The 72,089-nt window shown below is 40.0% G+C and overlaps 2 protein-coding genes and 1 pseudogene across 2 annotated transcripts; all 3 read right to left on the bottom strand.

The window, feature by feature from the left end:
• LOC104249179 (receptor protein-tyrosine kinase CEPR1-like) overlaps nucleotides 1–389 on the bottom strand; it is a 2,869-nt pseudogene extending 2,480 nt beyond the window's left edge.
• Nucleotides 390–15,066: 14,677 nt separating this feature from the next.
• LOC138875937 (uncharacterized) lies at nucleotides 15,067–42,839 on the bottom strand. Its single transcript, XM_070154817.1, has 3 exons — nucleotides 42,650–42,839; nucleotides 42,136–42,473; nucleotides 15,067–15,234 (listed from the first exon to the last, which is right to left on the bottom strand). Exons 1-3 carry the CDS (start codon nucleotides 42,837–42,839, stop codon nucleotides 15,067–15,069), a joined length of 696 nt encoding a protein of 231 aa, XP_070010918.1.
• A 25,103-nt stretch (nucleotides 42,840–67,942) lies between these two features.
• Nucleotides 67,943–68,755, bottom strand: LOC138875936 (uncharacterized mitochondrial protein AtMg00860-like). Its single transcript, XM_070154816.1, has 2 exons — nucleotides 68,571–68,755; nucleotides 67,943–68,423 (listed from the first exon to the last, which is right to left on the bottom strand). The coding sequence occupies exons 1-2, from the start codon at nucleotides 68,753–68,755 to the stop codon at nucleotides 67,943–67,945; spliced, it is 666 nt and encodes a 221-aa protein (XP_070010917.1).
• Nucleotides 68,756–72,089: the final 3,334 nt, after the last annotated feature.

Here is a 72,089-nt window from a genome sequence, read left to right as displayed (position 1 = left end):
TTCCAGTAAGTTGTTTCTCTCCGAGATGGATGCTTGTGACAGAACCATTTCTGCATTCTACACCAAACCAATTGCAGTATGAGGAATCGGAATTCAATGACTCGAATCCTAGTTGATCTCCCCATAATTGATTCAACTCTAACAGAATGCTCTTCTCATTTTCATATACGTTACTCTGTGAACCGGCCTGGAAATGTAGAAAGACAAGTATGGAAACAATGAAACTGTAAACTTGTTTCCTGGGAATAGAAAATGCAGATTTGACAACATGGTTAATTTTCATGGCTCCTTTTGTTTGATTCTCCATTTTCTGGAGTATATTACTATAATACTACCACAGGATAGAGTCAAGTTTAGGCAAGGGGTTCACTTGCGTTGTGCATATTGATACTTACTTTTTGTTTCTTTTTATTACAATGAAGTCAGTCAAGTGAACATTATGAATTAATTTAATAAAGAACTAGTACTGTATTAACAACAACAGAAAAGGTGATTCAAGTCAAAGTATTCCCTTGTCAAGTAAATCCGAATTTGCGTTTGTTTTTTTAGGGTGGAAACTGCAGTGTGCTTTCCTAATAAAAGCACTGGAAATAAATCAATGTGAAAAGACTATCAGGCCAGAATCATTGGCTAGTTTGTCTCCTTTTGAGCAAGTCCAGCTACCAACTGTTTTCATAAACTGAATTTATTACAACAAAATTGACATTTTATAAACGGAAAAGGGCTAAATTACCCCTATCTTATGGTAAATGGTTTATAAAAATCCCGTCCATCTTTTTATTATCAAATATACCCGTGACTACCGGAACTCCATGTGGGCATCTCATTAAATAATGTGGCGTTTTTTCATTCGTCCACGTGTCTCAGTGGGGATGAAATTATATTTGGGTAATTTTCGACCCATTTAACCGATCCGACCCTTTTTTTATGTGGGTCACTTATTTTACCTTATACCCAACGATTTGCTTGCATTAATTGTTGGTGGTGATAAAAACAGAACGCAGCCCTTTGAGGGTGATAATTCGGAACAATTACCATCAGAAATCTCCTATCAAAGTCTTGAGCCTACAAGTAAGTCTGTCTCGAATTTACCTTCTTCAGCGCTTGAGGGGCCTAAGCTTGTGTACAAGTCCAGTAAAAGGGTGGCAACACCGATGATCCTTACTTGTGAAGACCTTGAGCATACAATGTTGTCAGAGTTCAGCGAGAAGAAGTCTAATTCACAGCCACAAGGCTGGAGTACTAAGCGCACAAAGACTGAAAAACCTGTAAATGTGGATAGCCAGGCATATCAGACAGGGGCAGATCTAGGGTGTAATATCTAGATCCTTACTTTTGCGTAGATCCTGTATTTTTGTTAAAAAAGTTATTAAATATCTATAAATGTCTATTTGTGAACCCAGTTATTATTGTTTATTAATTTAAAATTGCGACAGGAACCCATAAACTTAAAATCCTGATCCGCCTCTGATATCAGCACCTCCTTTCATTATTATAGAAGGGGCCAAATCTTGGAAATGTGACACAGAGGTCCAAGGCTGGCATTGAATCATTGAAGGCACATGGTGAGACTACCGTGCAAGACAGATCTAGGAAGGAAGATAACAATACTCATGCTTCAGGGAATACACTCACTCTTGAATCACTTTTTGGAACTGCTTTTTTAGAGGAAAAAAACAAGATTTAATTAGTTAAAAAAGAGAAATTTTGGGGAAGAAGAATCGGTTAAGCAACTTGACGACCTAGGTTTTAAATTGGGGAAGAAGACAAGTAAAATATGTAGGTATAGGTTTAAAAGAGCGGTATAAGGTAAAAGGAGCGGGTCGGATTGGTTAAATGGGTCGAAAATTACCCAAATACAATGTCATCCCCACTAACATATGGACAAATGAAAAAACGCCACAACATTTAATGAGATGCCCACATGAAATTCCGTTAGTCGCGGGGTATATTTGATAATAAAATTAAAGTTCTATATATTTTCAGACGGATAGATGGACGGGGGCTTTTATAAACTATTTACCATACGATAGAGGTACTTTATGCCCTTTTCCGTTTTATAAATCATCTAATCTTTTTAAAATCTAATCTTACTCTAGCAATTATTTTCATAATTTGCAAATCCTACTACTCACTTTCTTCTTCCTAATTAGCTTGTCTCTCCAGGAAAACTTACAATTTTCAAGCACAGAACAGTCCATATTGCAAAGCTTGAAACAACATTGGCGCGATTCGGAGTTCCTCCACTCCTGGGATTTGAATTCTTCAGCATGCAATTGGTCAGGAGTTTCATGCGTCAATGGCAAGGTGACAGAGCTAAATCTTGGAGAAAAGAACATTACTGGAATAATTCCATCTACATTTTGTCAGCTCAAGAACCTTACCTTAATTGATCTCTCCAACAATAACATTTCAGGGACCATACCAGCTAGCCTGAAGGACTGCTCAAAGCTACAACATCTGGACTTATCCAATAATTATTTGAGAGATCAGTTTCCAGGTGAGTTGTTTGGGATGACTAAATTAGTCAATTTGTATCTTAACGGTAACATGTTGTCTGGTGTCACGACCCGGATTTCCCACCCTCGGGAGTCGTGATGGCGCCTACTCGTAGAAGCTAGGCAAGCCGCGAAATGCGGAAAAATTCAATCGCTTTCATTTTTGCCTTTTTAACCAATTAAATTAACGAGTGATCAGCATTTAAATAATGGCGAAAGATGAAATTTAAGCGGAAGACTTAGATAAATGTAATACCAAAATCGATACGAAATAAAAGCCAACATATATCTCTACCCAGAAACCGGTGTCACAACATTAATGGACTGTCTAGGAATGCTACATACAAGTGTCTGAAAAAGGGGATATAGTCTGTCTCGGATACAAAAGAAAACAGAACATCTAAATAGATAGAAGAGACGTCGGGCCTGCGGACGCCTGCAGGTCTATCTCGGGATCTCGGTGGACTGAAGGCTGGCTCCCTTACTGCTGCTGTCCCAGTGTTGCTCCGGTATCTGCACAGAGTGCAGAGTGTAGCATCAGCACAACCGACCCCATGTGCTGGTAAGTGTCTGGCCTAACCCCGGCGAGGTAGTGACGAGGACAGGACCAGACTCCAGATAAACCTGTGCAATTATATAATGTACGACGGAAAATAAACAGGAATAAACAGTTTAATGGGAGGGGGTACATGCTCCGGAGAAATATATCAAATCCAACAGAAACTTAATAAAAATATGAAAGGACGGTTCAATATCTACAACAATATACAAGTAATATTATTGCGGCGCGCAACCCGATCCCTTATCATTTAACATGTTTTGGCGTGCAACCCAATCCAAATATATATAATTGTTGCGGCGTGCAACCCGATCCAAATATATAACTGTTGCAGCGTGCAACCCGATCCAAATATATAACTGTTGCGGCGTGCAACCCGATCCAAATATATAACTGTTGCGGCGTGCAACCCGATCCAAATATATAATTGTTGCGGCGTGCAACCCTATCCAAATATATAGTCAACAATAATCATAATGACAGTCCCGGCAAGGGATCCATAATAAACTATACTATCCCGACAAAGGAATTCAACAATACAAGTATATACGTCCCGGCAAGGGAGAATTAGCTATAACCAATCTTAACTCAACTCCTACTCATCTCAGTTATCACCATTACTCAATCATAAGTAGATTCCACGAAAATAAACTAAGTCTTTGCTCAATGCCAAGAACTCACCCACTAAAGCATCCATAGTATCATTTAAGAATACCACAAATATCAATTTAAGCCTCACGGTCATGCTCGACACCAACGTATAGATACTCGTCACCATGCCTATTCGTCGTACTCAACAAGAAGCAAATAGAAAATAAGACTCAACTTCTAATCCCTTAAGCTAAGGTTAGACCGAACACTTACCTCGATGCCACGAACACAATTCACGATTCAACTATAGCTTTACCCTTGATTCCACCACCAGTTCGCTCGTATCTAGCCACAAGTTACTTGATTACGTCAATAAACGCTAAATGAATCAACCCCAATGCATGAAAATGAATTTTCTAAAGTTTTACCCAAAAAGTCAAAAATCGCCCCCGGGCCCACATGGTAAAAACTCGAGGTTCGAACCAAAACCCAATTACCCATTCCCCCATGAACCCAAATAAATAATTTGTTTTGAAATCGGACCTTAAATCGAGGTCCAAATCCCCAATTTTTGAAAAAACCTAGGTTCTACCCAAAACACTCAATTTCCTCCATGAAAATCATTGATTTTGAGTTGAAATCATGTTAAAAGATGTTAAGTAGTGAAGAAAATGAGTTAGAAATCCCTTATTAACGTTTTGGAGAAGAAAGGTTGTTTGAAAAATCGTCTCTTATGTTTTTGGGGTTTTGAAAAATGAAAAGTAACTGAAAATCCCGTCATTTTATACCCCTCTCAGACCCCCTGTGCGGAGCGCACAAAATGAACTGCGGCCGCACAGTCCTTCCTGAGGATACTGCAGTCCAGTGCCCTGTGCGGACCGCACAAAGTTGACTGCGACCGCACAGCCCTCCACCGCGCACTGCACAAAGTCAACCGCGGACCGCACTGGCCCCTTCCGCGGTCGCACATGTTTTCTTGCGGACCGCACTGGCGGGCTCAGAGACCTGCAACTTCTCTGAACCTGCAACATCTGGTTTTAAGCCTAAGACATCCCGGGACCTACCCGAAACTCACCCGAACCTTCGAAATTCCAAACCAAGTGTGCATACTAACTCAAAAACATCATATATCTACTCGAGCGATCAAATCGCCAAAATAACCTCAATAACAACGAATTAAACCTCAAAATCAAAGAATTTTTCTCAAACTTCATCAAACATCAACTTTTGCAATTTAGGTCCGAATCATGTCAAATGACATCCGTTTTTCACCAAGTTCCACAGCATCGTCTTAAATCATATATAAGACCTGTACAGGGCGCCGGAACCAAAATACGGGCCCGATATCATCATGTTTTAATCAAATTTCATTTCAAATTTCCATAAACAATTTTAGAAAACAATTTCCTTTAAAAATTCATTTCTCGGGCTTGGGACCTCAGAATTAGATTCCAGGCATACGCCCAAGTCCCATATTTTCCCACGGACCCTCCGGGACCGTCGAATCATGGGTCTTGATCCGTTTACCCAAAAGGTTGACCAAAGTCAAATTAGCTCATTTTATAATTAGAATTTATCATTTTTCACAAATTTTCATATTTAAGCTTTCCGACTACGCACTCGGACTGTACACGCAAATCGAGGTGATGATAAATGATATTTTTCAAGGCCTCGGAAACACAAAATTTAATTTAAAAGCAAGTGATGTGAGATGCCAAAACAAATATCATCAGCCTCCCAACTTAAAAATCTTAATCTCTCTGATAACTACATGAACGGTTCGATACCAAAAGATATTGAGAACTTGAAAAGTCTTGTGAAATTGGACCTGTCACATAATTCTCTACGTGGTTCAATAACAAATCATTTGTTCTAGTTGCATCAATTGCGTCACCTCTCACTAAGTTCCAACAAATCAGTGCTTGTGAGTTGTGACAAAACCATTTCTGCATTCTACACCAAACCAATTGCAGTATGAGGAATCAGAATTCAGTGATTCGAATCCTAATTGATTTCTCCATAACTGATTCAGCTCTAACAGAATGCTCTTCCTGTTTTCGTATACGTTACTCTATAAACCGGCCTGGAAATGTAGAAAGACAAGTATGGAAACAATGAAAATGTAAACTTGTTTCTTGGGAATTGAAAATGTAGATTTGACAACATGGTTAATTTTCATGGCTCCTTTTGTTTGATTGTCCATTTTCTGAAAGGACAGTTCAATATCTACAACAATATACAAGTAATATTGTTGCGGCGCGCAACCCGATCCCTTATCATTTAATATGTTTTGGCGTGCAATCCGATCCAAATATATATAATTGTTGCGGCGTGCAACCCAATCAAAATATATAACTGTTGTGGCGTGCAACCCGATCCAAAAATATAACTGTTGCGGCGTGCAACCCGATCCAAATATATAACTGTTGCGGGGTGCAACCCGATCCAAATATATATAATTGTTACGGAGTACAACCCGATCCAAATATATATAACTATTGCGGCGTGCAACTCGATCCAAATACATAACTATTGCGGCGTGCAACCCGATCCAAATATATAACTGTTGCGGTTTGCAACCCGATCCAAATATATAGTCAACAATAATCATAATGACAATCCCGGCAAGGGATTCACAATAAACTACACTATCCCGGCAAGGGAATTCAACAATACAAGTATATACGTCCCGGCAAGAGAGAATCAGCTATAACCAATCTTAACTCAACTACTACTCATCTCAGTTATCACCATTACTCAATCATAAGTAGATTCCACGAAAATAAACCAAGTCTTTGCTCAATGCCAAGAACTTACCCACTAAAGCATCCATAATATCATTTAAGAATACCACAAATATCAATTTAAGACTCACAGTCATGCTTGACACCAACGTATAGATACTCGTCACCATGCATATACCTCGTACTCAACAAGAAACAAATAGCAAATAAGACTCAACTCCTAATCCCTCAAGCTAAGGTTAGACCGAACACTTACCTCGATGCCACGAACACAATTCACGATTCAACTATAGCTTTACCCTTGATTCCACCACCAATTCGCTCGTATCTAGCCAGAAGTTACTTGATTACGTCAATAAACGCTAAATAAATCAACCCCAATGCATGAAAATAAATTTTCTAATGTTTTACCCAAAAAGTCAAAAATCGCCCTCGGGCCCACATGGTCAAAATCCGAAGTTCGAACCAAAACCCAATTATCCATTCTCCCACGAACCCAAATATATAATTTGTTTTGAAATCGGACCTCAAATCGAGGTCCAAATCCCCAATTTTTGAAAAAACCTAGGTTCTACCCAAAACACCCAATTTCCCCCATAAAAATCATTGATTTTGATTTGAAATCATGTTAAAAGATGTTAAGGAGTGAAGAAAATGAGTTAGAAATCCCTTACCGAAGTTTTGGAGAAGAAAGGTTGAATGAAAAATCGCCTCTTATGTTTTTGGGGTTTTGAAAAATGAAAAGTAACTGAAAATCCTATCATTTTATACCACTCTCAGACCCCTTGTGCGGACCGCACAAAATGGACTGCGGCCACACAGTCCTTCCTGAGGATACTGCAGTCTAGTGCCCCTGTGCGGACCGCACAAAGTCGACTGTGGCCGCACAGCCCTCCACCGCGCACCGCACAAAGTCGATCGTGGACCGCACTGGCCCCTTCCGCGGCCGCACACATTTTCTTGCGGACCGCACTGGCGGGTTCAGAGACCTGCAACTTCTTTGAACCTGCAACATCTGGTTTTAAGCCTAAGACATCCCGGGACCTACCCGAAACTCACCCGAGCCCTCGGAATTCCAAACCAAGTGTGCATACTAACTCAAAAACATCATATGGATTTACTCGTGCGATCAAATCGCCAAAATAACCTCAATAACAACGAATTAAATCTCAAAATCAAAGAATTTTTTCAAACTTCATAAAACATCAACTTTTGCAATTTAGGTCCGAATCACGTCAAATGACATCCGTTTTTCACCAAGTTCCATAGGATCGTCTTAAATCATATAAGACTTATACCGGGCGCCGGAACCAAAATACGGGCCCGATACCATCATGTTCTAATCAAATTTCATTTCAAATTTCCTTAAACAATTTCATTTAAAAATTCATTTCCCGGGCTTGGGACCTCGGAATTCGATTCCGGGCATACGCCCAAGTCCCATATTTTCCTATGGACCCTCCGGGACCATCGAATCACGGGTCCTGGTCCGTATACCCAAAATGTTGACCGAAGTCAAATTAACTCATTTTATAATCAGAATTTATCATTTTTCACAGATTTTCATATTTAAGCTTTTCGGCTATGCGCCCGGACTGCACACGTAAATCGAAGTGATGATAAATGAGGTTTTTCAAGGCCTCAGAAACACAGAATTTAGTTTAAAAGCAATCCACCTCTAAAACAACCGTTCGTCCTCGAACGGACATAAGAAGGAAGTACCTGAGTCGGGGAAAAGATGGGGATAACAGCTCCACATATCGGACTCGGACTCCCACATCGATGCCTCAGGAGGCTGACCTCTCCACTGAACACGAACAGAAGGAAAACTCTTCGACCTCAACTGACGAATCTGCCGGTCTAAAATAGCCATCGGCTCCTCCTCATAAGACAAGTCCTTGTCCAACTGGACAGTGCTAAAATCTAACACGTGGGATGGATCGCCGTGATATTTTCAAAGTATGGACACATGAAACACTGGATGCATGGCTGATAAGCTCGACGGCAATGCAAGTCTATAAGCCACCTCTCTCACTCGATCAAGAATCTCAAACGGGCCAATGAACCTAGGGCTAAGCTTGCCCTTCTTCCCGAATCTAATCACGCCCTTCATAGGCGACACTCGAAGCAATACTCGCTCACCGACCATAAATGCCAAATCACGAACCTTGCGGTCGACATAGCTCTTTTGCCTAGACTGAGCGGTACGAAGTCTATCCTGAATAATCCTGACCTTGTCCAAGGCCTCCTGAACCAAATCTGTACCCAACAACCGAGCCTCTCCCGGATCAAACCATCCAACCGAAAACCGACACCGCCTACCATATAAAGCCTCATAAGGAGCCATCTAGATACTCGACTGGTAGCTGTTGTTGTAGGCAAACTCTACTAAAGGAAAAAACTGCCGCAAAGCATAGGCAATGACCTTGCCATCCTGCATCAACACTGCACCAAGCCCAATACGAGATGCATCACAATAAACTATATAAGGCCCTGAACCTATGGGCAAAACCAACACCGGTGTCGTAGTCATAGCTATCTTGAGCTTTTGAAAACTCGCCTCACACTCATTCGACCATCTGAACGGGGCACCCTTCTGGGTCAACCTAGTCATCGGGGCTGCGATAGATGAAAAACCCTCCACGAAACGACGATAGTAGCCTGTCAATCCCAAGAAACTCCGAATTTCTATAGCTGATGCTGGTCTAGGCCAGTTCTTGACTGCCTCAATCTTCTTCGGATCAACCTGAATACCCTCCGCTGATACAACATGACCCAGGAATGCAACTGAACTCAACCAGAACTCACACTTCGAGAACTTAGCATATAACTGACTATCCCTCAAGGTCTGAAGAACCACTCTAAGATGTTGCTCGTGCTCCTCCCGGCTGCGGGAGTATATCAAAATATCATCAATGAAGACTATCACGAACGAATCCAAATAAGGCCTGAACACTCGGTTCATCAAATCCATAAAAGCTGATGGGGCATTTGTCAACCCGAATGACATAACTAAGAACTCATAATGCCCATACCGAGTGTGAAAAGCTCTCTTAGGGACATCGGATGCCCTAATCCTCAACTGATGGTAGCCATATCTCAAGTCAATCTTCGAAAATACCTTGTCACCCTGAAGCTGATCAAACAAATCATCAATCCTTGGCAATGGATACTTATTCTTGATTGTAACCTTGTTCAACTGCCGGTAATCAATACACATTCTCATCGAATCCGTCCTTCTTCTTAACAAACAACACCGGCGCACCCCAAGGCGAAACACTCGGCCTAATGAAACCCTTCTCAAGCAAGTCTTGCAACTGCTCCTTCAACTCTTTCAACTCAGGCGGGGCCATACGATACGGCAGGATAGAAATGGGCTGAGTGCCCGGAGCCAAATCAATGCAGAAATCAATATCCTTGTCGGGTGGCATACCCGGCAGGTCTGAAGGGAAAACCTCAGGAAACTCACGAACAACGGGCACAGAATCAATAGAAGGAACCTCAGCACTAGAATCACGTACATATGCCAAATAGGCCAAACACCCCTTCTCGACCATACGCCGAGCCTTCACATAAGATATAACACTATGGGTAGAATAACCAGGAGTCCCTCTCCACTCTAAACGAGGCAAACCTAGTAAAGCTAAGGTCACAGTCTTGGCATGACAATTCAAGATAGCGTGGTAAGGTGATAACCAGTCCATCCCCAATATGATATCAAAATCAACCATGTCTAGAAGCAACAAATCTACGCGAGTCTCAAGAGCCCCAATCACAACTATACAAGAGCGATGGACTCGATCTACCACAATAGAATCACCCACCGGTGTAGACACATAAGCAGGAACACTCAATGAATCGCTAGGCATGACCAGATATGGTGCAAAATAAGATGACACATACGAGTACGTAGACCCTGGATCAAATAATACTGAAGCATCTCTATCACAAACCAGAACCGTACCTGTAATAACTACATCTGAAGCCTCAACCTCGGGCCTGGCCGGGAGAGCATAACATTGGGGCTGGGCCCCATCACCCTGGACTACATCTCTGGGATGGCCTGCTGCTGGTTGCCCCCACCTCTAGCGGCCTGAGCTCCGCCTCTAAATCCTCTACCTCCACCTCTAGCACCTCTACCCCCACCTCTAACTGGCTGGGCTGTGGAACACCTGGTGCCTGAACCATAACACGGGGACCCTGCTGCTGCGACTGAGTATCCACAAATCTCGGACAAGCCCTCCTAATATAACTATACTCACCACACTCATAGCATCCACTTGAGTGCTGCGGCTGAGGAAACTGAGACTGACCCTGGCAACCTGAATGACCACCCCAAAAACTCTGAAGCGGCGGTGCACTGATAGGAGCTAGTGGTGGACTGTAGGACTGCTGATCAGAATACTGCATCTGCGAACCACAGCTACCTGAGGCACCGTGAGAAACCTGAAGGGCTGACTGAAAGGGCCTAGGAGGATGGCCTCTACTATATGAATCTCTGCCTCCAAACGAGGCACCACTGAATCTACCTGAATGATGAGGCCTCTTGTTCGACCCATGACCACCTCCCTATGACAGGACCATCTAAACTCTACGGGCCATATTGGCCAACTCCTGAAAAGTAATCTCACTCCCAGCCTCCCTAGCCATCTGAAGATGAATCGGCTGAATAAGACCGTCAATAAACCTCCTCACCCTCTCTCTTTCTCTCTCGGTAGGAAGGATGACAAGAGCATGGCGAGCCAAGTCGATGAATCTGGTCTCATACTGGGTAACAGTCATGCAACCCTGTTGGAGACGCTCAAACTGCCTCCGATAAGCCTCTCGCTGAGTAATGGGGAGAAACTTCTCCAGATATAGCTGTGCAAACTGCTCCCAAGTCAAGGCTGGCGATCCGGCTGGTCTAGCCAAGCAATAATCTCTCCACCAAGTCTTGGCGGATCTAGACAAGCAAAATGTAGCAAAATAGACCCCATTGGTCTCAACAACCCCCATGTTCCTGAGAACCTCATAACAACTGTCTAGATAATCCTGGGGATCCTCAGTAGATGCACCGCTGAAAGTAGTAGTGAAGAGCTTGGTGAACCTGTCCAGCCTTCACAAAGCATCGGCAAAAGTCTGGGCTCTTCCTCCATCCTGAGAGACGGCTGGTGCTACGGGAAGTAAACCTGCCCAGGTGACACTCTCCATGAGGCCCACTAGTCGGACCAGAGCATCCTGAAGAACTGGGGTAGCAATAAACCCCTCTAGGACCTGAGCTGGGCCTATAGGAATTGTTGGGCCCGGAACCTCCTCATCAACCTGAGGCTCCGCCACTGGTGCTGCAGCTCGGGGCTAAGCTCTAACCCTACCTCGGCCTCGCCCTCTGCCCCTCGTGGGAGCTGCTGTTGGGGGCTCGGGTTGCTGAGCGATGGATGAGGAAGCACGTGTTCTCGCCATCTGCGAAAGAACAAAGTAGAAATTTAAATAGCATTGAGAAACGGCACCGCACGACAAGAAAGAACAAATGTGAAGTATTCCTAACTCTGTAGCCTCTGGGGATAAATATAGACATTTCCGTACCGATCCCTCAGACTCTACTAAGCATGTCTGTGAATTGTGAGACCTATGTAACCTAGGGCTCTGATACCAACTTGTCACGACCCGGATTTTCTACCCTTGGGAGTCGTGATGGCGCCTACTCGTAAAAGCTAGGCAAGCCACGAAATGCGGAAAAATTCAATCGCTTTCATTTTTGCCTTTTTAACCAATTAAATTAACGAGTGATCAGCATTTAAATAATGGCGAAAGATGAAATTTAAGCGGAAGACTTAGATAAATGTAATACCAAAATCGATACGAAATAAAAGCCAACATATATCTCTACCCAGAAACCGGTGTCACAACATTAATGGACTGTCTAGGAATGCTACATACAAGTGTCTGAAAAAGGGGATATAGTCTGTCTCGGATACAAAAGAAAACAGAACATCTAAATAGATAGAAGAGACGTCGGGCCTGCGGACGCCTGCAGGTCTATCTCGGGATCTCGGTGGACTGAAGGCTGGCTCCCTTACTGCTGTTGTCCCAGTGTTGCTCCGGTATCTGCACAGAGTGCAGAGTGTAGCATCAGCACAACCGACCCCATGTGCTGGTAAGTGTCTGGCCTAACCCCGGTGAGGTAGTGACGAGGCCAGGACCAGACTCCAGATAAACCTGTGCAATTGTATAATGTACAGTGGAAAATAAACACGAATAGGCAGTTTAAATGGGAGGGGGTACATGCTTCGGGGAAACATATCAAATCCAACAGAAACTTAATAAAAATATGAAAGGACAGTTCAATATCTACAACAATATACAAGTAATATTGTTGCGGCGCGCAACCCGATCCCTTATCATTTAACATGTTTTGGCGTGCAACCCGATCCAAATATATATAATTATTGCGGCGTGCAACCCGATCCAAATATAAAACTGTTGCGGCGTGCAACCCGATCCAAATATATAACTGTTGCAGGGTGCAACCCGATCCAAATATATATAATTGTTGCGGCGTGCAACCCGATCCAAATATATAACTGTTGCGGCGTGCAACCCGATCCAAATATATAATTGTTGCAGCGTGCAACCTTATCCAAATATATAGTCAACAATAATCATAATGATAGTCCCGGCAAGGGATCCATAATAAACTATACTATCCCGACAAGGGAATTCAACAATACAAGTATATACGTCCCGGCAAGGGAGAATTAGATATAACCAATCTTAACTCAACTCCTACTCATCTCAGTTATCACTATTACTCAATCATAAGTAGATTCCACGAAAATAAACTAAGTCTTTGCTCAATGCCAAGAACTTACCCACTAAAGCATCCATAGTATCATTTAAGAATACCACAAATATCAATTTAAGACTCACGGTCATGCTCGACACCAATGTATAGATACTCGTCACCATGCCTATACGTCGTACTCAACAAGAAGCAAATAGCAAATAAGACTCAACTCCTAATCCCTTAAGCTAAGGTTAGACCGAACACTTACCTCGATGCCACGAACACAATTCACGATTCAAATATAGCTTTACCCTTGATTCCACCACCAATTCGCTCGTATCTAGCCACAAGTTACTTGATTACGTCAATAAACGCTAAATGAATCAACCCCAATGCATGAAAATGAATTTTCTAAAGTTTTACCCAAAAAGTCAAAAATCGCCCCCGGGCCCACATGGTAAAAACTCGAGGTTCGAACCAAAACCCAATTACCCATTCCCCCATGAACCCAAATAAATAATTTGTTTTGAAATCGGACCTTAAATCGAGGTCCAAATCCCCAATTTTTGAAAAAACCTAGGTTCTACCCAAAACACTCAATTTCCTCCATGAAAATCATTGATTTTGAGTTGAAATCATGTTAAAAGATGTTAAGTAGTGAAGAAAATGAGTTAGAAATCCCTTATTAACGTTTTGGAGAAGAAAGGTTGTTTGAAAAATCGTCTCTTATGTTTTTGGGGTTTTGAAAAATGAAAAGTAACTGAAAATCCCGTCATTTTATACCCCTCTCAGACCCCCTGTGCGGAGCGCACAAAATGGACTGCGGCCGCACAGTCCTTCCTGAGGATACTGCAGTCCAGTGCCCTGTGCGGACCATACAAAGTCGACTGCGACCGCACAGCCCTCCACCGCGCACTGCACAAAGTCAACCGCGGACCGCACTGGCCCCTTCCGCGGTCGCACATGTTTTCTTGCGGACCGCACTGGCGGGTTCAGAGACCTGCAACTTCTCTGAACCTGCAACATCTGGTTTTAAGCCTAAGACATCCCGGGACCTACCTGAAACTCACCCGAACCTTCGGAATTCCAAACCAAGTGTGCATACTAACTCAAAAACATCATATGGATCTACTCGTGCGATCAAATCGCCAAAATAACCTCAATAACAACGAATTAAACCTCAAAATCAAAGAACTTTTCTCAAACTTTATAAAAATCAACTTTTGCAATTTAGGTCTGAATCATGTCAAATGACATCCGTTTTTCACCAAGTTCCACAACATCGTCTTAAATCATATATAAGACCTGTACCGGGCGCCGGAACCAAAATACTGGCCCGATATCATCATGTTTTAATCAAATTTCATTTCAAATTTCCTTAAATAATTTTAGAAAACAATTTTCTTTAAAAATTCATTTCTCGGGCTTGGGACCTCGGAATTCGATTCCGGGCATACGCCCAAGTCCCATATTTTCCCACGGACCCTCCGGGACCGTCGAATCATGGGTCTGGATCCGTTTACCCAAAAGGTTGACCAAAGTCAAATTAGCTCATTTTATAATTAGAATTTATCATTTTTCACAGATTTTCATATTTAAGCTTTCCGGCTACGCGCTCGGACTGCACACGCAAATCGAGGTAATGATAAATGAGGTTTTTAAAGGTCTCGGAAACACAAAATTTAGTTTAAAAGCAAGTGATGTGAGATGCCAAAACAAATATCATCAGCCTCCCAACTTAAAAATCTTAATCTCTCTGATAACTACCTGAACGGTTCGATACCAAAAGATATTGAGAACTTGAAAAGTCTTGTGAAATTGGACCTGTCACATAATTCTCTACGTGGTTCAGTAACAAATCATTTGTTCTAGTTGCATCAATTGCGTCACCTCTCACTAAGTTCCAACAAATCAGTGCTTGTGAGTTGTGACAGAACCATTTCTGCATTCTACACCAAACCAATTGCAGTATGAGGAATCAGAATTCAGTGATTCGAATCCTAATTGATTTCTCCATAATTGATTCAGCTCTAACAGAATGCTCTTCCTGTTTTCGTATACGTTACTCTGTAAACCGGCCTGGAAATGTAGAAAGACAAGTATGGAAACAATGAAAATGTAAACTTGTTTCTTGGGAATTGAAAATGTAGATTTGACAACATGGTTAATTTTCATGGCTCCTTTTGTTTGATTGTCCATTTTCTGGAGTATATTACTATAATACTACCCCAGGGTAGTGTCAAGTTCAGGCCGGGGGTTCAATTGAATCCCTCAAATTGGGCAAAAATGAATTTTTTGTTTATATGAACTTTTGAAGACTCAACAATGCTTTAAGTCGTAGGTTCAAATCTTAAACTTGATGTAGATTCTTCTTGTTTATTGTCCCCCATATTTGACACAAATATTATTTAATAGCTGACGACACAAATCAAGATTATTTCCTTTCTGATGTAGAAGATCAGACTAAGCTGCAACTACAGAGCATACTCAGACAGAACCTTGACTCAGTTACCAAGATAAATCTTTTCTGATGTGGAAGATCAGACTATGCTGCAACCACAGAGCATACTTAGACAGTACCTTGGCTCTGATACCAATTGTTGCGGAAGCCAAATGTATATAGTGTGAATAAGTCACAACTACTATACCAAAAATTATGACAGCCACCAAATAATAAATAAGACAATAAAGCAACAATAAAGGGAACACCAGAATTTACGAGGTTCGGCTAATTTTGCCTACTCCTCGGACACAACCAATATTTTATTTCACTCCAAAAATACAAGTGAAATAATACTAAAGAGAGAAGATACAAATGCCTTAAACAGATGAGAAGGCAAATGAGAGGTGTGTTTCAATCCTAAACATTAGGCCTTCTTTTATAGGGGAAAAATCCCCCCCAAACTTAACTCCCAACCAATGTGGGACTTTGGCATTTTGCCAAACTTCAACAAATCTCCACCTTGGCAAAATTCCACATTTTCAATTCTCTCTCAATAACAAATTTTGGTTGTGTCTTCATCTTCAATCTTCAGTGTTCAACAATGTTGATCAAATCCAAACAATGTTGAAACTTGATCGCAGTCACCACCTTAGTTAGCATATCAGCAGGATTCTCCGTAGTATGAATTTTCTTCACTGTGACTCCTCCTTCTTCTATGATTTCTCGTACGAAATGATACCGAACATCAATATGCTTCGTCCTTGCATGATAAACTTGGTTCTTCGCTAATTGAATAGCACTTTGACTATCACAAAAAATTGTGATACCTTTTTGTTCAACACCAAGCTCCTTTAGCAATCCTTGAAGCCAAATTGCCTCCTTCACAGCCTCTGTAATAGCCATGTACTCTGCCTCTGTTGTAGACAAAGCAACTGTTGACTGCAAAGTAGACTTCCAACTAACTGGTGCCTTTGCAAAAGTAAACACATAACCAGTAGTTGATCTTCGTTTGTCCAGATCACCCGCAAAATCTGAGTCACAATATCCAACTACAGACTGATTGTCTTCCTGCTCAAAAACTAACCCGACATCTACAGTATTATGAATATACCGTAGAATCCACTTCACAGCTTGTCAATGCTCCTTCCCTGGATTGTGCATATATCTGCTAATAACTCCAACAGCTTGTGAAATGTCAGGCCTTGTGCAAACCATTGCATACATCAAGCTACCAACAACATTTGCGTATGGTACCTTTGACATATACTCTCGTTCAGCTTCATCCATTGGCGACATAGTAGTACTTAGCTTAAAATGGGAAGCAAGTGGAGTACTAACTGGCTTAGTCTTGTCATCTATGCCAAAACGTTGAAGTACTCTCTTCAAATATTCCTTTTGAGATAAACAGAGTTTCTTTGAACGTCTATCTCTAATTATCTCCATGCCAAGAATTTTCTTTGCCTCACCCAAATCCTTCATCTCGAACTCCTTCTTCAGTTGAATCTTCAACTTATCAATTTCTTCCGAATTCTTGGAAGCTATCAACATATCATCAACATATAGGAGAAGATATACAAAGGAACCATCTTTAAGCTTGTGCAAATACACACAATGATCGTATTTGCTTCTCTTGTACCCTTGCCGCAACATAAACTCGTCAAATCGCTTGTACCATTGTCTAGAAGATTGTTTCAATCCGTACAACGATTTTTCAAGTTTGCACACCATATTTTCTTTTCCAGCAACTTTGAATCCTTCTGGCTGAGTCATGTAGATTTCCTCCTCCAAGTTTCCATGTAAAAACGCAGTTTTTACATCCATCTGAACTAGTTCCAAATCCAATTGTGCTACCAAAGCCAACATAATTCTAATGGAGGAATGTTTTACAACTGGAGAAAATACTTCATTGTAATCAATTCCCTCCTTTTGAGCATATCCTTTGGCCACCAATCTTGCTTTGTAGCGAACATCTACTTGGTTAGGAAATCCTTCCTTCTTTGCAAATACCCATTTGCACCCAATTGCTTTCTTTCCCTTCGGGAGATTGGCCAATCTCCATGTATGATTCTGATGAAGGGACTGTATTTCATCATTCATGGCAATCCTCCACTTATCTTCTTCTGAACTTTGGACAACGTCTTTATAAGTGGTAGGAACATCATCAGCTACAATTGAGGTTGCACAAGCAACCGTCTCTATGAGACGAACAAGTTTCGTTATTGTTCTTTTTGGCCTGCTGGTTGCTATTGATTCAAGTTGTTGTTGAGGTTCCTGAGTTGGAATCTCCTCTACTGGCTCTTCTTCCAGAGGGTAATCTTCATTTGTTTCCTCCTCTGCTTCTTGTGTAGGAAAAATAAATTTTCCCTCAAACTCCACCTGCTTAGAAGCACCTTTATTTTGTTTGGTGTCTTCTGTTACCTTATTTACCATAGCAGATTCATCAAAGGTAACATCCCTGCTGAATATTACTTTCTTTGTCATAGGACACCATAAGCGATATCCTTTGACTCCAGAAGTAATTCCCATAAAAATAGCCTTCTTTGCCCTTGGATCCAATTTTGACTCTGTCACATGATAATATGCAGTTGAGCCAAACACGTGCAAAGAGTTATAATCTACAGCAGGTTTTCCGTACCATTTTTCAAATGGTGTCTTGCCATCAATAGCAGCAGATGGTAGACGATTAATGAGGTGGCATGCATATGTAACTGCCTCAGCCCAAAATTCTTTGCCCAAGCCAGCATTGGACAACATACACCGTACCTTCTCCAGCAAGGTCCGGTTCATACGTTCTGCCACTCCATTCTGTTGTGGTGTATGTCTAACAGTGAAGTGTCGGACGATGCCATCATTTTCACAGACCTTATTGAAATGATCATTTTTGTATTCACCTCCATTGTCTGTGCGAATACACTTGATCCTCCTGCCTGTTTGATTCTCCACCATCGTCTTCCATTTGAGAAAAATTCCCAGCACTTCATCTTTGTTTTTCATTGTATACACCCACACTCTTCGAGAAAAATCATCAACAAAGGTTACAAAATAGTGCTTCCCACCCAATGAAGGTGTTTTGGAAGGACCCCAAACATCAGAGTGTACATAATCCAAAATGCCTTTAGTATTATGGATCGCTGTACCAAATTTAACCCTTGTCTGTTTCCCTTTAACACAATGCTCACAAAACTCCAAGTTGCAAGCCTTTACTCCTTTTAACAATCCTTGATCTGATAGAGTTTTCAAGGATTTTCCTCCAGCATGTCCCAAGCGCATGTGCCATAGCTTGGTTGCTTCTGCCTCTTTGTCGTCACTGGATGTCACTGTCGCTGTCCCAATAACTGTACTGCCACGATAGCGGTACATATTATTATTCTTCCGATTAGCCTTCATTACCACTAGTGCACCGGAGCATACTCTCATCACTCCATTTTCTGCAATGATTTTGAACCCTTTTGATTCTAGGGCTCCCACAGAGATGAGATTCTTCTTCAAATCCGGTACATATCGAACATCTGTTAATGTTCTGATCATTCCATCATGGTTCCTTAATCGTATTGAACCAATGCCATATGAGGTAAGAGGGCTGTTATCCGCTGTGTGGATGACTCCATATTCTCCTTCTTGAAATTCCACAAACCAGTCCCTGTTGGGACACATATGATGGCTACAAGCCGAGTCCATCAACCATATGTCTGATGATGTTAATGACTCTGTTGTAACTAATGAGAAGTCTGAATCATCACAATCAGCTACATTTGAATCCATAATGGCCTTTCCATTGTTATGTTTGGCCTTATTCTTCAGCTTCAGACAGTCTTTTCTTCCAGTGCCCTTTTTCTCGACAAAAGGCACATTCATCTTTGCTGGGTCTGGATCTTGACTTGGATCTTCCCTTCTTTGTCCTCATTTGATTTTGAGGACGACCCCTCACAAATAGTGCTTCTCCTTCTCCGCCCTTCTGTTTTTCTCGCTTTCTTTGTTCATAGCTGTACAAAGCCGAACAAACTTCTCTGAGAGAAACTTCGTCATTTCCATGGAGTAGAGTAGTTTCAAGGTGCTCGTACTCATCAGGAAGTGACGCCAACAACATCAAGGCCAAGTCACCATCATCATAAGTTGTATCCATATTTTGCAAATCTGTGACCAACTTATTGAAACTGGTGATATGTTCATTCATCGTGGTACCAGGAACATAGGTGAAGTGAAACAGTCTCTTCTTCATGTACAATTTATTTTGACTGTTTTTCTTCAAAAATTTATCCTCCAGTGCTTTCCATAATTTACTTGCAGAAGTTTCCTTTGTGTATGGATATTTCTGCTCTCTAGCAAGATAGGATCGAATGGTACCGCAAGCAACACGGTTGATAATTCTCCAATCTTCTTCTCCAATAACATCTGGTTTCTTTTCTTCAATGGCCAGATCTAGCCCTTGTTGAAAAAGGACATCTAGAACCTCGCCTTGCCACATCCCAAAATGCCCGGACCCGTCAAAAATTTCTACCGCAAATTTCGCATTTGACACAATTCTTGTCATAAGCGAAGATGCCAATGATGACGTATTGTTGACACTTGATGTAGATTCTTCTTGTTTATTGTCTCCCATATTTGACACAAATATTATTTAATAGCTGACGACACAAATCAAGATTATTCCTTTCTGATGTAGAAGATCAGACTAAGCTGCAACCACAGAGCATACTCAGACAGAACCTTGACTCAGTTACCAAGATAAATCTTTTCTGATGTGGAAGATCAGACTATGCTGCAACCACAGAGCATACTTAGACAGTACCTTGGCTCTGATACCAATTGTTGCGGAAGCCAAATGTATATAGTGTGAATAAGTCACAACTACTATACCAAAAATTATGACAGCCACCAAATAATAAATAAGACAATAAAGCAACAATAAAGGGAACACCAGAATTTACGAGGTTCGGCTAATTTTGCTTACTCCTCGGACACAACCAATATTTTATTTCACTCCAAAAATACAAGTGAAATAATACTAAAGAGAGAAGATACAAATGCCTTAAACAGATGAGAAGGCAAATGAGAGGTGTGTTTAAATCCTAAACATTAGACCTTCTTTTATAGGGAAAATTTCCCCCAAAACTCAAGAGCCCACCGATGTGGGACAAAATTTGCCAAATTCAACAAGAAGAAGCAGTGTTTCAATTGTCGGGTAAAAAGGGCGAACAACATTTCGTTAAGGAATTTCGTTAGCATAGATAGATTACCTTTTATGTCCTATATTATGTCTCAACGAACAAGAATAGGAAGATTCCAACATTAAGACCCATAAAAGATGATTGTTAATGTGGGGTACGAACAAAGACAAATCAAACAAAAACTTGATAAGCGACTGACTAAGGTAGCTAGTAGCATTCCCATATTCAATTAAAGATATGTTTTATGAGGTGAAATGAATGAATGAGTATAAGGTTAATAAATAATGAGTTGGCCTTTAAAATAGACAATGATATAAAGAAAATACTAGAAAAAAATTGATCATTATCATTACATAATGAATTCACAGAGCTAAAGAGGTCTCAATTGTATAAATGTTCTGATCATCTTCTCCCTTGCCGGTAAAGGGGTGTGTGTGTGTGTTTTTTTTTTTTTTTTTTTTTTTTTACTTTTGTTTAATATACCACGCATATGTTACCGCAACTTTATTTTATTTCTTTGTTAGGTGCAATGAATGTTTGTTCCAACTGCGTATTTTTTTTTCTTTTTTTTTTCAACTATTAAAAAAAGACTTGATTGAAACTTCATTATTGTTAGTTAGACAAAAAAATTAAATAAAATAATGGAGTTCTAGGGGTGTAGTTTTTTCAATTTCTTCTTTAGAAGCAATGGTACATAATTTACTCTAACTATATATTTTTCTTTCTCCGGCCAAATCTATAAAAATACTTAACTGGAGTTCCATTTTTTTTACCACATAAATAAGGAGTTTTAGCCAAAATAAGCTAGTTCGAGCGACAGATTATTTTTGTTGCTTATTTATATGCAACAATTATTTATTTTAATTATGTACTTTTTCCTTACCGGGCGAAATCTATAAAAAACAAATATTGGCTAGAAGTCCATTATTTTTAACGAAATAAAATATTTAGAAAAAATAAGAACACTGTGTATTTTTTTATGTTTCATCATAAAATGCAATGATGATTTAATTCAATTGTTAATTTTTTTTGGGTCAAATCTGTAAAAACAAAAAATTAAATGAAACTCCGTTATACTTAGCAAAAAAAAAAAAAAAATTAGCTTCACAATGGAGTTCAAGACATGCTTTGAAAAGATTGATCCATGAAAATTAAGAAATTTAAAAGATAAATTTTAGTTTTGAAATGTTATGTGGACAAAATTTATCCACAAGGCAGCAAGTGCATTACACCTCTTTCAGTTGAGGTCGTCCAAGGTGTGAAGGTTGTCGAATAACTAGGGGTGGCAAGATAGGTTAAGTAAATAAATGGGCTAATGTCCAACCCTACCCAAAGTTCACTTGAGTCAAGATTGGCTGGTTCAAGATGAGTTAAATAATGGATCATAACTCAACTCGTTCAATTTGACCTAAATATTTCCAATATTCTCAACTTGGAAGTTTCCGGGTTTCATTTATTCATAGTTAATATTTTCATATTAAAGTCTTTTTAACAAATTGACTTATATGTTATGTAAATAAAAAAATATATTAACAGAATAATTGAAATATTGTGTGTCAATCATTGAGTGAAAGTTGGATATCATTGATATGTTTCAAATAGAGAATATAATAATAATAATTTAAAATGAGAACATATATAACACTTATAAAGGTTTGTTCATCTAGTTATGTGTCCCGGATTACTGTAATAGTGTGTATATATATATATATATATATATATATATATATATATATAAGTTAATGGCAAGTTTCATACTTTTGGTGAATAAATAAAAAAGTATTTCATAAAATAAAAATATATATAAACTTGGATAAACAAAATAAAAAATTACTAATTACCAATTACCTAAGAATGAGAAACAAACAACTGAGGCCATCTCCAACCCTAACACCAAATTTCACACCAAAATGGTATAACACCAAATTTACTCCATCTATTACACTATTTTTTGCATCAAAAAATAATATTTTTTTCTCTCTTCTATATAATATTATTATCTTCTATTCAAATTTTATTTTTTATTTCCTTCAAACAAATACTATCTTTTTTCTTTTTTCCATATTCATTATACATAATTCATATTCACCGGTTATATAATTATTTATTACAAAATTATTTTAAAAGATAAATCAACTAAAAGTGAAATCATTAATATAAATATAATATATACAAAAATTAATATATCAAAAAACTAGGATATAAAATTAAAATTATAAAGATCTTAATATAAAAATTAATTATATACACAATATATGATAAATTAAAAGTCCAAAAAATAAAAAGATGAACAAAATAATAATAAATCAAATTTGGAGTGATGAATAGTGTTGCACCAAATTTGGTGCAACACTATTCATGCACTATAATAGTGCAAGATTCGGTATTCTATTGGAGCAAAAAAATACCAAATTTTTCACCAAATTTGGATTTGGTGCAAAATTTGGTGCAGCCTTGGAGATGGCCTGAGCAAGTGATTGAAATTATAACATGGGTCAAGGTAGAATTTTAAGCTTGAGCATTTTCATGGGTTAAAGTTGGACATCATCATAGATCCATTTAGGCTAATGATTTGTGATGGATTAACTTAGATTAGCCCAAAACATCCCATCTTCAAAATTATTCCAGCCCAAACCCATTAAAATTTGGGCGGGTCAAATGGATTTGGATTAGTTTTGCCACCCCGACGAATAAGGGAAACTTACACAAATATCCCAAATAAGTTTCAACTTACCAACCTCTAGCCATTAGTCATAGACTTACCAAAACTAGTCACACAAATTTCAAAATTGAAAAAACAAATAAATAAGGTTCTTTCTCTTAAAGAATCACATGCAAAACTCTCCTTCCATATTTTTAAACATGATTAGCAACATTAGATGCAAGACGGAAAAGAAATTTCATGGATGAGGTAGCAAATAAGGTGATGAAATACAAAAAAAATATATACAATATTCCAAAATCTAAGCAAAAGAGGAAATTTTTCAATAAGTATAATTGAAATTCATTGAAAACATATAGATAAGTCAATATATAAAATTTGAGGAAGATTGGAGGTGATTTGGACTGGTTTTGTATCAAAATTCGTAATTAAATCAAGTTCAAAAAATTCTTCTGCAACACATGTATCAAACATGTATCACGCATGTATCTCACACACAGGTATACATGGATATACATGTGATACACAATTCATACAAATATGATACATATGTGATACATAAATGATACACATTATTTTTTTCATGTTCATTTTTTACTTCGAATTTTCAATTCACACTACCTCAAAACTCCACCAAATCATCCCAAAACTGAGATTCAAGCTTCTTAAGATGTACCCAGTTTATTCTAATAACACCCACTCAAAGAAAGCAAAAATTTGACCTTTTTTGCTACAAATAGCTAATTGGCTAATATTAGTAATATTTTATGAATTAACCAATTTTTATAATAAGCTACTTATAAATGGACATAACTGTCCCGACGAATAACCAACTATAGAGAGTAATTACGACCAAAAATAGGTTACCGAAAAACCGGTGCTAAGCTTAGAGGACCCGAAATATTATACCCAACTTTTTCTTCCATTCAAGCTGCATCACTAAAGGTGCAAACATTGCTACTTGGGCTAAAAAGGTGATATTTATACCACATCGAAAATATATTCTAACCACAAAAATTAAAGGACAACCTATAGAATACATTAGTACCCTATTTATATTAAATAAATACCATTTTAAAATATTACATTCTATAAATATCTTTTATTCTTTATAGCAAAAAATCTAAATATAGTTCCATCTTACAATTAAGGCACCATATATGCTAAAAAATATTTTTCTCTCTCCTTTTTTGTATTTTCTCTTACCTAATTACTGTATAACTCCTAAACACGTTCTCTCTCTCTCTTTTACATTGTGAAATATGCAATGTATTCAACTGTATTTTTGTTTGCAACTGTTCAAACCAGTAAGTTTTCAAATGTATTCATATGTATTCAACTTACTTATTTTTTATGTCATGTGTGTGGTATCTAGTTTTTAATATGTATTTAGCCTTGTTACTGTATTTAGTCTTCTGTAAGTGTTTGTAGTTGTATTGATATGTATTCAAAACTGATTTGCTATGAAATATGCAATTCTGTAAGTGTTTGCTCTGTTTTTGCTTCTTTTCACGAAAAAAGGGAGAAGAATATTCTGCTTTCTTTGAGCAGATTAATGTGTACTCGTATTATTTCTTTGAGTTAAATTAGGAGACTATCATGTGAATTTATTTCCTTCCGTTTTTAACAAGTTTAACTTCCCAGAATTTGCGCAAAAATGTTACTGTATTTTATTTGTATTCAGCTTGAATACAGATAAATACAGATACCCATTAGCTGGAGTTCCCGTTTTTACGCCTATTTTTTTGGTTGTATTAATGAATACAACTGCTTAAATACATGAAATACATTGTATAAAAACATAAAATGTATCTATAACAAGTAATAGAGCAAAGGGTATCTATAAATAACTAATTAGGGCTAAAAGATGGTACTTTATGAAAAATTCTCAAAATTAAATGTGCAACTGAAAAAATGGGACAAATGGTATTTATTTATTACCCCGATTTTAAACTTAATGTCACAAAAAGGTAGCTGGTTTAGTACAGTACATTGCACTAAATGACATAAAATTCTTAAAATCGTCTTTGTCCCTACTGATAAATAGTCCAATAATACAGAAAGCGACATCAAAATATCAATGTTGTTAAACTGAGACCACACATACCAGCGATGCAAAAATGGTGACCAGGTTTTGATTCTCTTTGCGTTATTTAGAAGGGTCGGATCTTTTGGACTGAGTTAGAAAAATTCATGTGGACCACTGAATACATGCCACATGTTAAACTAAAAGATTCGTCAATGCCATATCATATTTTCGTTAAAAGAGGGGCATATTTTAGCCTAAAAATAATATTAAGGGCAATTTTGAAAGGAACGCATTTTTGAGCCATTTTCTTCGTTAAGGGTATTTTTGGCCCTTTCTTATTTTTTCATTACAAGCTATCAACTAAACTATATACTGGCTTGTGGTGATGGATGGTCTAGCAAGAATTCCTTACCGGTTTATAGTATTATCCAACAAACTACACGGAGGAAGTTACACATCTTAGCCTCTAGAATAATATGAAGAATGGGTGTTCTCATTCTATTACAATTTGGGGCAGAAGCAAAAGTTAAGATGAAGGAAGACTCCTCCTTTGTGTTACAATTTGATCTAACGATAAGAAAAATGGAAAAAGAACCAATACAGTTGAATGAAATCTTGTTTTCAAAAAGAAAGTGGTCATTCCCAGTTTGATTATAAAATGAAAAAATTCTCTTTGATCATTCTTCAATAGCGCTTTAACATTCCAAAATAATGTAATAGCTTGTGTGAAGAATATCTTATGTTTTGTCACGAACTCGCATTTCTAATATTAGCTAGAGTGTCAATTACAGAATTGGCCTTCCTATAACAGTACCCTACTTGGATATTTTACAAGTAGTAAGGCCTGATTTTCAGATTGGTGTAGTAAGTTTATTGTTTTAAACACCATTACGACTCAAGGGGGTGCATTGGATCGTACCAAATTCTCGTAACTAGCTAAGATTTATCTGAATTTTATATCCTTGACGAACTAAAAGGAACAGTTTCATCTATGTGGTTCTTATGCTACTATTTTCAGAATTAAAAATAACGAAATAAGTAAGAACACAAGATTTTTTACGTGAAACATATCCAACTCAAAAGGTGAAAAAATCCCCTAACATATACGCATGTAAGATTTAACTTCAATATCGAGCGAAATTCAGATTACAAATTTATGTAACCTAAGAAACTACCCCTAGCCCATTCACTGCCTAGAACCACTCGATTGTAATAACTCCTTCAAGCTAACTCTAGCATGATGCTAAAAATCTCTCAAAAGAAAATACCTGAATAAAGCTTCTAGAGTAAGTAAAAATTGGTAAAACTCAAAAAAACTCTGAAAATAATAGTCATGATACACTGAGATGGAACAGGTTCACAGCTTGGTTCTTCTGTCACGTTCCAGCTTCAGAAAACTACACATTTTTGCTTGTAAATTCACTCTTTTAATACTCATTTTTTTTTTGGAGTATTTGCTATTACTTGTTCTGAAGAGTTGAACGTGATTGCCAACAAAAGAAAGACTTAGATAATATATAGAGTTACTTTAACAAGGTCTTTTCCTTTCGAAGGCAACTACCAACTCCAACTATTTCAACAACTATCGCATGGCTTTAGGTAGTTGTCCATGCTTCAAAAGACAAAGGACAATCAATTCTTCCTTCAAATCTCAACTCATTCCTCTCATTGTCATTTCTTACAACTAAGTCAAATCTTCTCATAACACACAGTCTGTAGTAAAATGATACAGAAAAATTTCAACAATACTTCGATAATGTTATTATAAATAAATGTACGAATTGACTTAAGTCGTGCTAGGTATTGTCCGAAGAAACTATTTCAGCAATATGAAATATTTCTCCAGGATTGATTAAGCGTACCTCTATTTAAGAGAATACAGTAATCAGCAAATTATTAAATTACAAACCTAGCTAGTTGGAAGAGAAAGAGCACCTAATATCTTATGCCAATTAAAATATTATAGAAGAAGAAATTAGAAGGAGAATAATGTGGGAAAGGAGATAGAAGAATTTCTTTTCCTGCTAATGACGAGGAAAAGAGAGGTTGATAGTGGCTATTTATAGTCTCATTTGCACAAAACTTTGTTTTGCATGCAAAAATGTGGCAGAGGATTAGCCACTTTTACATTTCTTCACTTATTATAGGCTTCTAGAATGACTAAGACATTTATCATTTAGGCTTTGAAATATAGCCACAGTCCCCCACTGTTTCAAAGAATTTTTTGAAATAAGCTTGTTAAATTTATATGATCTAAATGTAATAGGTTTGGTGTCTTTTGGACTTTGAACCAAACTTAGATCGATAAAACTTGACTTACATAATTACTAGTGAAATATTATATTTCTATGAACCAATAATTCTTAGTGTAAGATATAGATCTAATCAATCACATTTTGAACCCCGTAATTTTGTTGTTCAACTCCGTTTTGCGCCACTAGGCCATGCGCGTGCCTGGTTATTCATGAGAGCTTTAGAGACTAGGCCAAAATCTCTATAACGACCCGACCGATCGTATTGAGCATTTGCACTTTACTCGCCAGTTCTCGGGCATGACTAGCCCCGTACGATGTATTATGACTTATGTAAATCGTCGCTTTTGATTTTCAGGTTAATCAGAACAGATATGGAAGAATGATTCTTAGCTTGAAGCTTTAAATTTGAAAGGTTTGACTAAGTTTTGGCGTTTTAGTATTCGATCTCGAATTTGAATTTTTATGAGTTGGTTTGCTCTGTTAGGTGATTTTGGACTTGGGAGCGCGTCCGGAATGTGATTTGGAGGTTCGTGCTGGAAATTAGGCTTGAATTGAAAAAATTGAAAATTTGGTGATTTTCGATCGGCAGTGAAAATTTTGATATCGAGGCCGGAATGGAATTTCGAAAGTTGGGGTAGGTTCGTGGTATCATTTGTGACGTGAGTGCAAAATTTCAGGTCATTCGGACGAGGTTTGGTAGGTTTTGGTATCATTTGCGGAATTCAGATGTTTAGGAGTTCTTAGACTTGACTCCAAGGGTGATTCGGTGTTTTGATGTTGTTTTGAGTATTCCGAAGGTTTGACTAAGTATATATGAATGTTGATATGTGACTTGTTGGTATTTTTAGTTGAGGTCCCGAGAGCCTCGGGATGATTTCAGACGGTTATCGGAGAGTTTGAAAATTTGGTAATGCAGCTGAAGCTGTTGATTCTGTCTTAACTGCATCTGCGGAGTGGGAACCGCATGTGTGAGGTCCATAGAAGCGGGTATGAGGCGCAGGTGCGCAGATGGAATCACAAGTGCGACTTGGTCCCAGCATCTGTGATGTCTACAGATGCGGTCAAGATATCGCAGAAGCGGAAGTGGGCTTTTTATGAAATTCAGCATAAGCGGAAAGGTTTTCGTAGGAGCGGTCCCGCAGATGCGGGGATGGGACCACAGATGTGGTTTTGCTGGGCAGAACCCATAAATTGGAGACTTCGCAAAATTTGGGTTATTTTCCACCATTCTTGTTCAGACTCAGAGCTTTTTGAAGGGTTTTGAAGAGTGAATCAAGGGGGTTTTCGTGGAGGTAAGCTACTTGAACTCAATACTTGTGATTATGGCAATTTTCAATTATTTAAGCATGAAATTAGCGGAAATTAGGGATGAAATTGAGGGGATTAGGGCTTGAAATTGGAGAGTTTGATTTGAGGATTTGAGGGACCATTTGGTGTAGGATTTTGATGAATTTGGTATGTATAGATTCGTGAGTGAAAAGAGTTTCTAGTTTTGTGATTTTTTCGGATTTCGAGACGTGGGCCCGGGGCCCGGGTTTGGGTGAATTTCGGGATTTTGGTATAAATTGATAGTTTTGCATAAATAATTGGTTCTTTGGCCTTTATTGAATGCATTGCATTTCTTTTGGTCAAATTCGGGGCGTTTGGAGGCCGATTCTAGAGGCAAGTGCATCGCGGAGTAGGGATTTGACTGATTTGAGGTAAGTAATGATTGTAAGTCTAGTCTTGAGGGTATGAAACCTCGGATTTCACATTTACTGCTTGGAGGTGACTCATATGCTCGGTGATGGGCGTGCACCATTGGGGATTGTGACTTGGTCCGTCCCATAACAACTATAAAGTTGCGTATTTGATTGAAATTATATGATACTTATGTGATTTAGAAAGAATTTCTATAAATTGGTCTGAATGTGATATTTAGGCCGTGTGCCAAAGCTGTTTGAACCCTTAGGGGCCTTCTTCTTATTATCCTCTCACTGTTTTGATTTAAAAATCTATACTCAGTCACACTATATTTACTGATTTTATAACTCACTCTTTATTACTCCGTTTTGATGCATAAAATGTTATGTTTGGCTGAGCACCCTATTTTACTGATAGTCCGAGTAGCTTGAGAAGTTTATAACTGAGTGAGGCAGAGGGCCTGTTTTTGTGAGGATATTTATGGGATCGGGCTGCACGCCGCAACATATTTTTACTGATTCATGATTTTGTGAGGTCGAGGGTCTAATAGATTATGCCACGAGGTGTCTTGTTATGAGACTGAGGGCCTGATTGATTTATGCCACGAGGTGGCTTGTTATAGCACCCCTTCGGAGTCTGTACAATCCCAGTGAGCGCGGGTACCCTGAGTGAGTGATATGATGTTTTTTCCGATGGGCTATTCTTGATTCATGTTGTGCCTGAGGGGCTGTTTACGAGTAATTGTGAGGTATGCCCGAGGGGTTGTATATGAGTGACAATGCTCTTTGCCCGATGAGTTGTTTATGATTCATGTTTGCCCGGGGGGTTGTATACGAGTGATGTTTGCCCAATGGGCTATTTATGATTTATGTTGCCCCGAGGGGCTGATTATGTTTTCATCATTTTTACTCACTGTTTTATCACTTCGTTTGAAAACTGTTGAAAGATGTTCTAAATGGTTTTACTGAAACTGGATTTAAATGAGGTGAGTTGATTCAAAACCCTAATTTTAAGAGCATGCTGTCTTCTACTGAGATTTCATGATATGAACTGTATATATTTTATTGCTCGTCACTACTGCTCAGTCTTTATTTACCTTTATTAATTACTGATTTGGCGTACTCATATTACTCCCTGCACCTTATGTGCAGATCCAGGGGTTGCTGGACGTGCTAGTGAGTGTTGTTTTCATCCGTCGCGGATCTGTTAGAGTTAGAAACGTAGTTGCATGGCGATCGCAGCCTTACTCTTCTCCCTCTTATCTTCCTATATATGTTATTAGTTGGTTTCCAGATTGTAATAGTCTTAGTATTATCGGACAGTTCTTAGTAGATACTCATGACTAGTGACACCCCAATATCGGGCTTTTCTTTCCGCACTTTGTTATTCAGATTTATCTTATAAAGTTTTATTCTTTAAATAGCTTGAAGTAATCTTTAAATATAAATATCGGGCTATTTTGGTAAAAGAGTCAGCTTTCCTAGTTCTGCAATAAACGCCATCACAATATGGTAGATTTGGGTCGTAACAAGTTGGTATCAGAGACTAGGTTACATAGGTCTCACGAGTCATGAGCAGGTTTAGTAGAGTCTTGCAGATCGGTACATAGACGTCTGTACTTATCTTCGAGAGGCTGCAGAACCCTTAGGAAAACTTCACATTTTTGAATTCTTATCGTGCGACATTAATTCAGCTTGAAATGTAACTCTTTGAATTCCTTCCACGTGTTCGTATGTGCGCATGAGCGCTCGGTATTAGCTGTGCATCGATGACTTGTGATTCCCTGAACGAGGGGCGAGATGTGATTTTTGTGTGTTGATGTTGGGCCAGTCTGGAAGATTTAAGGCCGGGCTTTGCTTGTAGCTGAGCACTAAGGTGTTAATTGTGTGAGCGCGTGCTTTTGGATTTATATGTTCAGTAGTGTCCCTATTGGTGGTAGTGATGGCCGGATGGCTATGTGATAAGTATGATGTGACTGCGAAATATCATATGATTTGAATGTAATGAGAAGGGTCTACTTGAGGGTAGAAAGAACTATTTAGTGCTTGATTTCTATCTTGATTTGATGTATAGCCCCGAGTTATGGATGTGTTAAAGGATCTTTTCATGTTGTTTAGATGGGAAGTGAAGTAGATTTCATGTCGTGATATGAGTTCAGATTTAGGAAGATTAAGTGATTGCATGGTGTTTATGACGGTGGAAGGGTATGAAGAGATGTTAGTTTGAGGCGAAGCAGGTGGGTTATCTCCTGCAGGGTGTCTTGAGGGCGTGTGATCCCTATGTTGTTTGTTAGAAGTCCTCTTTTATCAGTGAAATATGTGTGCTGCAATTTGTGTTTGGATTGCTTATGAGAGTGGGCTTGACTCTTACGAGGGTGAATGCGAGATTTGCAGATGATTTGAAGAACTAGATGGTTTGTGTTGCACGAGCTTATGAAGGATTTAGTTTAATCTCACTATGGTATTATGGCAGTAATAGAGTATGGGCATTGTGAGTTTTTGTGTGTTTTGACCTATGACTTTGAGCCAAGTGGGGGAGTCTACTAGTGATAAGTTGATTGCGCGGCGAAGTGTCGTATTAGTTTCAGTTTGAGGTATACCGACGAATCAGTTATGGCTTACAAAGGTTGAGATCGAGGATGACTCGAGTAAAGAAAATTTTGGATAAGGGTTGTGTTTTGCTTTATGGGTATATGAGAAATCGTTGGATGAATTAGCTGTTGTTGTAAGGGATGTAACGGGTATGGAGTAGGATATCACTCGGTTACTTAGAAGGATGGGTACTTCCTTAGGTGTTGTTGTATTAATAGGGCACATGTCGTTCAGTTCGTTTGATCAGTTTAATTGACACCTAAGTAGAGTGGATGACTCCCGAGAATGGTTTTAAAGGATTCAAAATTTACATGTAGTAATTGGAGATCTTCAAGATGTGTATTTGGCTAGAAACTGAGGTTTACATTGGATGATGTCAAGACTTGTGGCATTTCTATATCATTATGGATTTTACATATCAGTATCAGGAAGGTGAAGGTAATGGCTTTAGATTCACAGGAAGTCTCTTCAGGGTAAGTATTTTGAAAGTGGTGCTTTTGGGGATATTTAAGAGAGTATTCAGTGGTTTATGAGCCTTAGACGGTGCAGTTTTATGCTTGGGTCTGGTGTGGTGAGTCTGGGTTGAGGATTGTGGTATTATGGCGAGGGGGAGTATCAATTTGAAGGTAATTTAGAAGGAATTTGGATAAATAAGACAGCTTGGTAGTAGGTCGGATTGGCATAGTATGGGATATGATTAGTTCTTTGGGTGCTTATGAGGTAATGAGTTTCTACAAGTGTTTCGTGGCAATTTTCTTGGGTTTTTGGTGACCTGTGTATCTGGGTTGAGTTATAAGGATTCAGTACTGACGATTTGGTTTTTTGTAAAGAGGATTCAGAGAGTTCTTGATGATTCCTACCACGGTTAGAGATGTATATTTTCTACGGGCGTGAGGAGCATGTGATGTATAGTGATTTTCTCCTAGATGGGATCAAATGGAAAGTTCTTGGCTAGTTGAGTACATAGTTGCTTATGGCTCATAGTGGATTATGAAGTTCTCATATTTATCATAGGATGGCATGGTATATGCGATATGTTGTGTAGGGTTGAGATTTGCATGTGTAAGGTCACGGTTCAGTTCTGAAAGGAAGGTCATAAATTCTTAGGCAGCATGGACAGTTTCAGATGACTAGGTAAATGATATTACTAATTGGTGTGGCTTGATGAGGGTATACATTTCAGAAAGGGCAATGTGGTTGGGTTAAGGATACTTCATTGGTATTGCGGCACTCTCTTGTTTGATCGACCACTGATATTCAAGTTTGCTTGGTGGCACAGAAGAATTATAGGAGTATCCCTCGTGGAGTGATCAAGTATTAGAGGTGTGTTAGATATTCGAGCGGTGGAGTTGGGATCAGATATGATGATTCGTGTGCTTTATGGATTTGGAGATTGAGATTTCTCATAAACAGGTTATTTTGTGGTTGTGTACTGTAAAGATGTAGGCAAAGCTAGTCATATGTTGTACGTGCCATGATTCATTGTGAACTTTTGGAAAGTTATTCATCTATTGTGGGTGGCCAGGGTTGATTTGGGGTTCATTGGTAGGCCCAATAAGGATGTGTATTCTGCATCGAGTCGGGTCTCCGAACTGATATTGTTGAGGGAGGTGCCATTCGATTGTTGATAAGCTTATTATGTCCCGAGATTTGTTTGTGAGTTACTCTTGTGAGCTACGGAGGATTGTGATTCGTTGATTTTATGCACAAATGATACGGTTCTATTTGGGCTTTATTGCGGAATTTGAGTGAGACGGGTATTTGGGTGTTACATGACTGATTGCACATTGGATATGTTCTCTCGGGCTAGTATGACATTGCGTCATTTACTTCTCTGTGGTTATGGTGATTTACTTTTGGTACTAGACATCAAATTGCGCGTGGTTGATGATTTTTGAGCATGGTGACTTGAGGTATCTCATGTGGACCAATGTTTGGATAGGGTCACGCATTGCAGCGAAGTTATGTGGAGGCAAGATCCTTCGGGTTAGATTCGTGTGTTCTGGTTCTACAATGTGTGATGGGTTCTTAGCATTTTGTTGTGGTGGTACTGGTGAGCTTGCGGTACAGCTCTCTCATTTGAGTCATTTGCCATGATTTGAGTACATTTGGACTATTGTTTATTGGTGCGCGAGTTGCACGGGTTGTGGCTTTAGATTGTATCGATGTGTCATGTCACTAGAGTAGTCGTGTTGGATGAGATGAGGTCATTGGGATCTATAATGAATACTAATGGATTCGATTTCAGCATATTGGAAGGATAATATCAGAAATCAGCTTAGAAATTTACTATGGTCCTTGCCGAATGAGAGGGAGCTCCATGACTGGTTGATTTGAGGAATGGTTATGACTTTCTGCGTGTTTCTCTCATCATCGGCAGTATACGAAAGTGTTGGAATGAGGCTTGTTTGATAAAATGTTTATTATCGGTATTGGGTTGTTTGAGCAACTGTTGTGATTAGAAGTTATCGCTACGAGTGTTTGAGCTATGTGGTATATCATGCGATTTCATCTTGGGTTACGGATATGGTTTGATTTAGCTTGTTCGGACTTATACAGTGTATAGATGTGAGATTATGATCTTATAGATAATTTCGGAAGTGAAAATTTGGTTCTAAGGTTTATGGGCTAGGTTGGATTGCGAAACTTCAGTTATGTTGTGCTATCGGACCTATATGGAATAGGGTGGCATAGGATCACCCCTGGGTATGTGCATAGTGGGGATACATGGCTATTTGATGGCTTTTGGAACAACTCTGGACGCATTCGAGGACGAACGTATGTTTAAGTAGGGGAGGATGTAACGACCCGATCGGTCGTTTTGAGCATTTGCACTTTGCTCGCCAGTTCTCGGGCATGACTAGCCCCGTATGATGTATTATGACTTATGTAAATCATCGGTTTTGGTTTTCCGGTTAATAAGAACAGATATGGAAGAATGATTCTCAGCTTGAAGCTTTAAATTTGAAAGGTTTGACCAAGTTTTGGCTTTTTAGTATTCGATCTCGGATTTGGATTTTTATGAGTCGGTTAGCTACGTTAGGTGATTTTGGACTTGGGAGCGCATCCAAAATGTGATTTGGAGGTCTGTGGTAGAAATTAGGCTTGCATTGGTGAAATTGGAAATTTGGCAATTTTCGGTCGATAGTGGAAATTTTGATATCGGGGTCGGAATGAATTTCAGAAGCAGGGGTAGGTTCGTGGTATCATTTGTGACGTGAGTGCAAAGGTTCAGGTCATTCAGATGAGATTTGGTAGGTTTCAACATCGTTTGCGGAATTCGGAAGTTTAGGAGTTCTTAGACTTGAATCCGATAGTGATTCGGTGTTTTGATTTTGTTTTGAGTATTCCGAAGGTTTAGCTAAGTTTGAATGTTGATATGTGACTTGTTAGTATTTTTTGTTTAGGTCCAGAGTGCCTCGGGATGATTTCGGATGGTTATCGGAGAGTTTGAAAATTTGGTAATGCAAGTGAAGCTACTGATTCTGTCCTAACCGCACCTGCAGAGTGGGAATAGCAGGTGCGAGGTCCGCAGAAGCGGGTGTGAGGCGTAGGTGCAGAGATGGGATCGTAGGTGCGGCTTGGTCCGCGCATCTGCGATGACTGCAAATGCCGTCAAGATATCGCAGAAGCGGAAGTGGGCTTTTAATGAAATTCTATAGAAGCGGAAAGGTTTTCGCATGAGCGGTCCCGTAGATGCGGGGATGGGACCGCAGATGCGGTTTTGCTGGGTAGAACCTATAAATTGGAGACTTTGCGAAATTTGGGTTATTTTCCACCATTCTTGTTCGGACTTGGAGCTTTTTGATGGGTTTTGAAGAGTTAATCAAGGGGGTTTTCATGGAGGTAAGTTACTTGAACTCAATACTTGTGATTATGGTAATTTTTAGTTGTTTAAGCATGAAATTAGGGGAAATTAGGGATGAAATTGAGGGGATTAGGGCTTGAAATTGGAGAGTTTGATTTGGGAATTCGAGGGACCATTTGGTGTTGGATTTTAATGAATTTGGTATGTATAGACTCGTGAGTGAAAGGAGTTTCTAGTTTTGTGGTTTTTGTCGGATTCCGAGACGTGGCCTGGGGGCCGAGTTTGGGTGAATTTCGGAATTTTGGTATAAATTGATAGTTTTTCATAAGGAATTGGTTCCTTGGTCTTTATTGATTGCATTGTATTGCTTTTGGTTAGATTCAGGACGTTTGGAGGCCAATTCCAGAGGCAAGTGCATCGCGAAGTAGGGATTTGACTAGTTTAAGGTAAGCAATTATTGTAAATCTAGTCCTGAGGGTATGAAACCCCGGATTTCACATTGTTTTACTGCTTGGAAGTGACACACATTCTAGGTGACGGGGGTGTGGGCATGCACCGTTGGGGATTGTGACTTGGTCCTTCCCGTAGCAACTATAAAGTTGCGTATTTGACTGAAACTATATGATACTTATGTGATATAGAAAGAATTTCAATAAATTGGGCTGAATGCCATATTTGGGCCTTGTGCCAAAGCTGCTTGGACCCTTAGGGGCCTTCTTCTTATTATCCTCTCATTGTTTTGATTTAAGAATCTATACTCAACCATGCTATATTTACTGATTTCATAACTTAGTCTTTATTACTCCGTTTTGATGCATAAAAATGTTATTTTGGGTTGAGCACCCTATTTTACTGATAGCCCGAGTGGCTTGAGAGGTTTATGACTGAGTGAGGCCGAGGACCTATTTTTGTGAGGATATTTATGGGATCGGACTGCACGCCGTAGCATGTTGTTTCTGATTCATATTTTTGTGAGGCTGAGGGTCTGATTGATTTATGCCACGAGGTGGCTTGTTATAGCGCTTGAGCTGTAGGAGCCCCTCCGGAGTCTGTACACCCCTAGTGAGCGCGGGTACCCTGAGTGAGTGATATGATGTTTTGCCCGATGGGCTGTTTTTGATTCATGCTGTGCTCGAGGCGCTGTTTATGAGTGATTGTGAGGTATGCCCGAGGGGCTGTATATGAGTGACAGTGCTTTTTGCCTGAGAGGCTGTTTATGATTCATGTTTGCCCGAGGAGCTGTACACGAGTGATGTTTGCCCAATGGGCTGTTTATGATTTATGTTGCCCGAGCGGCTGTATACGAGTGAGTTTTGTCCGAGAGGCTAATTATGTTTTCATCACTTTTACTCAATGGTTTATCACTTTGTTTGAAAACTATTGAAAGATGTTCTAAATGGTTTTACTGAAACTTTATTTAAATAAGCTGAGTTGATACAATATCCTGATTTTAAAAGCCTGTTGTATTCTACTGAGATTTCATGATATGAACTGTATATGCTTTATCGCTCGTCACTACTGCTCTGTCTTAATTTACCTTTATTACTTACTGAGTTGGCATACTCACATTACTCCCTGCACCTTGTGGGCAGATCCAGGGGTTGCTGGACGTGCTAGTGAGTGTTGTTTTCATCTATTGCGAATCTATTGGAATTAGCAAGGTAGCTGCATGGCGATCGCAGCCCTGCTCTTCTCCCTCATATCTTCCTATAAATGTTATTAGTTGGTTTCCAGATTGTAGTAGTCTTAGTTTTATCGGACAGTTCTTAGTAGATGCTCATGACTAGTGACACCCTCATGTCGGGCTTTTCTTTCTGCACTTTGTTATTCAGATTTATCTTAAATTTTTTTATTGTTTAAATAGTTTGAAGTAATATTTAAATTGAAATATCAGGTCGTTTGGTAAAAGAGTCGGCTTACCTAGTTCCGCAATAGGAACCATCACGACATAGTAGATTTGGGTCGTGACAATCTCAGAGGAGCGGCTCCACTCCACTCTCATATATGTGAATTCATCAAGTGTATACTGCTTTTAAATACATCATTCATAAGAAATATGAATTCATTAAGAGTTATAACTCATCCTCTCAATTGGTATCAGTCAAACACACTTCTTTTCGTGATTCCGTGCCAGTATCGACTTGTTATTACCCATATGAACCTACTTTATGAGATCTTCAATCACATATGTTGGGTTACCATCTTTATCGATAACATGTCGGCCTTAACCCCATCTCTCTTAAGGTTTGAACAATTAATTTTTTCTTACAATTTTAGTTAGAGGATCGGTCAAATTAACTTCTGACTTTACATAATCAATAAAAATTATTCCATCTCTCAGAAGCTGCTTTATGACATCATGTCTCAATTTCATGTCTCTACTTTTACAATTATAAGATTTATTCTTTACAATAGCTATTGCTGCTTGACAATCATAATGCATAGACACGGGAGGTGATACGTTCTTTATTAAAGGAATATTAGCTAAAAACTTTTAGCCACTCAGCCTCAGGACGAGCTAACTTCAGAGCTACAAACTCTGATTCCACAGTCAATATAGCAATAATTGTCCGTTTAGCTGATTTTCACGATATTGTGTAGCGACTCAACTGGTCGTTTTGCTTTCTAGATTCCCGTTCTCCTATTTAAGAATTTTCATATGTGTTTTTTCTATTTTATAACTTGCGGAGATGATTGGTTTGATTTGGAAGAGTTCGGGTTGAATTCAGAATACTTAGTTCCTTAATAGTGGCCTAAGATGACCAAGTTTGACTTGAGTCAACATTTTGAGTAAACAATCTTGGAACCTAGATTTGATGGTTCCAATAGGTTCGTATGATGATTTTGAACTTGGGCGTGTGCCCGAATCAAGTTTCGGATGATCTAGGAGCGTTTCGGCGCATAATGTTGAAAGTTGGCACCTTGAAGGTTTTAAAGTTTCTTAACTTTGGTTTAAAGTAGACTTTAGTATTATCGATGTCTGTTTGGGATTCCGAGTCTCGTAATAGTTTCGTATGGTGATTTATGACTTGTGCACAAAATTTGACATCATTCCAAGTTGTCTAAGTGTGATTTATCGTGTTCGGAGCTAGTTTATCACGACCCCAATCTCCTACCGTAGGATGTCGTTATGGCGCCTAGTCGCTAAGACTAGGTAAGCCTAATATACATAAAAATAATTAACGGAAATAACAATAGAACTTCAAATTAAACCACCTAGCTACTATAATAGAACTCAACAATACCACTGACAATAACTCCCAAAATCTGGTGATACAGAGTCATAAGCTCTAGATGAGTATACCGAAACATACATAATATGTCACTGTCTAAATACAGAGTATACAATAGAAAAACAAGGATAGAGGATCACTCCGAGGCCTGCGAACGCCGGCAGGTATACCTTGAAGTCTCCGATCTGAATGCCCTACTCATTGGTGCCTAGCTTGGTATGAGGTACCTGGGTCTGCAAAAAAAATGTGCAGAAGCGTAGTATGAGTATACCACAACGATACATAGTAAGTATCAAGCCTAACCTCGTTAGAGTAGTGACGAGGTCAGGTCAAGACACCTACTAGGATAATAAAAGAAGTTGAACAAGTATAGTACACTGTAATATTAGAAACGAGGAAATGAGGCAATGGAGGCATACAACAAGATAAGATACAACTAAATTTAAGGCAACACAGAGAGGAACACATAATAAGAATACCAAGAAAACGATGTAGACAAACATAAGTGATGTAAGTGGAAGGTAACAACAATAATCACAACCGAGGTACGCATCGTATCTCATTTCACAATCATAATCACAATCTTTTCTTATACCTTCGCATCAACCTTACATTTAGATAGTTTTGAAAACAGTTTTCCCGAAATAGCTACATGCACTTTAACCCACTTTATGTCACCGTGTGGCTCAAGTAATTCCTTTACTAGCAACATGCATATAAATCCCTCTTATGCCGCAGCATGCACATTAATCCCTATTCTTATACCGCCGCATGCGCTTCAATATCACAACATAATCACAACTCGCACCACAAGTGCCCATACGCCACAACTTGCCAAAAGAATCAACAATACTAATGTTTTCACTACAAATAGCCCATGGCTCAACCACAATATGTACAAGAGTCTCAACAATAGCAACTGAAAGTGAATAGCTCTACAAGAATGGTACTTCAATAATTAACAACTTTGCCTCAATGTGATCACAACTTTTACAACATCAACACCAATAACTCAACAAGAATCTATTACATAAAAATAACAACTTTAAGTAAACAATTCAATAATTAAAGGATAACAGATAATAAGGAAGACAATAACTTCAACTAAGCATATAAGAGCAAATAACAGGTAAAAGGTGGAACAAGTATTAATAATAGGAAATAAGGCATGTGAGGGTAGATTAACACATGTAAGGGTAGAGTAACAATGAAAAAATATATATAACATGCTATGATAATTCAATTAAAAGCATGAAAAGAGTCCAAATAGCCTAAGTGGGTCAAATACCACGTATAGCTCGTGTACCTACTTGTCACCTTGCGTACACGACTTTCACATATCACAAATAGCACAATCAACACAAAGCTTAAGGGGTAGTTCCACTACACAAAGTTAGGCAGGATACTTACCTCAAACAAATTAACTCAATCCACTAGTAAGCCTTTTATGCAAATATCCAACTCAGAATGGCTCGAATCTAGCCAAAATAACTTAATACAATAAATACAAACCGTAGGAAACTATTTTGGATAATAAAGTTACAATCTTCAAAAAATTAAAAAGTCAACCCTGGGCCCACGTCTCGAAACCCTACCAAACATATAAAATTTGAATACTCATTCAATAATGAGTTCAATCATACTAAAACTATTCAATTCCAACCTTAAATCGACCTTCAAACTCTCAAATTATAGCTTAAAGTTTTCAAAATATTCCTCAATTTTTTCCAACTCAATACACTAATTAAATGATAAAAACAATGACTGATTCATGTATAATAATAAAATCCGAGTTAAAATCACTTACCCCGATCAACTCCTTGAAAATCTCTTCAAACGTCATCCAAAACCGAGGTCTCTAACTCAAAAGATGAAAAATGGAAGAAAACCCTCGATCTTCCCCTTTTCAGCCCAATGATTCCACTTCTACGGACCAACAACCGCTTCTGCGGCTCCGCACCTGCCAAAAAAAAGATTTTTTTTCCTATTAGCAGGTGACACTTTCACTTAAGCCAGGGACTTTTGCTTCTGTGGACAAGAAAAACACTCATGCGGTCCCACTTCTGCGGAATAGCATCCACTTCTGCGAGCCCGCTTCTGCGGTGCTCGACCACACCAACAGTCAATACCAAAGGTCCAATTTTTGCATATACGGTGCCATTTCCGCTTCTGCGGATGCGCATCTATCTGAATTTCCTCCATACTTGCAGAACACTATACCAAGCCAAGTCTCACTTCTGCAGCTTTGAGGCTGTTTCTACGATGCCACACTTGTGGCCCAATATACACAGGTGCGATTGCACCAGACTCAGCAGTGCTTCAATAATCAACTAAGTCCAAAATGAACCTAATTTCAATCCGATTCACACCCGGGGCCCCTGGGACCCTGTCCGAACATAGCATCAAGTTCCAAAACACATAACGAACCTAATCTAGGCCTAAAATCACATCAAACAACATCTATTCTACGAATCGCAACCTAATTCAAACCTATTGAAACCATGAATATCCAACTTCCAAAACTAATGCCAAAATGTAAAAACCAACTCTGATTGACCTCGAATTTTGCACACAAGTCATAAATGCCACAACAGACCTATTCCAACTTCCGAAAGAATCTGACCCCGATATCAATAAAGTCAACTCTCGATCAAACTTCTCAACCTTCCAAACCTTCAACTTTCTAACTTTCACCAATTCAAGCTAAGACGAATAACGGACCTCCAAATCAATATCTGAACACGCTCCTAAGTCCAAAATCACCATACAAAACAATCGGAAACATCAAAACTCCATTTCAGAGTCGTCTACACAAAAGTCATACTCTAGTCAACTCTTTTAACTTAAGCTTCCAACTTTGGGGCTAAATATTCCAGTTCACTCTGAACCTCACTCGAAAACAAAAAACCACCCCGGAAACCACAAAATAACATAGAGGAGGAATAAATAGGGGAACAGAGCTAAAATACTCAAAATGTCTGGCTAGGTCGTTACATCCTCCCGCTATTAATACAAATGTTTGTCCTTGAACGAGTATAAAGACATACCCCAAGTGGTGAAAAGATGAGGATAACAACTACGTATATCATGCTCGATTTCTCAACTCACCTCCTCGATTAGTTGACCCCTCCACTGAACCTTCACCGAAGCAATATTCTTTGACCTCAACTTTCGGACCTGTTTGTCTAAGACGACCATTGGCTCCTCAACATAAGACGAATCCTTGTCCAATTGGACTGATCTGAAATATAAAACATAGGACAAATCACTGTGATACTTCCAGAGCATGAAAACATGGAATACCGGATGAACTGCAGATAAACTAGGTGGCAATGCAAGCTTGTAGGCCACCTCTCCCACTCTCTCATGGATCTCAAAATGACCAATATACCTAGGAATCAACTTTCCCTTCTTCCCGAACCTCATCACATCTTCATGGGCGAAACCTAGAGCAAATATTGCTCCCCAACCATAAATGCTACATCACAAATTTTCCGATCAGCATAACTCTTTTTCCTAGATTGTGTTGTATGTCATCGTTCCTGGATCAACTTGGCCTTCTACAAGGCATTTCAAGCCAAATATGTGCCCAACAATCTAGCCTCACACGGCTCAAACCAACCAACTGGAGAACGACATTGCCTCCCATATGGGGCCTCATAAGGAGCCATCTGAATACTCGATTGGTAGCTGTTGTAATAGGCAAACTCTACAAGTGGTAAGAACTGATCCCAAGAAACCCCAAAATCCATAACATAGGCACGAACCACATCCTCTAATATCTGAATGGTGCGCTCAAATTGTCTATCCATCTAGGGTGAAATGTTGTGCTCAACTCAACTTGTGTGCCTAGCTCACGCTGTACGGCCCTCCAAAAGTGTAACGTAAACTGTGTACCCCGGTCAGAGATAATGGATACCGGCACGCCATGAAATCGAACAATCTCGTGGATATAGACCCGAGCTAGTTGCTCTAAAGAATAGGTAGTCACCACCGGAATGAAATGAGCCGACTTGGTCAACATATCCGCAATCACCCATACAACGCCAAATTTCTTCTGAGTCTGTGAGAGACAGCAACGAAGTCCATGGTAACATGCTCCCATTTCCACTCAGGAATCTCAAGTCTCTGAAGCAAACCTCTAGCCTCTAGTGCTCATACTTCACTAGCTAATAATTCAGGCACCGAGCTACATACTCCACTATGTCTTTCTTCATTCTCCTCCACTAATAGTGCTACCTCAAATTTTGATACATCATAGCGGCACCCGAATGAATGGAGTACCACGAACTGTGGGCCTCCTGAAGTATCAAATGACGTAACACATCCATATTGGGTACACATAACTGGCCCTATATCTGCAACACATAGTCATCTCCGATAGAAAGCTCATTGGCATCGCCGTGTTGCACTGTGTCCTAAAGGACAAGTAAATGGGGGTCGTCATATTGACGCTCTCTGATGCGCTCATATAAAAAAGACCGGGAAACCATGCAAGAAAGGGCTCAAATGGGATTCGAAACATCAAATATAACAAATTGATTGGCCAAGGCCTGAACATCAATGGCTAGTGGCCTCTCTATTGCTGGTAGATATACCAAACTACCCATACTCTCCGCATTTCGACTCAAGCCATAGGCCACCACATTGGCCTTTCTGGGATGATATACAATATTGATTTCATAGTCTTTAAGAAACTCTAACCATCTCTGCTACTGCAAATTAAGATCTTTCTATTTGAACAGATGCTGGAGACTCTAATGGTCGGTATAGACCTCATATGGGACACCGTACAAATAGTGCTGCTAGATCTTCAATGCATGAACAATTACTGTTAATTCCAAGTAGTGGACTAGATAATTCTTCTTATGAACCTTCAACTGCCGAGACAAGTGAGCAATCACCCTACCATCCTGCATTAACATTGCGCCAAGGCCAATACGTGACGCATCATAGAACACAGTGTAAGACCCCAAACATATAGGCAACACCAATACTAGGGCTTTAGTCAAAGCAGCTTTGAGCTTTGAAAGCTCTCGTCGCACTTCTCGGGCCATCTGAAAGGATCACCCTTCTATGTCAATCTACTCATAGGTGCATCAATGGATGAGAAACCCTCTATGAAACGGCGATAATATCCGGCCAAACTAAGAAAACTCTAGATCTCAGTAGCTAATGACAGTCTGGGCCATCTCTACAGTGCTTCAATCTTCTTCGAATCTACCTTGATCCCCTCACTCGACACTACATGACCCAAAAATGCCACCGAATCAAGCCAGATTCACACTTTGAAATTTTTGCATACAACTTCTTTTCCCTCAAGGTCTAGAGCACAATCCTCAAATTTTGCTCATGATCCTCCCCATTGCAGGAATACACCAAGATGTCATCAATAAACACAATGATTAATGAATCAAGATATGGCTGGAATACACCGTTCATCAGGTGCATAAATGTTGCTGGGGCGTTGGTCAGCCCAAATGACATCACTAGAAACTCGTAGTGACCATACCGAGTCCTAAAGGTAGTTTTCGGGATATCCGGATCTCGGATCTTCAGCTAATGATACCCCAACCACAAATCAATCTTTGAGAACACTGGAACCAAGTAGCTGATCAAATAAGTCATCAATGCACGACATTGCGTACCTGTTCTTCACTGCAACCTTGTTCAACCGCCGATAGTCAATACACATGTGCGTAGAACCATCCTTCTTCTTCACAAACAGAACTGGAGTGCACCCCAAGGTGACATACTAGGCCGAATGAAACCCTTATCAAGCAACTCATGAAACTGCTCATTTAACTCCTTCAATTCTGCTGGGGCCATACGATATGGTGGAATAGAAATGGGTTGAATGCTCGTCAATAAGTAAATACCGAAATCAATATCTCTATTGGGCGGTATGCCTGGAAGATCTGCCGGAAATACATCTGGTTAGTCTCTCACTACTAGAACTGACTTAGCGGTATAAAATCAACACTGAAATCTCTCACAAAGGCTAGGTATGCATCACACCCATTCTCAACCATCTGATGTGCCTTAAGGAAGGACACAACCCTGTTAGAAACATAATCCAAAGTACCACTCCACTCCAATCGCAGTAAACTTGGCATAACCAATGTCACCGTCTTGGCATAACAATCCAGAATAGCATGATAGGGTGACAATCAGTCCATGCCCAAGATAAAATTAAAGTCTACCATATTGAGAAATAGTATATCAACTCTGGTCTCAAAACCACCAATATGAACTAAACACGACCGATACACATGACCCATAACAATAAAATCTCCCACATGCATGAACATGTATACATGAGAACTCAAAGAATCATGAGATATACCCAATTACAGAGAAAAGTAAGATGATACATATGAGTAAGTGGAGCCTGGATCAAATAATACTTATGCATCTCTTCGACAAACCGGGACAATACCTGTGATAACTGCATCTGATGCAACCCCCTATGTCCTACCTGGAAAAGCACAACATCTAGTGTGGCCTCCCCCTCTAGGGCGACCCCTACCCGCCTGACCTCCACCCCTAGCTGGTTGTGCAGGTAGAGCGGAAACTGGAACAATAACCACAGCCTGAGAAATTTGTGGCCCCTGTGGAATACGTGGAGCCTGAGTAGTCTGTAAAGGTTCATCCCTCCTAAGTCTAGGGTTGTTCCTCACCATATAATGGGTATCTCCATACTCAAAACAAGATCTCGATGGGTATGGCTGCTAAAATTGGCTCGGGCCTGGTCGGCAAGACTAACCGCTAAAAGCACCTGGTGCAGGAGGTGCACCAGATAGTGGCGGTGCATAATGGGAAACTTGAGAACTGGAAATAGCCGGAGCACCACTAGAAGATGGAAGTGCTGAATGAACTGGACGGCTCACATAGACCCTGCCATGATGGGCTGTAGCTACAGCTGGCCAAAACTAAATCCCCCAGTACCTCGAGGCCTTTTGGCCTCCCTGTCCTCTCTCTTACTGCCCCGCATACCCTCCAATCTCCGCACGATCTCTACCACCTATAGATATGGGGTATCTTTCTCCAACTCTCAAGCCATGCTGAATCTAATACTATAGTTGAGCCCTTCGATAAATTGATGGACTCGCTCTCTGAGTGTGGAAATCAAGGGAGGTGCATGTTAGGACAACTCACTAAATCTGACAGCATACTCTGACACTGTCATAGTACCCTGGTACAGCTACTCAAACTTTGCACGCCATGCATCTCAAAGGCTTTGGGGAACAAACTCTCTCAAGAACATCTCTGAAAACTGAGCTCATTTGAGTGAAGCTGCATCAGCTGAGCTACCCACCTCGTAAGCCCGCCACCACTGATATGCAGCTCCTAACAGTTGAAATGCAGTAAGGTAACCCTGCTCGTCTCCACAATACCCATGATGCTGATAAGACGATGGCATTTCACTAGAAAACCTAATGCATCCTATGTAGCTAGGCCGCTGAAAGTAGGAGGATGGTATTTCTTGTACCTCTCAAGTCTAAGCTGCTCCTCCGTTGATGTTGTTGCCCTAACCTCTGGCTGAACCGAAACAATAGGTTGTATTGGTATAACCTCTAGGGCTGGATCAACATGGAATCATTGCTCTAGGGTACAGGCCGCGGGAGTCTGAGCTCTTCCCCTAGCTTGAGATGTGACTAGTGCAAGTGGAATCTATCCCGCCTGAGCTAGAGTACCAAACATGCTCAAGTATTGTGCGAGGGCCTCTTGGAGTGCAGGGATAGCAACAGGCGCCTCAGGTGCCTGCCCCCCAATTGGATCTACTGGTGGATCCTTTGTCGCGGCTCGACCAGGTGCTCTAGCTCCACCACGTGCCCCTTCTTGTCCTCTGCCTCGACGCCAGCCTTTCGCATCTCTAGTAGGGGCGCGGGTGTATGATCATCGGATCCAGAAGTGCATGTCATCGCCATCTGTGAGAGAATAAAAAAACAAAGATTCAGAATTTTGAAGGCAACAAATTCGTACGATAAGGAATCAAATAAGTGAAGTTTCCTAACAGTTCTATAAGCCCTCGAAGATAAGTACAAACGTCTCTGTATCGATCTGCAAGACTTTATAAAACTTGCTTATGACTCGTAACACCTATGAACCTAGAGCTTTGATACCAACTTGTCACGACCCCAATCTCCCATCGTAGGATGTCGTGATGGCACCTAGTCGCTAAGACTATGCAAGCCTAACATATATAAAACAAAAATAACGGAAATAACAATAAAACTTCAAATTAAACCATCTAGCTACTATAATAGAACTCAACGATACCGCTGGCAATTACTCCCAAAATCTGGTGAGATTGATTCATATGCTCTACACGAGTATATTGAAACATCCCTAATACATCATTGTCTAAGTACAAAGTATGCAATAGAAAAACAAGGACATGGGGTGACTCTGAGGCATGCGAACACCGACAGGTATACCTTGAAGACTCTGATCTGTCTACTCACTGGTGCCTAACCTGGTATGAGGTACTGGACTGCATAAAAAGATGTACAGAAGCGTAGTATGAGTACACCACAATGGTACGCAGTAAGTATCAAGCCTAATCTCAGTAGAGTAATGACAAGGTCAGGTCAAGACACCTACTAGGATAATAAAAGAAGCCGAACAAGTATAGTACAATAAAATAATGTAAACGAGGAAATGAGGCAACCGAGGAATACAACAAGATAAGCTACAACTGAATTTAAGGCAACAAAGGCAACACAGAAGGAACACATAATAATAATACCAAGAAAATGATGCAGACAAACACAAGTGATGTAAATTAAAGATAACAATAAGAATCACAACCAAGGCACTGCCTCGTATCTCATTTCACAATCACAATCACAATCTTTCCGTATACCGCTGCGTGAGGCTTACATTTAGATAGCTTTGAAAATAGTTTTCCCAAAATAGCTACACGCACTTTAGCCCATCTTATGTAGCCGCGTGGCTTCAAATAATTCCCTAACTAGCAACACGCACATAAATCCCCCTTACGTCCTTATACCATTGCATGCGCATCAATATCACAACATAATCACAACTCGCACCACAAGTGCCCATATGCCACAACTTGCCAAAAAAATCAACAATACCAATATTTCCACAACAAATATCCCATGGTTCAACCACAATATATACAAGAGTCTCAACAATCGCAACTGAAAGTGAATAGCTCAACAAGAAAGATACTTCAACAATTAACAACTTTGCTTCAATGTGATCGCAGCTTTTACAACTCCAACACCAATAACTCAAATAGAAGTTATTACATGAAAACAACAACTTCAAGTAAATAATTCAATAATTAAAGGGGTAACAGACAATAAGGAAGACAATAACTTCAATTAAGCATATAAGAGCAAATAATAGGTAAAAGGTGAAACAAGTGCTAACAATGACAAATAAGGCACATGAGGGTAGATTATTACATGTAAGGGTAGACTAACAATGAAAAAAATATAACATGCTATGACAATTCAATTAAAGGTATGAAAAGAGTCCAAATAGCATAAACCGGTCAAATACCACGTATAGCTCGTGTACCCACTCGTCACCTTGCATACATGGCTTTCACATATCAAAAATAGCACAAACAACCCAAATCCTAAGGGGTAGTTCCCCCATTCAAAGTTAGGCAAGATATTTACCTCAAACAAGCTAACTCAATCCACTAGTAAGCCTTTTTCGCGAATATCCAACTCTAAATAGCTTGAATCTAGACAAAATAAGTTTATACCATAAATACAAACCATAGAAAACTATTTTGGATAATAAATTTCAATCTTCAAAGAAAATCAAAAAGTCAACTAAAAAGCTCAACCCCCAGCTCGCGTCTCAGAACTCGGCCAAACTTACAAAAGTTGAACACCCATTCAATAACGAGTCCAACCATACTAATATTATTCAATCCCGACCTCAAATCAACCTTCAAATACTCAAATTATAGCTTAGAAAGTTTTCAAAAAATTTCCCAATTTTTTCCAACTCAAAACACTTATTAAATGATAAAAATAATGATGGATTAGGATAATCAAATCCGAGTTAAAATCACTTACCCTGATCAACTCGTTGAAAATCTCTTCAAAAATTGCCCAAAACCGAGGTCTCTGACTCAAAAGATGGAAAACTGTAAGCAAACCCTCGATCTACCCTTTTTTAGCCCCGTGATTCCGCATCTGCAAACCAACTCATGTGGCTCTGCACCTAAGGAAAATCCTTCGCATATGCGACTTTCACTTAAGATAGGGACTTCAGCTTCTGCGAACAAGAAATGCTCCTGCAGTCCCGTTTCTGTGAAATAACGTCCGCATCAGCAAGCCCATTTCTGCAGTGCTTGACCGCGTCTGCGGTCAATACCAAAGGTCCAACTTCCGCATCTGCGGTGCCACTTCCGCTTATGCGAATGCACATCTGTGCGACTTTCCTCCACACCTGCGAAACCTGTGCACCGGGCCAAGTCTCGCTTTTGCGGATTTGAGGCCACTTCTATGATGCTGCACCTGAAGCCCAATGTGCGTAGGTGTGATTGCACCAGATTCAGCAGTGCTTCAGCAATCAACTAAGTCCAAAATGAACCTGATTTTAATCTGATTCACCCACGGCCCCCTAGGACTCCGTCCGAACATACCATGAAGCTCCAAAACACATAACGAACCTACTCGAGACCTAACATCACATCAAACAACATCAATTCTATGAATCGCAAACAAATTCAAACCTATTGAAACCATGAACATTTTACTTCCCAAAACTAATGCCGAAACACATCAAACGAACTCCGATTGACCTCAAATTTGGCACACAACTCATAAATGATACAACGGACATATTCCAACTTCCGTAATAGAAATACGACCCTGATATTAATAAAGTCAACTCTTGGTCAAACTTCTCAACCTTCCAAACCTTTAAGTTTCCAACTTCCGCTAATTCAAGCCAAAACTACCTACAGACCTCCTAATCAATATATGAACACGCTCCTAAGTCCAAAATCAACATACGAAGCTATTAAAACCATCAAAACTCCATTTTGGAGTCATCCACATAAAAGTCAAACTCCAGTCAATTCTTTTAACTTAAGCTTCCAACTTTCGAGCTATGTGCCCCAATTCACTTCGAACCTCACCCGAAACCAAACCAACCACCCTAACAACTATAATATAACATAGAGGAGGCAATAAATAGGGGAATAAGGCTAAAATACTCAAAATGATTAGCCGTGTCATTACATAGTTGAAGAAGTTTGAATTTCATAAGTTGATGACTTTGTTTTTATGGTGCGATTCTTAGTTTTGATGTTGTTATATGTGCTTCGAGTCTTTGCGTAGGTCCGTATTATGTTTATCGACTTGTTGTTGTACTTGGATGGGGTCCCGGATAGCTCGGGTATGTTTTAGACCACCTAGAGTTAAGTCCAAAAATGCAAAAACATTGCTACTGGTTTCCTTCTTCATGAACGCGGAGGAAGCCTTGGATTCATGATAAATGAATTGGGCTGGGGAAATTTTGTTCTATGTGTTCGCAAATATGGGGGCGCAATTGCAATGTTCTAGGGTCACTAGCCTTCTGGTTCGCGACAATTGGGTTGCGTTCGCGTAGTGGAAGGCCAACTGGGGAGGGGTCAAGTTGGTAGGCTTCGCGAAGAGGAGCTCACATTCGCGAAGGATAGGCTAGTTTAGACTTCGTGATCACGAGGATCCTATCGCGTTTGCGAGGAACGTTTTATAGACCCTTGGAAACTTTTCTTTCGCGATCGCGAAGAAGGATCACTGGGCAAAACACTTAATAAAAATCGGGACTTAGTCCATTCTTTTTCATTTTCCACTTTTCTTGGTTGATTTTGGAGTTCTTGGAGGAGGATTTTTCATCTAGCATTTTTAGGTTAGTGATTCCTACACAATGTGAATTTAATACATAGATAATGGGTAGATTTTATCTTAGAAATGGTATAAATTATGGGATTATATTGAAAAACTTAGGTTTTGATAAAAATAGAATTATAACATGAAATTGATTATGAAATTGAGTAGAAATTATATATTTGAGTTCGTAATGTCGTGGGTACCATTATTCTACAATAAATTTCGAAATTCGAGCACGTGGGCCCCGAAGTGACTTTTAGGAATTTTTGTCTAATACATGAATTATGAACTTTTGAGCATATATTGATTAGTTTGTACGACCTTTGGCTCGTTTTGGCTTGCTCGTCATTGATTTGGGGCAATTAGTGAGGTTAAAAGGCCTAATAGTGGACTTGAACGCGAGGTAAGTCTCTTGCCTAATCTTGTAAGAGGGAATTAACCCCATAGGTATTTAATTATTATTTGTTAATAATTGCAGGTTCTACATATGCATGAAGTGTCGAGAGTCCGTACGTAGCTAAAATCATGTTATGTCCATGTAGACATAGGACTTTATCATGCAATATCTGTATTATTTGAGCCCAACTTGTTAGTTTAACTACTCGTATTAATAATTGAAATTTGATTAAGGATTATTTTAGCTTGAGCTTCGTTTGAGTTTGGCGAAATATTCAAATGTTGATAGAAAATCTTGTTTCTGTATGTGCCTATCATGGTGTTGTAAATGTATGTTCCATAGTCCGAAGCGTTTTCCAATTCCTATGGATCAGGATGAATGCCTCGGCAATATATATATATATATATCCGTACGACTTCAGTATTGTATGTACACGATTATTATGGATTGGGCCATACGACCTCAACATAACTCGTGCGTGATGTCACCAGGAGTCCAATTATACTTGATATTTCCTTCATGAATTGAGAATTTGCAACTACCTGATGGCCCATATTTGTTGAAATTGGTATGTGATATTCGGGGACTTTAGATTGGTATTTGGATAAAGAATCACTTATTTATTACTTCTTATTCTATTGTTACTGTTGTATTTCATGCTTAGTTATAATTCTTGCACTTTATTTTTTTATTGACCTCTATTTAGTATCGATGTCGACCCCTCGTTACTACTTCTTCGAGGACTAGATACTTAGTGGGTTCACGTTGTTTACGTAATCATGATATACTTCTGCACTAATTGTGTAGGTGCTGAGGCAGGTACATCTAGCGGCCATTCGGGCGCCCATCCCCGTTACTCGGAGACCTAGCGGTGAGCTGCTTCTCATTCTCCGTTTTGCAGCACCCGGAGTCTCCTCCCTATTGTATTTATTATTTCTGTCTATTTTATCTTAGACAGTAGCTATTCGAGTTTTGTATATTCTACTAGACTGCTCGTGCACTTGTGACACCGAGTTTTGCGAGTTACTAGTAGATGATTATAGATTTTTGCCTATTAATATCACCATTTCACTCTTATGTTTTATTTATCCTTTATATCACCATAGTTTCCATGATTAGAGTGGAGGGGATCATCTATCAGTACATCTAGCCGGATTATATCTTTCTTAAAAGCTCGACATATGGTCAAAAAAGGTTGTTTGGCCTATGTGGCTTGTGTTGGGGATACCACTGTGGAGACTCCCATGATTGATTCAGTGCCCGTGGTGCGGGAGTTAGCTGATGTATTTACTTCTGATCTACCAAGCATGCCACCAGATCGTGATATAGATTCAAGTATTGATTTGATGCCAGGCAACCAGCCTCTCTCTATCCCACCAAACCGCATGGATCAAAAAGAGTTAAAAGAGTTGAAGGAATAGCTTGAGGAGTTACTCGAGAAAGGGTTCATCAAGCTGGGTGTGTCACCTTGGGGTGCACCGGTATTGTTTGCAAAGAAGAAAGATGGGAGAATGCGAATGTGCATTGACTACTGCCAGTTGAACAAAGGTACTATAAAGAATAAGTACTCGTTGTCGCGCATTGATGACTTATTTGATCATTTACAGGGTTCTAGGGTGTTCTCTATGATCGACTTGAGATCTAGGTATCATCAGCTGAGGATTCGTGCTTTGGATGTTTCGAAGATGGCTTTCTAGACTAGATATAGGCGCTATGAGTTTCTAGTGATGTCCTTTAGCTTGAATAATGCCCCGACAGAATTTATGGATTTGATAAATAGGGTGTTCAGGCCATATCTTGACTCATTTATCATTGTATTCATTGATGACATATTGATCTACTCGCATAGTATAGAGGACCATGAGCAGCATTTGAGGATTGCGCTTCAGACCTTGCGACAACAAAAACTATAAGCTAAGTTCTCCAAGTGTGAGTTCTGGTTAGATTCAGTGACTTTCTTGGGGCATGTTATATCAGGTGAGGGTATCAAGGTGGATCCCAAGAAGATTGAGGCGGTTTAGAGTTGGCCTCATCCTACCATAGCGATCCAGATCAGAAGTTTCTTAGGGTTAGCATGTTATTATTGTCGGTTTGTTGAGGGTTTCTCGTCTATTACAGATCCTTTAACTAGATTGACCCAGAAGGGTGCTCCGTTAAGATATTCTGATGACTGTGAGGCAAGCTTCTAGAAGCTCAAGACCTCATTGACTACAACACTGTTATTAGTATTGCCCTCCAGTTCAGGGATTTATATTGTGTATTGCGACGCTTTATGCATTGGATTGGGTTGTGTATTGATATAGGAGGGACGAGTTATTGCATATGCTTAATGCCAGCTGAAGCTCCACAAGAAGAATTACCCCGTGCATGATTTGGAGTTATACACGATAGTTCATGCTCCCAAGATCTGGAGGCACTATCTTTAGGGGGTATCATGTGAGGTCTATACAAATCATCACAGTTGAAGCATTTGTTTAAGTAGAGGGTTCTTAATATGAGGCAAAGCAGGTGGCTTGAGTTACTAAAAGATTATGATATTAATATCCTTCATCATCCAGACAAGGCGAATGTAGTTGCGGATGGCTTGAGCAGAAAGGCCGAGAGTATGGGTAGCTTGGCATTCATTTCAGCAGAGGAGGGGCCATTAGCTTTGGACATTCAATCCTTAGCTGACAGACTTGTGAGGTTAGATATTTTGGAGCCCAGTCAAGTTCTTGCATGTGCTGTGGCTAAGTCTCCTTTATTTGACCGGATCACGGCCCGTCAGTATGATGATCCGCACTTGCTGGTTCTTAGAGAGACTGTGCTATGGGGTGGTGCCAAAGTGGTTACTATCGTTGATGATGGTATTCTGCGGCTTCAGGGTCGCCTATGTGTTCCTAATGTTGATGGCATGAGGTAAACGATTCTAGAAGAGGCACACATTTCACGGTATTTTATTTATCTAGGTTCTATGAAGATGTATCGTGACCTGAGGTAGCATTAATAGTGGAGGCGGATGAAGAAGGACATAATACAGTATGTGGTGAGATGTCTAAATTTCCAGTAGGTTAAGTGTGAGAATCAGAGGCCGGGTGGCCTACTTCAGCAGATAGTTAAATCGAAGTCGAAGTAGGAGCGCATCACTATGTACTTCGTATTTGGGTTTCTGCAAACATTGAGGAAATTTGTTGCCATTTGGATCATTGTCGATAGGCTGACCAAGTCTGTGCACTTTATTCAGATAGTGACTACGTGCTCTTCAAAGAGGTTGGCCTAGATTTATATTCAGGATATCGTTCTGTTGCATGGAGTTCCTACCTCCATTATTTTAGATAGAGGCCCTTAGACACTTCACATTTCTAGAGAGTAGTACAAATGAGTTGGGTACCCGGATAGAGCTCAGCACGACTTTTCATCCGTAGACCGACAGGTAGTCGAAGAAGATGGTAGATCCTAGAGGATATGCTCTGAGCATGTGTAATTGATTTTGGATCAGATCCTAGGGCAATGGGATTGATTCTTACCTTTAGCTGAGTTTGCTTATAACAATAGTTATCAGTCCAGCATCGAGATGGCTCCATATGAAGCCTTTATGGCTAGCGGTATCATTCCCCTAACTATTGGTTTGAGTCCAGCAAGGCTAGGTTATATGGTACTGATTTAGTAAAAGATGCCTTGGATAAGGTAAAGTTGATTCAGTAGCGACTCTGCATAGCTCAGTCCAGACAGAAGAGTTACGCGGATCAGAAGACGCGTGATTTATCATTTATGGTGGGCGAGAAGGTTTTCTTGAAAGTTTCACCGATGAAGGGTATCATGAGGTTCGAAAAGAAGGGCAAGTTCCTAGGTTAATTGTTCCATTTGAAGTGTTGGAGCAAATTGGAGAGGTTTCTTACAAACCTTCTTTGTCTCTCAGTCTATCGGGAGTTCATGCAGTTTTCCACGTGTCTCTGATCCAAAAATACCCTTCCAACAGGTCACATGTGTTAGATTATAGCACAGTTAAGCTAGATGAGAGTTTGGGTTATTAGGAGGATCCAATTGCGATTGTTGATAGGCAAGTCCACTAATTGAGGTCTAAGAAGATTTCTTCAATAAAGGTCTAGTGGAGGGGTCAACCAGTCGAGGAGGCGACTTGGGAGACCGAGGAGGACATGTGGAGCAGATATCCTATAACGACCCAACCGGTCATTTTTTGCTTTATCATTTCGTTTGGTGGTTTAAGGTCTCTATTAGCTTTGTGTTATAAATTTTGACTTGCGGGTATGGCCGGTTTTTATTTTCGGGTGATTCAGGATTGATTTTGAAGAATGATTCTTGTTTTATAAGCTTAAGTGGTAAGAGTTGACCAGAGTTTAATTTTCATTTAGATGACTCCGAAATGGTGTTTTGATGATTCCCATAGTGTTGTACGGTGATTTTGGACCTAGGCATATGTCTGGATTTGGATTTGGAGGTCCATAGGTTGATTTGATGCATTTTGGCAAAAGTTGGAAAGGGAAGGTTTGGAAGGTTGAGAGGTTTGACCAGGAGTTGACTTTATTGATATCGGGTTCAGATTCTGACTCTGGGAGTTGGTATAGCTTTGTTATTTCATTCGGTACTTGCATGCAAAATTTGAACTCATTCGAAATTGGTTTGATATGATTCGGCGCGAGTTGTAGAAGTTGAAAGTTCATTAGTTTCATTAGACTTGAATTGAGGCTCAATCCGTAGTTTTGATATTGTTTGAAGTGATTTGAGGCCTTGAGCGGGTGTTTTGGGATTGGTTGGTGTGGTTGGACGGGGTCCTGGGGACCTCGGGTGTGATTCAGACAAATTTTGGGTCATTTCCATGTGGTTAAGGAAGTCTGGTTCTGGTGTTTCGCATCTACACATTTTGGATCACAGGTGCTGATTTGCTTCTGCGTATTTTATGTTGCTTCTGCCATGTTGAGGCCTGGGTGGGAGATTCGCTTCTGTGGGTGAAGGATCGCAGGTGAGATGGTCGCATCTGCGGGTTATGGCTTGCAGATGCGATAGAGTCCGCTTCTGTGTTTGTGTGGGCGCTTCTGCAGTGTCGCAGGTGTGATCGCTTTTGCGCAGGTGCAGTCGCTGATCTGGTAAGTGGAAACCATAGATGCGGTAATTGGCTCGCAAAAGCAAGAGCATAGATGCAATGTTTTGTCTGCAGATGCGGAAGTCGCTGGGCAGCTTCATATATTTCGAGGGTTTGGATATTTTTATCATATTTTGAGTTGTAGTGCTCGGATTTTGGCAATTTTGAAGGGGATTTTCACGATTTGGATTAGGGTAAGTATTCTTGACCCGGATTTGATTATATTTAATGACTCAATCTTTATTTTTATCATTTAATTAGTGAGTTGAATTGGAGAAATTGGAAATTTTTGTAAAAACTTTCTAAAATGATAATTTGAAGGCCGATTTGATGTCGGAATAGGATAATTTTGGTATGGTTGGACTCGTATTGGAGTAGATATTCATATTTTGTGAGGTTTTCCAGGTTGTGAGGTGCAGGTCCGGGGTTGAGTTTTTGGATTTCGTTAAAGATCAAAGCTTTATTATCCGAAATTATTTTCTATAGCTTTTATTTATGGTATTAAGTTATTTTTGCAAGATTCGAGCCATCCGGAGGTTGTTTCACACGAGAAGGTCATTTTTGAGTATTGATTTAGCTTCGTTGAGGTAAGTATCTTGCCTAACTTGGTGTGGGGAAACTACCCCCTAGGATTTGGGATTTATTGTATTATTTGAATTATGTGAAAGATATGTACGCGAGATGATGAGTGCGTACTCAGACTTGTATGTGGAAATTGACCGGTTTAGACTCTTAGGCTTCTTTCATGTATTAAATTGAAATTGTTACATGTTATATCTTTCATTTGTCAAGTTTGTTCTTTCATGTATTTATTTGAAGTTGTTAGCACATGTTATATCTTTTATTTGTCAAGTTTGCTCTCACATGTTATTTGAAGTTGTTAGCACATGTCATATCTTTTACTTGTCAAGTTTACTCTTATATGCTTTATTCGTAGTTGTTACCTTTTTTATTATTATGTGACTTCCTTTATTGTTGAGTTATTCTTAGTTGAAATTGTTGTTACATGATATCCTTTCGTTGACGGGTTATTCTCATGCATTTTGACGTAGTTGCTAGTTCATGTTATCTTTTTCATTGTTAGCTTATGTCATACACGAGAATTTGAAGTTTGTCATTTTATGGAAATACCTTCATTTTTTTAGTTTACTCTTAAGAAATTAATTGAAGTTTAAGTGATTGAAAGCCATTAAGTTATTTTAGTTGAAGTTGTTATTTAATGGGATGTTGTACATTTGTTGAGTTATTTTCCTCGTTCATTTTGTTGCTATTGATATTTTGTACACATCGTGTTAGAGCCGTGGGTTATGTGTTGTGGTGATATTGGTATTGTTATTGTTGAGAGGTTGTGGCCTATGAGCACTTGTAGTACGAGTTGATATGTCGTGTTGTTGTGATGTTAACACATGTGAATTTATTGTGTGGATTGATTGTTGTTATGTGGAGCATAAGGATGGCATCCCACAGTTGCCATTATGCGGAGCATAAGGGTGGCATCTCGCCATTGATGATTGTGTGGAGCGATAAAGTTTGCTATTGTATTATTATTGTTAGGACGGAGTGATACGGGTGGCTATCGGAGTGATACGGGTGGCTATTATGTTAAATGTTTGGGCGGAGCGATTAGAGTGGCTATTATGATGTTATCAATACGGAGAGATAAAAGTGGCTATGCTAGGGATAATATGTGATGGTCTGGGGGCATTATGTGTTGCTTTCAATGAGCTGCTCAATGTCTTTGATATTACTTGTTGACTTGGACTATAATAGTACACTCGCACAAGTATACACCATAGCATGGCACGTATATCAGTTCAGAAGCATGAAACATGGCATTCATTGATCATGCCCATTTATACTTGCATTATCTGCTTCCATTATGATATTTAGCCTGTGATCATGTCGGGCAGATTGTGCTAGTGAGCATGTGACCATGCCGGGCGCATTGTGATTGTGAGACCGTGATCATGCCGGGCTGATTGAGATATTGGCGCGTGAGTTGTCTGTACAATTGTGATTAATAATGTGTGCACAAGGTGCCATGAGCATATGAGTTGTGGTTTGAGACTCGTGACTTGTGTTTATGATATGAGGTATCTTGGAGTAATTCTGTTGTGAAACTTGTGTTAGAACGGTATGAGTATTTGTTTATCATTTTTTTCCTTAATTGGTTTCATTAGTACTTAACAATGTTCGGATTACTTTACGTTTATATCACATATTTATTCCTTGTTGTCATTTACTGCTTATTGCTTCCATTATAAGCTTTATACTCATTTACTACATAGGTTATTATGACTAGTAGGGGTCTTGACTTGCGTCACTACTCCACCGAGTTTAGTCTTGATACTTACTAGGTACCGACCGTGGTGTACTTATACTACACTTCTGCATATTTTTGTGCAGATCCAGGTATTGGAGATATCAGACTCAGACAGAGTTAGCTTCTTGATCGCGAGGATTCAAGGTAGAGCTGTTTGGTCGTCGTAGTCCCTTGGAGTCCTTTCCCTTTTTATTGTACTATCAATTCGTTACCCCAACGGTATTGTATTTTGATTTTTTTGAGATATTTCTATGTATTCATCTAGAGTTTGTGACTCTATATTACCTATTCTTGGGAGGTTGTTGTGATTATTGTCGTGTAGGCTTGTTTCACCTTTATTTCGGTGTTTATATTAAACTCTATTTAAAAATATCATTGTTAAACCAACTTAACTGTTGTAAGTAATCAACTTACCTAGTCTTAGAGACTAGGTGCCATCACAACGTCTAAGGCGGTGTTTTGGCTCGTGACATATCCACACCTATTCATCACTCCAGGTATGATTCTAGATCCGTTCGAGGATGAACTTTGTTTAAGAGGTGGAGAATATAACGACCCGACTGGTTGTTTTGCTTACTAGATCCTAGTTCCCCTATTTAATACTTCTCGTATGTGCTTTTACTGTTTTACGACTTGCGGGGATGATTGATTTGGTTTTGGAAGGGTTCGAGTTGAATTCGGAGCACTTAGTTCCTTAATAATGGCCTAAGATGGCCAAATTTGACTTGAATCAACATTTTGAGTAAATGAACTCAGAACTGGGATTTGATGGTTCCAATAAGTTCGTATGATGATTTATGATTTAGCGTATAGTCGGATCGAGTTTCGGGTGATCTGGGAGCAATTCGGCGCTTAATGTTAAAAGTTGGCACCTTGAAGGTTTTAGAGATTCTTAAATTTGGTTTGAAGTATAGTTTAGTGTTATCGATGTCCGTTTTAGATTTAGAACGTGATAATAGGCTCGTAGAGTGATTTATGACATGTGTGCAAAATTTGGCATCATTCCGAATTGTCTAAGTGTGATTCATCGCGTTCGGAGCTAGTTGAAGAAGTTTGAAGTTCATAAGTTGATTAATTTTGTTTTAGGGTGCGATTCTTAGTTTTGATGTTGTTTTATGTGTTTCGAGTCTTCAAGCAGGCCATATTATATTTATAGACTTGTTGGTGCATTTGGACTGGGTCCTATGTAGCTCGGATGTATTTCGAACACCCAGAGCTAAGTCCAAAATTGCAGAAAAATCTGCTATTGGTTTCCTTTGCGGAGGAAGCCTCGTGTTCGCGATGAAGGAATTGGGCTACGAGACTTCTATTCTATGGGCTTGCATACATGGTGTTGCGATTGCGATGCTCTGGGCCATTGTCCTTCACTTTCGCGATTATTGGGTCGCGTTCTCGTAATGGAAGGCTAGTTGGGTTGGGGTCAGGCTGGTAGCCTTCGCGTTCGCAATGAGGAGCTCGGGTTCGCGAAGGTGTCACGACCCAAAATCCAAATAGTCGTGATGGCACCTAACCCAACCCGTTAGTTAAGCCAATTAATAATAACACAATTCAAATGAGATTAATAAGAAATAAATGATAAAATAATTGAACTTTTATACAACAACCCAAGGACTAATAATACAAGTCATGAGCCACTAAGACCTAGATTTACAAAACAGAATTTAAATAATTACAACATCTGTTTGGAATGTACATGAACAAAATTCGAATAAAAAAGATACCAAGGACAAGTGATAGACACAATTGGAATACGGGTACAACTTCAATGCCAGCTCCCGCCATACACAGCACCACCAACTCCAAGATCTGCACGCAAGATCTAGCATCAACTTCAATACTCACAATTCTTTGTTTTAAAGTGTTCTACTCAGTCAACAATCTAGCATATAAAGAGGATATGCAAGTAAATCAGGTAAATAGTCAAGGAAATTGCAAGTAAAGATGAAATGCAGTAACCAAATATCAGTTTGTTGTGGTGCGCAACCCGATCCATTAATAATAAGCCAATAAGGCATGTTGTGGTGTGTAATTCGATCCAATAATAGTAACCAGCTCTCCCAGAGCTCACATCAACTAGAAACCCGTCAGTTTCTCACAATCCGCGTGTACACCATCAAGAGAGAAACATGAGAGGGTGATCCTAGGGGATGGATCTTTATCCACACGCAAGTAGGGCCAATTCAACGTGCTACCAGTGTTACACCCCATATTTGTACGTGAAGGCACGCCATCATTAAATTGACGGAAGCTCAGAAAATGAGATATTACATCCCGCATTTTCCGCACGTTAAAGTTTCGTCGTAAGTTAATCGACGTAAGTTCGGGAATGGGAGTATTTCGAGATTATAAGAATTATGCTATTTCAAACAAGTGATGAATAAACTTGTGAAGGTGAGAAGTAAGCAAATGGAAGAAAATAAATTTCGTCGAAGTTTGACATTTTAGGATGAAATACGGCCGAAGCTAAAATACCCGGTATTTATAGACTAGTACCACACAAGGTACCACATGGCCATAATAGTAAGGTGTATAAGGTATATTAAAAATAAGTATAATTTTAAATAATTTGAGGTAATTTTTAAATTATGCGGGTAATTGGTTAATTACCAGGTAACAGGACATTACCAAATAATCTAATAAGTGTATAAAAATAATAAATTTCCCCCAAAGTCACGTGGCAGCCCAATAGGCATTTAGAAATGACTCTTAATTTTATATGCAAAGTGTCATTTTAAGAACCCACATAACATATGAGTCACATTGGGGTTCTTTTGTCCATTCTTTAGGAGATTGCCAAATTTCAACAAACATCAAATGAATTTCAAATGCCCCAAAAACGTGAAAGCTCCCTGGGCAGTACAAAAATCTTAACAAAAATCAAATGAACTTCCTTGCTCAAAAAAACATGAAAAACTCCCTGGAGCTTTGAGATTAGAAAGGAAACGTTAGCTTTCCTTGTCTTGAAAGCATTAGATCATGATTAGCCATTTCAAGCTTCAACAAAGCTACTTTTCCATTTCGGCGAACAAACACCAACAGAACATTAACGAGCTTCAACAAAAACGTTTTCCAACCAAGGAAAAATCCAACGACAATATTATACGGAGTTTTTCCTACTCCAGGTATGTTAAGGCTAAGCTCTTATTTCATTTTGCATGATCTTGTCATTACATGAGTTTGTTAATGAGCCATAAAGAAAAATTCATATCCCGAAATTTACGTATATTTTGCTAGTCTCAAAAATTATGTATATTTTCCTAGTTTTGTAAGTTACAATATTCTCCTTATTGGGACTTCATATTCAATTTAGTATTTTCTTCTTCCAGTCAAGAGAGCAGAGAATTTACATATATATAGTATTAAAAGTATTTTCATTACCATCGAGCTATAATCGATGGGCAGGCCCCTATTGGGCAACTTCTGATCAGATGGTAAGTTATATGCCAATCCTACTGTGGCTGAGCGCATATGAGCGAGCCTAGTTAGTCGAGATACATAGCCCAGTATGGCCGAGCGCCTATGAGCGAGCCTACTATGGCAGAGCAGTTATATATATATATATATATATATATATATATTGACCTTATAGGGCCGAACAACTATTTTACTTACTATATTGAGAGAATTGAGTAAGTGTCAGCAAGTAAGCATATCTTCAGATTATCTTTGACTTCCAGTTACTTGAAGTTATTATATTATCAGTTCAGTTTCAGCTTTCAGTATATTGCCTTACATATTTAGTACATTATTTTTTTACTGACGTCCCTTTTCTGAAGGCGGTGCGTTTCATACGTGCAGGTTCAGACAGAAAGGCGGGTAGATCTCCTCATTAAGTGTTGCCCGAGTTCAGCTTGATCGGTAAGATCCATGCCTTTCGGAGTTTCCGGGTCTAGAGCTTTATGTACATCTTGTGTATATATGTATATATGGTATGAATAGGTCGAGGAGCTGTTTTCGATCACAGTGTATCCACCAGTAGAGGCTTGTAGATGTATCCTGTTAGTTAGTGCAATATGTTTGGCTTATAGACCCTGTATGTATATTTGGTTGGTTTGTCAGCTGCAATAATTACGACGGCCTTGTCGGCCCAGCTTTATATTGATATTTAGTTAGCATTCGCAGTTGTCTTGCAATTGGCCCATGGCCAAAGTATGGCATCACATGTTCAGAGTCTCTTAGTCGCAAGTGGTATGGAAGAATAGATGAGGTACTAGGTGCCAGTCTCGCCCTCGGGCTCGAGGCGTGACAACCAACCGGGCGTGGTCACAGGCTAAATATTGTTAACCGCCTCGCGTGGTCACAGGCTCAATGTGATGGATCTGCCTGGCATGGTCTCAGGATATATCACAATATGCCCGGCATGGTCACACGCATATTAACACAATCCGCTCGGTGTGGTCACATGCATATCAACATTATCCGCCAGGCGTGGTCACAAGCATATCAACATAATCTACCCGACATGGTTATAGACATATCAACACAATCCACCCAGCATGGTCACCTGCATAACAACAGAATCCGCCCCGCATGATCACATGCATAACAACACAATTCGCCTGGCGTAGTCACAAGCATCCAGTCCAAATCATATTACTCAGAAGAAAGTATACAAAAACACATGTATATGACAAATAAATATCATATTTCATGCTCCTGGACTGGTATAATTACATGCTAAAGTGTAGGCATGTGCAAAGTGTGCTATCATAGCTCAAATGGGCACTTTTATCACAGAAATAGCAATTACCGAGTTTATTAAAAGAATTAGCCTCTTTGTAGCCTCAAACAAGGCTCAAATAGTTCACAACAATGTTACACATATGAGAATCATTATAGCTTAAAGCTTAACTGTCAATTCTAGGCATATCATAGCCTAAGCACTACCCCGAGCATGGTTAAATACCCCCGTGCTTGCATAAGGGCTCAAACCTCGCACAGCTGGAACCAATACCAGAATCTGCAAGTGCAGAAGTATAGTATGAGTGCAACCTACCCAATGTACTCTGTAAGTGTCGAGCCTAACCTCGACGAGGTAGTGACGAGGTTATGACAGGACACCTACGTAAATAAACATGTGCAAGTACATGCGAAGCAGTAACAATAACAGAGAATAGCAATGTACAAACTGGGAGGGGATATGAAAAAGGGGAAATGTGATAACTACGACAGGCATGAAATCACGAAATAGCCAAATAATCACTAACCAATGAAATCAGGTAACCCGATGATATGAAATGGCACGACACCACCCTTTGTGCTTTTACTCTCGTCCTTACCATGAATGAGGATATAAGCAAAATGAAATGGCACGACATCACCATTCGTGCGTTTACTCTCAACCTCACCATGTAACAATGAATAAATGAGATAAATGACACGACATTACCCTTCGTGCTTTAACTCTCTTCCTCGCTCTGTATTAATCAATAAATGAGGTAAACTCAAAGGCACAACATTACTCTTCGTGCTTTTACACTCTTCTTAACATGTAATGAAGATAATATGAATTCGGGAAATAAATAATACGGAGAATGAATTTAACGTCAAGTATGATGCCAAGATACCAAACTTCAACTTCCAAAATACTCAACAATTACGAAATAAGCAATAATTACGGAAGGAATAAATCAAGAAGTAATAACCTAACCTAAGCATGGATATCATAATTAATAATGCAATAAAACACAAGGAAACAAGTTCCACCCGTATGTTTTAACCCAAAACAACGCATAAGTACTCGTCACCTCACATATACGTTGTACCCACACATTAAACATGTACCAACTAGACTAACAAGTCCTAATCCCTCAAGTCAAAGTTAACCACGATACTTACCTTGCTCCGTAATCAAATCAAGCTCAACTTGAGCCTTTCCTCTAAAATTTGCCTCCAAACCAATCTAATCTAACCAAATATAGTTCAAACAATACAAAATAAGCTATAGAAACTACCCATGAGTGAAAATATTCAATCTTTAATGATTTTTTATAAAGTCAACAAAAGTAAACATCGGGCCCGCTTGGTCAAAACCCGTGATTCGAACCAAACCCAATTACCCATTCATCCCCGAGTTCGATTATGTGATTAGTTTCAAAATCTGACCTCAATTTGAGGTCTAAATCTTAATTTTACAAAAATTCCCAATTCTACCCAAAATCCCTAATATTCTACTATGAAAAAGCATAGGTTAAGCTTAGAAATCAATGGGTGTTGATGGAAATAGAAGAAAACGAGTCAAAATATACTAACCTGTAAAGTGAGGATGAAATTTCTCTTCAAAATCGCCTCTAGGCCGAGCTCTAATGTGAAGACGGTGAAAAATGAAGAAAATCCCATCTTTGGGATATTTAATTGACTTGGCGTCAGCCTTCTTTGCGTTCACGAAGGGCCTGATGTGATCGCGAAGCACAACAACCTTATTGGCCTACGCGTTCACAAAGGCTTCTCCCCCTCGCCTTCGTGTTCGCGAGCCAGGGCTCGCATTCTCGTAGAGTAACAGCTCAATCCCCAGTCCCCTCTCCTAACAGTACGTGTTCGTGAAGGATAGGTCGCGTTCGCAGAGGGTAGACACCCCCACTACTCCGCGTTTGCGACCAACTTCACGTATTTGCGAAGAGTTATTCCTCCCCACCCCAGTCTCTCCTTCGCGACCACAAAGTCTCAGGCATCAGATATCAACAAAACCAACATTCCTTCTAAGTTCAAAATCACTACCTAGCCTATCCGAAACTCACCCGATCCTCTCAGGCTCCAAACTAAACATGCACACAAGTGTAAAAACATCATACAAACTTGCTCGCGCGATCAAAACACCAAAATAACAGCTAGAACTATGAATCAGAAATCAAAATGAATGATATTTTCAAAGAAACTTAAGAACTTCCAAATTTATTACTAGAAGTCTGAATCACGTCAACTCAACTCTGTTTTGCACCAAATTTTGCATACAAATCACAAATAGTGAAATCAATCTACACCAAGTTTCAGAACAGAAATTTGAACCCGATAGCAACAAAGTCAACTTATGGTCCAACTTAGGAATTATTTAAACCTTCAAATTACTAGTTTTCAACAAATCACGTTAAATCAAGTTAGGGACTTCGGAATTCGATTCCGGGCATACCCCTAAGTCCCAAATCACGATACGACCCACCGGGACCATCAAAATACTGATCTGGGTCCGTTTACATAAAATGTTGATCGTATAAACTCAAATCATTTTAAAGACTAAATTTCACGTTTTCTTTAATTTTCACATAAAAAGTTTTCGGAAAACGACACGGACTGCGCATGCAAATCGAGGAATGCTAAACAGAGCTATTCGAGGTCTTGAAATACAGAAATAAAGTCTAAAACTAAAAATGACCTATCGGGTCATCACATTCTCCACCTCTAAAGAAAACGTTCATCCTCGAACGGACATAGAAAGGTACCTGGACTGGTGAAAAGGTTTGGATATCTACTTCGCATGTCGGACTCGAAATCCTATGATGCTGCCTCGATCGGCTGGCCTCTCTACTGTACTCTAATTCAAGCATAACTCTTATACCTCAACTTCCGGATTTGCCAGGCTAGAAAGGCCACCCGCTCCTCCTCATAAGTCAAATCCTTCTCCAACTGGACTGAGCTAAAATCTAACACATGGGATAGATCACTGTGATACTTCCGGAGCATAGACACATGGAATATCGGATGGACTACTGATAAACTAGGTGGCAATGCCAATCTATAGGCTACCTCACCCACTCTCTCAAGAATCTCAAAGGGTTCGATATACCTACTGCTCAACTCACCCTTCTTTCCGAACCTCATCACACCCTTCATGTGTGAAACCCAGAGCAATACCCTCTCTCCAACCATGAATGCAACATCACAAACTCTCTGGTCGGCATAACTCTTCTGCCTAGACTGAGTTGTGCGAAGTTGATCCTGAATTATCTTGACCTTTTCCAAGGCATCCTGGACCAAGTAGGTACCCGACAATCGAGCCTCTCATGGCTTGAACCAACCAACTGGCGAATGGCATCACCTGTCGTATATTTTCTCATAGGGAGCCATCTGAATACTCGACTGGTAGTTGTTGTTGTAGGCAAACTCCGCGAGCGCCGAGAACTGATCCCAAGAACCCTTAAAATCCATAACGCAAGCGCGAAGCATATCCTCCAATATCTGAATGGTGCACTCGGACTATCCGTCCGTCTGGGGGTGAAATAATGTACTCAACTCTACCCGTGTGCCTAACTCACATTGTACGGCCCTCCAGAAGTGCGAGGTAAACTGCATACCTCAATCAGAAATAATGGACACAGAATCTCAGCCAACCGCTCTGAAGAATAGGTAACTACCACTGGAATGAAATGTTCCGACTTGGTCAACCAGTCCACAATTTCCCCTACCGCATTGAAGTTCTTTTGAGTCTGTGGGAGTCCAACAATTAAATCCATGGTGATACACTCCCAATTCCACTCAGGACTCTATTTTCTGAAGCAAACCACCAGGTCTCTGATGCTCTTACTTTACTTGCTGACAATTTAGACATCGAGCTATATATGAAACTATATCCTTCTTCATTCTCGTCCACTAATAATGTTGCCGCAAGTCCTGATACATCTTGGAGGCACCCGGATGAATGGAATATCGAGAACTGCGGGACTCCTCAATAATCAACTCACGAAGCCCATCCACATTGGACTCGCGAATACGACTCTGCATCCACAACACCCCATCATCTCCAACGGTAACCTTTTTGGCACCATCGTGCCGTACCATGTCCTTAAGGACAAACAAATTGGGGTCATCATACTAACACTCTCTGATGCTCTCATACAAAGAAGACCAAGAGGCCGTGCAAGCAAGAACATGACTAGGCTCCGAAACATCTAACCTCACGAACATGTTGGCCAAAGCCTGAACATCTGATGCTAGCGGCCTCTCCCCAACTGGGATATACGCAAGGCTACCCATGCTCATATCCTTTCTATTCAAAGCATCGGCCACTACATTGGCCTTCCCGGGTAATACAAAATAGTGATATCATAGTCTTTCAACAGCTCCAACCACCTTTTCTGCCTCAAGTTGAGATCCTTTTGCTTGAACAAATACTGTAGACTCTAATGATCCATGAACTCCTCACATGACATGCCGTAGAGGTAATGTCTCTAAATCTTCACCGCATGAATAATGGCTGGCAACTCTAGGTCATGAACAAGGTAATTCTTCTCATGAACCTTCAACTGCCGCTACGCGTGTGTAGTCACCCTGCCATCTAGCATCAATACTATACTGAGCCCAATACGAAATGCATCACAATACACCGTGTAAGATCCTGAACCTGTGTGCAACACCAACACTGGCGTCATAGTCAAAGCAATCTTGAGCTTCTGAAATCTCAACTCACACTCATCAGACCACCTGAACAAAGCACCCTTCTGGGTAAATCTAGTCAATGGGGCTGCTCTGGATGAAAACCCTTCCACGAACTGGCGATAATAACCTGCCAAACCAAGGAAACTCTGAATCTCTATAGTTGAAGTGGGTGTAGTCCAGTTTTGAACTGCCTCAATCTTCTTAGGTTCCACTTTTATGCCCTCGACAGATACAACATGCCCCAAAAAGGCGATCGTGTCTAACCAAAACTCAAACTTTGAAAACTTGGCATATAACTGACTATCTCTTAGAGTCTGAAGTACAATCCGAATATACTTCTCATTCTCCTCATGACTGTGGGAGTAGATAAAGATATCATCAATGAATACGATTACAAAAGAATCCAAATAAATCTTAAATGTCCAGTTCATCAAATCCATAAATGTGGCTGGGGCATTTGTCATCCTAAATCACATCACTAGGAACTCATACTGCCCACACCGAGTCCAAAAAGTCCTCTTAGGGACATCAGATGCCCTAATCTTCAGCTGATAGTAGCCATAACTCAAATCAATCTTTGAAAACACCTTGGCACCCTCAAGCTGATCAAATAAGTTATCAATATTCGGCAATGGATACTTGTTCTTGATAGTGACTTTGTTCAACTGCCAATAGTCTATACACATATCATCGAATCATCTTTCTTCTTCACGAACAACATGGGCACATGCTATGGCGAGATGCTAGGTCTAATGAATCCCTTATCAAGCAAATCTTACAACTGCTCCTTCAATTCCTTCCACCACGGCAGGGCCATACAGTATGGTGGAATAGAAATGGGCTGAGTGCCCAGAGCCAAATTAATACATAAGCCAATATCTCTGTCGGGTGGCATCCTCGGCAGATCTGCAGGAAACACCTCTGGAAACTCACGCACAACAGTTATTGAATCCATAGAAGGAACCTCTGCACCCGAATCACGAACATTACCTTCTCGACCATGCGCCGAGCCTTCACATAAGAAATAACCATGCTGGTAGAATGGCCAGGAGTCCCTCTCTATTCTAATCGAGGCAACCCCGTCATGGCTAAGGTCACCATCTTAGCGTGACAATCCAATATAACATGATAAGGTGACAACCAATCCATGCACAAAATAACATCAAAGTCTACCATATGAAGAAGTAGGAGATCTACACTAGTCTCAAGACTCTTAATAGTAATCACACACGAGCGATAGACACGATATACAACAATATAATCTCCCACTGGCATGGACACATACATAGGAGCACTCAAAGAATCATGAGGCACAACCAGATATGAAGCAAAATAGGATGACACATAGCAATAAGTAGATCCCAGATCAAATAGAACTAAAGCATCTCTATGGAAAACTGGAACAATACCTATGATAATAATGTCAGATGACTCGGCCTCAGGTCTAGCTGAGAATGTATAAAAATAGGGTTAGGCCCCACCACTCTGGCCTCTATCTCTCGGACAACCTCTAGCTGGCTGGCCTCCACCTTTAACGGCCTGACCTCTACCTCTAGAATCCTGAACCCTGCCTCTTGGTGGCTGAGCGAGTGGTGGAGAAATCGGTGCCAGAATTATGGCACGAGAACCCTGCTGGTGCATGCCGCCCTGTGATCTGAGGAACATTCTAGAAAGGTGCCTCGAATCTCTATAAGTATAACAAGCCCTCGACTGCTGTGCTTGCTGACCCTAGAGCTCGCCTTGTCGACTTGGATAACCACTCTAATATATCTGGATTGGAGGTGCACTAAGAGGTGTTGGTGGTGCACTATAGGCTAGCTGCTCAAGATTAGACACATAAGGACCACAACTGCCCGAAGCATCGAGGGATGCCTAAAGCGCTGATTGGAACGGCCAGGGAGGATTTCCTCTACCAAAAGTACCCTTGCATCCAGACAAGGCACCACTAAAACCACTAAAATGATGAGGCCTCTTATCAGACACCGGACCCCTCTCTTGACCACGAACCATCTCGATCCGTCTAGCAATGTCTACGGCCCTCTGAAAAGATATATCATCTCTGGTCTCCTTGGCCATCTGTATCCTGATAGTGAAAGTGAGCCCATCAATGAATTTCCTCACTCTCTCCCTCTCAGTAACAAGCAAGATAATGGCGTGGCGAGCTAGGTCCACAAATCGAGTCTCATATTGGATAACAGTCATACTATCTTGCTGAAGATGCTCAAATTGCTTGCGATAATCCTCTCTCATAGTGACAGGAATGAACTTCTCTAGGAATAGCTGTAAAAACTAATCCCAAGTAAGTGCTGGCGAACTAGCTGGTCTAGTCAACATATAATCTTTCCGCCATCTCTTGGCATAACCGGTCATCTAGAACACTGCAAAGTCGTCCCCATTGGTGTCAATAATACCCATATTGCACAACACCTCGTGGCAACGGTCAAAGTAATCATATGGGTCCTCAGAAGGTGCACCACTGAAATGAATAGGAAAGAGCTTGGTAAACTTATCCAACCTCAACAAGGCCTCAAAAGACATAGCGGGCCTATCACCGGCCTGTGCCACAACAACCAGCTGAACTACCCTAACTAGCTGGGCTGCTAGAGTCTGATATATGGGAGTCGCATGCTCTGAGGTGTGAGTAGCGGAAGTCTACACTCCTTCCCCATCCCGAGAGACGGCTGGCGCCGCTGAAAATGCACAGGTCTGGGCCACACTCTCCATAAGGCCCACCAAGCAGACTAGAGTGTCTTGAAGCTCTGGAGTGACTATGAATCCCTCTGGGACTTGAGTTGGTCCGACGAGCACGATCTGAGTTAGGACCTCCTCTTCGTGATCAATCTGAGGCTCCACTGCGGGTGCTACTGCTCAAGCTCTAGGCTGAGCTCTGCCTCTGCCTCGACCTCTGCCTCTGCTCCTAGTAGTCACTACCACAGGGGGCTTCGGCTTCTGTTCAGCTGTGGATATTGTGCGTGTTCTCCCCATTTGCGAGAGAACAAGAATAGAATGGTTCAATCATCAATGATAGAATAAAATTGCACGATAGAGAAGAAAAGAAGTGAAATTTTTCCTAAACTCCATAACCTCTAGAAGATAAGTGCAGATGTCTCCGTCCCGATCCTCTTAACACTACTAAGCTTACTCATGACTCGTGAGACCTAGACAACCTAGTGCTCTGATACCAACTTGTCACGGCCTGGAATTCCAACCTCGGGGTCGTGATGGCGCCTAACATCCATTTGCTTAGGCAAGCCGACGTGAGATAATTAAATGGCCTATTTTTAATAGTATAAATACAATGATGATATACAACGAGAAATAGAAACCAAATCTACTATAAAACTAACATGAGTCATGTGATAATATCTACTTCCAAAGATCTAAAGTCATGAGTATACGAGCAACTAGAAGTTCTACAAACAGAATTTGAAATAAATACAACTGTTTAGAAGGAAATGAATAGTAAAAGAGGGAAGAGAAAGGGGACTTCAAGGTCTGTTGACGCCAGCAGATATACCTCAAGTCTCTGTATGCAATGATCCGAGTTGACGTACCTCATGCGCCGCTGGGACCAATACCAGAATCTGCACAAGAAGTGCAGAAGTGTAGTATGAGTACAACCGATCCAATGTACTCCGTAAATCAAGCCTAACCTCGATGAGGTAGTGACGAGGCTATAACAGGACACCGACGTAAATAAACATTTGCAAGTATATGCGAAGCAGTAATAGTAACAGAGAATAACAACGTACAAACTGGGAGGGGGCATGAAAAAGGGGGAAATATGATAACTACGGGTATGAAATCATGAAATAGCCAAATAATCACCAACCAATGAAATCAAGTAAACCAATGATATGAAAATGGCACGGCATCACCCTTCGTGCTTTTACTCTCGTCCTTACCATGAAATGAGGATATAAGCAAAATGAAATGGCACGGCATCACCCTTCATGCGTTTACTCTCAACCTCACCATGTAACAATGAATAAGTGAGATGAATGGCATGGCATCACCCTT

Source organism: Nicotiana sylvestris, chromosome 8 (assembly GCF_000393655.2).
Source record: "Nicotiana sylvestris chromosome 8, ASM39365v2, whole genome shotgun sequence".
NCBI classification, from domain to species: domain Eukaryota; kingdom Viridiplantae; phylum Streptophyta; class Magnoliopsida; order Solanales; family Solanaceae; genus Nicotiana; species Nicotiana sylvestris.
Note: the sequence above shows the minus strand (reverse complement) of the source record. Positions and strands in the feature narration are given on the sequence as shown.

Coding starts and splice junctions, on each gene's coding strand:
- LOC138875937 (XM_070154817.1), bottom strand. CDS start 42,839: ATGGATAGACAATTTGAGCGCACCATTCAGATATTAGAGGATGTGGTT. Junction 42,474..42,649: donor GCAATGTCGTTCTCCAGTTG/GTTGGTTTGAGC, acceptor TATTTGCTCTAG/GTTTCGCCCATGAAGATGTG. Junction 15,235..42,135: donor GGGGTCAACTAATCGAGGAG/GTGAGTTGAGAA, acceptor CTACATTTCCAG/GCCGGTTTACAGAGTAACGT.
- LOC138875936 (XM_070154816.1), bottom strand. CDS start 68,755: ATGTGTATAGACTATTGGCAGTTGAACAAAGTCACTATCAAGAACAAG. Junction 68,424..68,570: donor AAGAGGACTTTTTGGACTCG/GTGTGGGCAGTA, acceptor CTACTCCCACAG/TCATGAGGAGAATGAGAAGT.